Source organism: Diadema antillarum, unplaced genomic scaffold (assembly GCF_040938485.1).
Source record: "Diadema antillarum isolate AM-2024a unplaced genomic scaffold, OU_Dant_1.0 seq00001519_RagTag, whole genome shotgun sequence".
In the NCBI taxonomy this organism is placed as follows: domain Eukaryota; kingdom Metazoa; phylum Echinodermata; class Echinoidea; order Diadematoida; family Diadematidae; genus Diadema; species Diadema antillarum.
The window spans coordinates 320148-383358 of NW_027272251.1; the positions used below are offsets into that span (position 1 = coordinate 320148).

The 63211-nt window shown below is 36.6% G+C and overlaps 4 protein-coding genes across 4 annotated transcripts; 3 read left to right on the forward strand and 1 right to left on the reverse strand.

The window, feature by feature from the left end:
- Positions 1-4160: 4160 nt before the first annotated feature.
- LOC139710293 (allatostatin-A receptor-like) lies at positions 4161-5357 on the forward strand. The gene has a single exon (XM_071622219.1). The coding sequence runs from the start codon at positions 4161-4163 to the stop codon at positions 5355-5357; it is 1197 nt and encodes a 398-aa protein (XP_071478320.1).
- Positions 5358-25943: 20586 nt separating this feature from the next.
- Positions 25944-27140, forward strand: LOC139710294 (allatostatin-A receptor-like). The gene has a single exon (XM_071622220.1). It carries the CDS (start codon positions 25944-25946, stop codon positions 27138-27140), a length of 1197 nt encoding a protein of 398 aa, XP_071478321.1.
- Positions 27141-36178: 9038 nt separating this feature from the next.
- Positions 36179-37357, forward strand: LOC139710295 (allatostatin-A receptor-like). Its single transcript, XM_071622222.1, has one exon. The coding sequence runs from the start codon at positions 36179-36181 to the stop codon at positions 37355-37357; it is 1179 nt and encodes a 392-aa protein (XP_071478323.1).
- Positions 37358-45716: 8359 nt separating this feature from the next.
- LOC139710286 (echinoidin-like) lies at positions 45717-49691 on the reverse strand. Its single transcript, XM_071622213.1, has 3 exons — positions 49527-49691; positions 47314-47479; positions 45717-46244 (listed from the first exon to the last, which is right to left on the reverse strand). Exons 1-3 carry the CDS (start codon positions 49640-49642, stop codon positions 46011-46013), a joined length of 516 nt encoding a protein of 171 aa, XP_071478314.1. The 5' UTR covers positions 49643-49691; the 3' UTR covers positions 45717-46010.
- Between the last annotated feature and the right edge of the window lie 13520 nt (positions 49692-63211).

Consider the following 63211-nt stretch of genomic DNA (forward strand, 5'->3'; position numbering starts at 1 on the left):
AATTTACTCAAAACAATGAGTTTATACCTTGTTATAAAGCTATGATAAACATGTTTTGGAAATTTGTAATCGAAATGAAAAACAGATATAAACTAAACTAGAAATGGACAGAAAGAGATAAATGTATACATACCTGGTCGAGAGACAAAACTAGATTACATTTATTTGTAGTCATGGTAATGTAACAGTGTAACATTATGCGTCCCACGGGTATCTGGGAATTGCCTGACATTCCATCGATTCTGTTATACATGTATAAGTACAAGTAACATGCGTTCAATTTGAAAATGCTGGGGGTATCACAAGAAGCAAAAGAAAAGTGTGACAAATGTGCCTTTAGCAAAAATGAATATATTATTTAATAATTGATGGTGTCATAGTAAATAGAAATACAAAACCGATATATTATGTTATACCGTAATATTGAATACTCCAAATATAATGTATATGATAGAGTACATAATACTCCGAATGCATGAAGTGCACACTCGAAGCGCACAGAGTGATAGCATACCAACAATGGAAAACGTAAAAACGTGTCATACATATCTTTATTACGCACACACTCACACTCTCATATACATATGTATTTGTGTATATGATTATATACATTTATATATACATATATATATGTTTATATAGATATCGTGTAGATGTAGTGTATTTATGAAATATCACACACACGCACAAACACACAAAAATATACATAATATATATATATGTTCATACACAGAACATATGACAAATTCAAGGCTTTGCCTTAACACATGAGGGAAAAACATTTAAAAAACATTGTTTAGAATTAAAAGGCTTTATAGCATCGAAATCAATAACAAAGGCGAAGCGGGCGAATCTGTGTACGTCCTACTATCTGATGAATTTTTTAATGTATATTTTGTGGACATTTGACGAACACATAAAATAATATTACATATTGTAATAAAATAAAGATTTGACATCATAAAACCTATATTCAATATCTCAATATCCTTTTGTGCTATATTCATCATAAATTAAATGTTCGCAACGATATCACCAAGATCATTTTCTCCACTTTTAGTGAAAAAAGAAATCACTGTAACATAGAATAAAATGAAAATGTGTGTAGCATTTTAAGGTACCACTTAAGATCTTCAGGAATCCTATTCAGAAGCATCCTTCATTCAACTACAGGATCTATTATCAATGCGTGATTTCATTGAAACACCCCAGCAGAAATTCGATGGTCAGAAGATAGATGGAAGATACCTTTACAATGGCATGGTATATCAGCAGTATTCAACCATGGCATTGACTCCCAGCTTTCGTTATCCTTCCTGTAGACTAGTGCAGGGTGATTAATTGAATGGAAATCCATTAGCGACATTTGAAAAAAAGGTAGGGATCTGAATCTTTAAGATTCATCTCACGGGGTTTCGCTGTCTTTTGCTATTTCATACAATGCAGAAGAAGGGGAAAAATTGACCACGCAACGAAAGTCTTCAGTGTTGTCAATGTGAACTGAAACTTTGTTCGCAATATATTTCATGTACGGCATCATAAGGATTCCTATTGTTGTTGTTTCTTCAACTGAAAAACAAAAATTAAATGAATAACTGTGATAATTGAATATTTTCTGCTATTCATCGGTATGCGCTAGAGAAGTTTTAGCAAGAAAGAATCATTGAAAACATTAGAAAGAGAAATAACAAATATATATATATATATACATATATATATATATATATATACATGCAATGTCCTTTTGACTTCAATTTAATTTCTTAGTGTGTAGAGTGTAGATTTATTACGTTATTTTATAGCAAAGTTTTATTTATTTATCGGATGGCAACGAACATATAAATGGTAGCCGAATACGAAGCGTAGCTCTTATTAATGAGACGGTAAAGTATAGGGTAGAATTACAGTTATACATTGCAATTACATAAAAGTGCTGAATCATGCAGAACATAAAATCAAAGGATTTCATCGTTATAAAAGATAGATGCTAATTGTACCATCAGAAAGAATAATCGCGTCATACTGTTACCAACAACAAGCACAATACATATGTATATATATATATATATATATATATATATATATATATATATGTCTGTGTGTGTGTGTGTGCGTGTGCGTGTGATGCAATGTCAGTGCCAAGGATAGGTTATGATGATGTCACGTAGCATATCAAGGTCGCAGAAGCGCGATAATCATTCGTGATGTTACGACATGTTAAAAACAAACGCTCACACTAGCTCTTATTTCTGAAACTATCAAACAGATAACAACACACCGTGGTGTGATTACAGAGTATAATTTGGGTATGGAAAATAAATGACATTAAATGAAAATGGAATTAGCCCTATTGGCAGAATTTGAAGCTCATTTTTCTTGTAGAGACCTCTGGAAGCATCTGTAGGCAAGAGGGAAGGCAATGGAGTCGTACCTAGAAAAACAAAGAAAAACAAACTTTTTGGACTTCTTTGATAGTGAATAGGATATGATACTTTAGTGATCGGATGTTTATTGATAACTACAACTAAACTGCTATAATTGTATCAAAACAAATTGTCAGACAAGTACTAAAGGAGCTAAAGACTGTTATGATCAGTTTTGTCATAACGAGCGTTGTAACCGAAGTTCGCAATCGCTTGGGTGTTCAGAAAGACACGAAGGTGATAGTGTGTGTGTCCATGGCTCTTGATCACAAGAAATTTTAGTTCATCGTCTCCGCAATCCTATTTATCATAATGATGATATGTGAAAGAAAGAGACACGCCGCACTCACCTTGTAGGAGGTGATAGAGTCTTCATTTTCAGAGATCAAATCTACCAGTAACGCTGCGCAGGGAGTTCTTTGCTCAACTCGTTTTAATGCGCCTGCGCATTTCAGGTGTTATCTATGCATGGTGGTAGTGGTAATGTGACGATAATGAATACTGTGTTTGCTGAAGCATGCTTTGTGTAGGAATAGGTACAACAAATGTATCTTCCTAGCTGGTGGGCTACATATAGGCAGCTTCCCATAGATCCAATCCAGTCTGAGACTGTGAGATACGTTGAGCGTCGTTTTAATTATAATCCCGCCTGGGTGAAGGGAGCCTAGTCAGACTTCAGTCGTAAGTTGCATCATTTTCATCTACAGCTTGTCATTCTCTGTGAATAAGAGTTCCTTTAAAGTACAAGTATATTTCGATGATCCGGAATCCGATGTAGCAAGCATTCATGCAGACATGATTACTCCACCGCTTTCTCCTTTCTTATTTTTATCTATCACAGCAGAGCATCACGTTATATCCGTCTGTAGTTCGATTATTAAATTGCAGTTTATTTCCAGTCATGTTTGATGTGTGTATGTTCGCAGTAGATTTTTCTTATTTCCTGAATGCATGTATCTTTCAAAATACCTGAATCATAAGTACAAATGTGTACCACATACTTATTCCAAATGTGAGTACAATCAGGACTTTTAGTCTGAAAATCTTGGAAAAGATATGACCTTGCTGGATGCCTGCAATATTCAAAAGGGTAGATATGAATTCCACAAACATTGAAGAAATCATCGTTTTACAGAAACGGAACAACATATTTTCCAATTTTCGATTTTTTGATTTTTTTTCTTTTGGCAATTTTGATAATGGGAATGTATGGAATCATCGTTGTGTTTCTCTAACCTGCTTAAATATTCAAACACGTCATTTGAAAGGGATGTCATAGTTTTGGTTGAGTCAGGCCTTCGGGTTTCCAACGTTTTTGTGAGACAATAAGAGACCTTTCGTAACATAATTATGAAAGAGCATATAATTGTATTAGGAATTCAAAGTTTATTTGATGAAAATCACTTTTGAAATGGATGAGTTATGCAAAAACAATTAAAGAGGCCCTAGTAAAAGGTGGAACCAAGATTTTATCAGGACCACGAGCTTCGTTTTACTTTTTTGATACATCATGCCAATATCTGGTCATTTCCACACCGATTTTCATCAAATCAAGTTTAAACTCCTCTTAGAATTGTATGCCCTTTGATATTTCATGCATTTCAGAAAGGTCAAATCTGAATACCCCATCTCATCCAAGCCTGTACGATCCCTTTAAGATAATGTTCGATCAAGTCTGATCGTTTACTATTTTCTTCTTCAGGTAATATTCAGAGAGACGATTTAGCCTTCGTCATCATGTGGTCTTTGTTTGTAATCATTGGAATCGTAGTTTATGGGTCCCTATCATCGCCTATTGATGCCTCTCCTGGAGCAGCCGCTATCTCGAGTAGCCCAGCCGTAGACGTTGAAGACGCAGGAACTTCAGGAATTCTTACGAGCAATGTGTCATGGAGTTCCTCTGCAGAAATGGAAGAGACAAATGAATCGGGTGATACACCAAAGCTCGACCCATTGCAGTGGACATGGGTCTTTGAGTTGACGTGGGTAGATGCCCTTGAGATGAGCTGTGCCTGTGTTGGGGTAGTGGGAAACCTGCTTGTTATACTCGCACTCAGGATGCAGGTAGGAACCATAAAACACTCCACCGACATCTTAATCGGAGCACTGGCAGTTTCTGATCTTCTGACATCCATTTCCATCATGCCGTTACCTCTTGCTGTAAGAGTGCCGCGGACGCCGCTTGGTTCGCTGTACTGTAAGTTTGCAAACTCGCGTTTGTACGTGTGGGTCCCAGTCCATGTGTCCATTTACACTCTTGTGGGAATAGCCATTGAACGTACGATTGCAGTGGTGAGTCCTTTACATTTCAGATCTTACGTCACCACTCGCAAAATTTACACGTACATATCGACGGTGTGTGTCCTGTCGTTTATATCTTGCCTCTATCCAATTAAAACGGATGTGGTCAACAATACCTGCAAGGTCCCGTATGGGCCCGAGACCAGTGAAACGATCGTATTCTACCTGTTCATGATCAGGTTTGGCACACCTGTTACCATCATGATCGTTACGCAGGCGGCTACGGCGTGGTCACTCCATCGTCAATCACACCGCGTGCGTAAGGGACTTTCTGAGACCACCGGGGTACCTTCAACTCACATACGGGCTCGAAATCGTATCACCAGGTTGACCTTCCTCATTGTCTTGACGTACATCCTGACCTTTGCTCCCCATCACGTGACTGCCGGGGTATATGTCCTGCAAGGAAAGCTGTACTCGTACCTGCACAGTCCTCTTCACAGCGCTCTGTCTGTGCTGATTTGTGTCAACTCTTGCGCCAACCCTTTCATATACGCATCCCAGTACCCGAGGTTCCGGACCGCCATAAGAGATGCTTTCAAATGCAAACGAGTTGACAACCAGAACCATCCGTTTTTCACTTCAGAGTCAAATACTTTTCAGCAGGAAAAAATACCAAAAAGCAAAGATTAGTTAAAATCGTCAAGAAGAGCAATCCATCCCTGAATAAGCGCTGTACGTGATATGACTTCGCTAAAACAACTCTTTAAAGTGCAATAATGATAACAACATCTATTATTACTACTACTACAAAAGACGCTCTGTTACGAGTCGATGAATGTCCACCTAAAAAGTCATAGAGTTATGATTGACATTTTCACAAGTCTAGCAAAGGCTTGTGATACGATTAATCACAGTATCATGATACCAAAATTGTGGTGTTCTTGTTCTTGTTTTTGTGGTGTTCCTCAGAGTTCTTTTCTAGGACCTTCATTCTTCAATTTACACAATAAGGACACTGATAATTCATTCCCAGTGATTTCTTTTTTTTTTTAACAGACGGCACTAATATCATTTATAAACACAAAGATTTGAATGAGCTTCAAAGGCAGGAAATAATGGTTTGCGGAAAGAGAGTATGTGACCCTGCATCCCAAAAACAAAACAAAAAGTCGCCAGACACGGATTTTTAATTAAAAGCAGATCATGAAAGAGCAGACTCTAAGCTTTAAAATAATTTGTAACTCAATTCAAATGGACGCTCCTAAAATATCCTAATATTGAAAAGAAATCACGCACTCTGGAAAGTGTGAACTGAGAGAAGAGGCTCTGAAGTACGGGGTCTATTCAAGCGCTTAATCTTTAACAAGTTGAGCTAGCTGTGCGATGAATGGAACAAAAAAAAATAAGTTGGAATTAGGCATGCTTTATTAACACTTTCTGTAGATGATTAATGCCAACTTTCAAAGCAGTAGCATTATCCTTTCCAAAGTTGTTGGAGTTGAAAGTGAAGAGTATGGGCAGGGTTTTAACAATTCAAAAGAAGACTCTAAGACACACCTAATCACAGCAGCGTATCCTACCAAAATGTGTTCGAGAAAAACTGCTAAAAACAATTCCCTGTTTGTTTTATGATCTCAAACTTTAGTATTGATGTCAAAAAAGACTTGCTCTTTCAGAAAACATGGAAAAAATCAAGACTGGCCATAAGTTGACCCATTTCACCTATTTTCAGTTCTCACACAAAATCAATGCGTGCGACTTTTTGTTGGGTTTGTGATGAACGGTCACAATATGCTTTTGTGCGAAGAAACTGTCGGTTAATTGTCAAAAGAAAACATATGATTTTGTGATATTTAGCAATCACAGTAGATTACATGACTTAAGCGGACATAAATTTAATTTGAATGATATCAGGATGCCCATAGTTGAGTTCATAAGTTCCTAAGTTCCTGGGGTTTATGTAAGCTCAAAGTTAAATTGGAAGTGCTATAAGAGAAGTTGAGAAAGTATCATAAAACATCGATATTTTGCTCACTTCGGCACATATACATCTTTTAACTGTGTGAAAAGTTTTTTTGAAGTTCTTCTCTCGGCCTTTCCTATTTCTCGTATTGGGATCTGGTACGCGCATGCACCAATGTCTTTAAAATAACATCATTCGAATTATAGTAATAGTTGCTGCATCTCCTATGGAAATAATGCTGAACAATGCTATCATGAAATGGGCCTGATGACAGTTCATTATATACGCAGTGTTGCATTTTCAGCGGGGTGTTGTTTTTTGTGTGTGCGTGTGTGTGTGTGTGTGTGTGTGTGTGTGTGTGTGTGTACAAAACTATGAACAAAATCATACTATCCTGTTTCAGAGGCCTTTCCCCCTCAACAAGAGTTTTTCATAATTGCAGCACACGATCATCGGCTTCTGTTTATACGTCTTGCAAGTCATATCCCTACTGGAAAGAACACAGTCCCACAGTGTGTTCACATTGTGTTCACATAGTCGACTATGTAAAAACGCTAGAATTTAACAGTGTGAAGATGATTTCACATTGTGGTGTGGTTTTCACAGAGTGTTCACATAGTAATGCTGTGTTTCACACTGTCAATTGATGACTCACATTGTGTTCACACTGTTAAAACGCTCGAATTTAACAGTGTGAACAGTGTGAAGGGATTTCCCACTGTGGTCACAATGTGTTCACACTGTGTTTCTCACACTGTGGAACACTGTGCTCTTTCATAAACAATGTCATACCGGTACAATTTTTTCATTTACTGAATCAAAACTGTTGAACTCGCTACCCCGCCATGTTACGAGTGTCTCATCTGTTAATGGCTTCAAAAGCAGATTTTTAAAAACTACTTGTTATCAGTGCACTTGAAAAAATGAATAAAACTTTCCAGAATTGTTTATCCAGGTTAGAAAAAAACACTTATTTATGCACATTATTGTTATATTTGGGAAAGTCTGTGAATATGTATCTTTTTTTCCCCTCATTGTTTCTTTTTTTATTTCGTGTATGACTGTGTGCTCATGTGTGTGTACGTATGTTATTATTGTATCAATTTTATTGAAACATGTACTGCTATATCAGGGCATATTCCCAACAAAAAGTTACGTGTTTGTGTAATTTCTCATGTCATGTCATCCTTAGCTACTCACTACACTACCTCACTGTATACATTTAATAGTTGTCACTATTCCCATATGAATGTACCCCTGTATTTATTAGATAATCTGACTGAAATAACATGTATCTGAAATAAAACTGAAATTGAAAATGAGATTTATGGTCCTATGGTCCTATCTGTCATTGAACAATTACCAAGGAATGCTTCAGTGAAATCTAAATGACTAAATGTACTTTGCATCCCCTACAAAATCAGACGTCACTATAAATGAATACACCATAAAGCTTTCTGTTCTTCCAATTTCAATCTAAAATCATAAAGCGTTAGTGATTATGTAATGATATACGATACGTGTAGCAATGACAGAATGATGACTGGAATGATATAGGATACGTTGTGTTTGCTGTTTCAACAATCAAGATGTAAAAATGCACTAATGTCTACAACTCCTTTCCACATATTGATGTATATACATATATATGTATATACAGTATATATATACATACAAGATATACTTTAAAACGTACACGATTATAGCAAAATTTTCGTTTACGAAGTCATTTCTAGGCGCCATTGATAAAGAAAAACCGACAATTGATTGCAATGTGTTCCGCTAAACGAAATGCGCATTGCTTACGAAATTACGAGGGAGAAGAAACATTCACATAGTTTCTCTTCATGAGCTAAAACTTTAAAGTTCAGAGTACTTAAATATAAATTATAAATTTCGAACTATGATTGGTTCATATAAAGTGAGGAAGGGAGCGTCAAGGATACACACGAGAAATCCTATAACATGTAACTCATGACTGTAATCATATTACAGATGTATTGTAGAATTGACGGAATTGACGATGATTTTTTAATGTTAATGAAATTGCAGAAAGTTATATGGCATACAGAGAATAAATCAAATCAAATCAAATCAGATCAAATCAAATCAAGGGTGATATATTTAGAATATTCCGAAGGATCGTTAATAAATCCGAATATGAAACAGGGTTCGTTATTCCGAATATGAAATAGGGTTCGTTATTCCGAAACATATGAAAGCCGACCAGATGTTTGTTAATCCGACAAAGAAATGGGTTCGTTATAAAGAACATTTGTGGCGTTCTTCAGAACATTCACTATTGGGAACGTTTGTATGTCCGTTAATGAAATAAGGTTCGTTAATTCAGAACTCGAGGAGTAACAACCCTCTTCGGGATTAGACAACCCAATTTTGTTTTCGGATTAACAAACTTTCGGAATAACGAACCTTAATCCACTTTCAGATTTACAAACCCTCAAAAATAACGAACCTTTCTTAATTGTTGGATTAGCGAACCTCCGGAATAACTGACCGTATTTCACATTTGCATTAACGAATCTTCCGATTAATGACATATCATTTTCGGATTAACCACAAAAGCAATAGGAGTTTAACTTAGTTTTGACCGTCATTCACATGAAAACAACATTTCAGCAGTATCACTGATTCGATCGACAGAATCGCCACGTGTATGGCGCTGACAAAAATCCACTAATATATGACCATGACCCTAAAAGAGGCTGGAGCCTTGCAACAGCATTGCCAGAAAGAATACAGGGTTCTAAATTTCACCATGATGCACGTCTATATTATAAGTTGTTGTTTTGTTGTTGTTGTTTTTTTTTTGGGGGGGGGGGTGCGGGAGACCATCAAGAACCAACCGAATATTAACCCTCCAGGCTCTATCAATATTACAGACATAGACGCAAATGCGCTCAAGCATTACACATATCTTTTAAACATCTATTTTTTGACAATGTAAAATACGAAAATAAAATACCACAGATTTAGCGATGGATGAAGTATCAAAAATGTATATATTAATGGGTGTTACGCATGTATTACTACATCACCAACGCCCATACATGTCAAAAGACAACGTCTTTACACCTTTTTATACGAGTGGGTATTGGCCATGTTTTCTACATTGTGGTTGATACCAGCGCCCGTAAATAATAAAAAAGGCATACTGGTATAAAATGATGTCAAAATATGTTTCACAGAACCCCCATATACATATACGCATATACACCCACATCAACACACACACGCGCGCGCAAACACACACATACTTGTATAAGTATGCATATAGGTATTATTGTAAATGATTATAAATTATAGGCCCTATTCGTATAAATTCTCTATATATAAATTATATGTATGTATATATATATTATGTATATATATACATATATATATATATATATATTACATATAAATATATACACTCAGCAAAGGAAGAAAGTTAACACTTTTTTCCATTTGATATTTTTCATACAAGATTTAGATAAAAATCAATGTGTCATATACCACATCAATGATTATCTAATTGGCTATCAACCTGGTAGGTTGATACAAAGGGAAATCATGACGCAAATCTCTCGTTTGAAGAGGCTACACCCCAGTAAATAATGCCAGTGCATATCTTGGCAATCAATGACTTAAAGTCAAAGATATAAAACACCTGTTTCTTGACCCTGGCCTAATCTAAGCATCAGTCATCGCCACAGCGCCACAGGAGGGGGGGGGGGGGGGCACCGCGAGAGGAGGAGATTGTTTTGGTTTTGGCATGGGCCATGTAGCTCCATGGTGCGTGTGTGTGTGTACGTGTGTGTGTGTGAGTGTAGACATTCAGCGTATGCAGACAGAGCATGCCTGTACTGTAGTGACCGGAACTATTGTCATTCCATTTTGCTCTCCCCTTCTCCCTCCCCCATCTCTCCCCCCTCTCCCTCCCTCTCTCCCCCTCGCTCTCCCTCTCTCTCTCTCTCTCTCTCTCTCTCTCTCCCCCTCTCTCTCTTTCTCAATGATCCAGTCAGCAGGCTGATTGTAACCAGGGAGGTAGTCTCACCTCCCCGTTGTAACTCACTGCCAAATAGCACATTGTCAGCACCGGCAAACTGGCAATGCTCTCCTTCTTATTCCTGTATTTTCGTTATTTACGGGTCAATTTTTTTCGTTCGAAATGTAAAATGGATGACCATAGAATTTCTCAATAGAATATAAAATTGAAAACTTTAGAAAGGATAGAGAAAATTGACTTCACTTTGAATGGTCTGCCACAGGCAGATATCCTTATCATGCTCTTACGTAATACGACAGCTGCTTTCTCAATGATCCAGTCAGCAGGCTGATTGTAACCAGGGAGGTAGTCTCACCTCCCCGTTGTAACTCACTGCCAAATAGCACATTGTCAGCACCGGCAAACTGGCAATGCTCTCCTTCTTATTCCTGTATTTTCGTTATTTACGGGTCAATTTTTTTCGTTCGAAATGTAAAATGGATGACCATAGAATTTCTCAATAGAATATAAAATTGAAAACTTTAAAAAGGATAGAGAAAATTGAGTTCACTTTGAATGGTCTGCCACAGGCAGATATCCTTATCATGCTCTTACGTAATACGACAGCTGCTTTCTCAATGATCCAGTCAGCAGGCTGATTGTAACCAGGGAGTAGTCTCACCTCCCCGTTGTAACTCACTGCCAAATAGCACCGGCAAACTGGCAATGCTCTCCTTCTTATTCCTGTATTTTCGTTATTTACGGGTCAATTTTTTTCGTTCGAAATGTAAAATGGATGACCATAGAATTTCTCAATAGAATATAAAATTGAAAACTTTAAAAAGGATAGAGAAAATTGAGTTCACTTTGAATGGTCTGCCACAGGCAGATATCCTTATCATGCTCTTATTATTATTATTATTATTATTACTATTATTTATAGTGCGCTTTTCCCACAAGGCCCAAAGCGCTTACAATCAATTCAAAACATGTACGACAGTATGTATAATTGGATAAATGTTATATATACAGCTACGAACTAGTTGCTACTGAAAAGATGTGTTTTCAAGGCTTTTTTGAACACACTGACTGATGAAGACTGTCTAACGGTAAGTGGTAAATTGTTCCAGTGCTTTGAAGCAGACACAGTAAATGTGATAAGGATATCTTACGTAATACGACAGCTGCTGGAGTCATCAAACCCTGGCTTGGCCTCCAGGTTTGTCACGCCTGAGCAGAAAGCTTATTTGCAATGGACAAGTACTTCGACTCCCAACTCCCAAACGACAAATATACGCACCCCACTTTGGGTATTCCCCAGTTGGGGACTCGCCTCAAACGAGGGATTGACGGCATGTTTACGCATGCGTGAACACATTCGTTCTTGTCCTCTAAGGCAGAACAATAGAAATTGCAGAATTGGACATATTTGAAGTCATTTGCAAATGTACTCCCAGATAGCAATGATAACAAAAGACCAATTTAACTCAATGAGAGACATAAATGAAACAGCAGAAATAAGTTTCTGTTCCCTTGTTTCCGTTTATATTCAAAACAAGAACACAGTGCGGAAACTGAAGGTGGAACATAAGCATTTTCCATCAATTCAAACTTTAAATGACATAGAGAGTAAGCCATAAAGGTGATAAAATCGACAGAATTTCTTCATTTTACCTTTTAATTTAAGAATGCACGACACAAATTCAAGAACCAAATATTTCAAGTTTTCTTAATTCGGAATAACGTTTCAAATTTAACTTTCTTTATTACCATATCTTTTTTTCTCTTTGATCTTGTGACTGCGTATTTGACAGAAGATTCTTCATTTTCCTCCATTATTGTTTGCTTTTCGTTATCTTTGGAGGGTTACAGAGACATTGTTGAGATCGTAGGTTGTTGTTTTTTTCAAATCAATTTGCATTTCTATTGTGTGGAATGTGTCTTTTGTTCTCATTATTATATGGTAGAGCAAATACGCTTGAACAACAACAACCTGCCCATTTTGCAATTTTTACATTTGTGCCTTGGAACAAAAGTAGCCATAGCCTGTAGCTTGTAACATATTTTCATACTCATTGTTGCCTCTCTGAATAACTCCCTTTGAGGAATATTTCATTTCAATGTTGTCATGGGAACTATTATCATGGTTTCGTTGGTTTTTTTTGTGTGTGTGTTTGTGTTTGTGATGTAATGTAATGTATTTTGTAAGGCAGCTCACCACAAGCTTTGCTTTTTTGAGATTCTGCCTTCCTGTACAATAATTTCATGCATGTGATTTCCTACATGAAAAAAAAAGATGGAAAATAGATGTTATACAAACAAACAAACTTGGAAGAGAAAAACGAATGCGTTCACTCATGCGTAAAATTACAATTTCCATTGACCTACTAGGTTGATAGCTGATGAAATTACCTTTAACATACCATTATTTAGCCAGATAGTCTATGAGAAAGATAAACTTGAAAAAGTGTTTACTTTCTTTCTTTCTTTTTTTTTGCTGAGTGTATAGACATGTTATCATTATATATATATGAATATTTAGGTAACATGAATTAACAAGTTGCTGTCTTAACAGTTTGAACTATGACACAATGTATATCTCCCTGATAGTGGCTGCTATATCGTGTTGAAGTGCAATAAAACACAGGTTTCACATAAAACTTTTCTGCACTGGTCTGCTTTTTGCATTATCTACATATAGGAATAACTTTGCCTTTTATGATTATAATGTTCGCAAATATATCACCGGGACCATTTCTCTCTAGTGGCAGTGAAAAGATCACACTTTGATTAAAAAATAGAAAAAAAAAAGAAAAAAGAAAATAAGTATTTCAAGATACCACTTCGGTTTTTTTAAGAACCTTATTCACGAACATTCCTCGTTCATCTACGAGATATCTTATGGGCAATTTCGAGCAAGCGTGTGCGTGTCATTGTAACATCAAAGCCATTGAAAGCAGAAATTCGATGGTCGGAAGATAGAGTGAAAATCTGTACAAAGGCATGGTGTATAGCATTCAACGATGGCATTGACTCCCAGCTTTCTTTATTCTTCCTGTAGACTAGTGCAGGGTAATTAATTGAATGGAAATCCATTAGTGACATTTCCAAGGGAAAAAAAAAAGACCTTAACATTCAAGATTGATCTCAGAATGTCTCCCTGTCTTTTGCTATTTCATGCCATGCACAAAAGAAAAATAAATCGACTAGCAGCGAAATTCTTTTGTGCTGTCAGTGTGAATTGAAACTTTGTTCGCATCAATGAATTTTATTAGCTTCACCGTAAGGATGCCTGTTGTTGATGTTGTTTTGCCAGTGCAAAAAACAACCAATCGGAAAACTGCGATGCTTGAATCTCCCTTACTATACCTATTGGTATGCGTTAAAGAAGAGCGATACAGAATCATATACGTCACTAGAAAGGGACCTAGCATTAAAAAAAAAATCGAAACGGTAGAGTAACTATATGCAAGGCAGTAACGTTGATACAACCATAAAGCTTTATTCATCGTTTGAACGCAATTTCATTTCTCAAACTCAGACGTCCTTTTTCAAAGCGCTATAAAAGTGTAAAATCCTTACTTGCTTTTTTGTAGGGACAGTTTATTCATTTATTATTAGAAATATATAGATGGTCAACGAAAAACTCAAATGAGACGGTAAAGTACACAATGGAATGACAATGGCACATATAACGCATGCATGGGCTGAATCACGAAAAACCAAACAATCAACAAAACAGATTTATATAAAAAACAAGCAAACGATGGATGCTTAAAAAATGCATGTATATATATATATATGTACATACATATATATATATATATATATATATTTATATTATATATTATATTATATATATATTATATTATATATATATATAAATATGTATATATATATACAAGAAAACATAATCGTGCAAACTGAAAAAACACACTTGTTTGCTGTAACTGTTCGTCTCAAACTGTTTTCTCATTTACATTGATACTATGCTCAGTAACAAGTACATTTAATTTTGAAAATGCATAGCTACAACGTGTATGTCAGTGCATATATATATATATATATATATATATATGCATATATATATATATATATATATATATATACTGGCACGTCGCGAATTATTATTAATGATATGCTAAAATGACATTAAAAAATAAAGAAATGTCTTGCTCTTGTTCATGTAAAACAACAACAATAACAAAGGTGACATCGCACTGTGGTGTGATTATAGCATGAACGTTACCACCCACTTTTGTACACGAACTTTTGTATAATTTACATAATGAAATGAAAAGATATAAAAATGAAATAAATAAAAATGAATTGAAATGAAAATGAAACTAAGCTACTAATAGAATCCAAGCCTCATATTATCTGCTTAAGACTCTAGAACGTTGTCCTCTGCACCTCAGTAAATAATGCTGACTTAACTTTTTTTTTTAAGTATTGGAGAGATCATTTGAACCTCTTTAAGCATCTGTTACATCCAGGGTAAGAACGATCCAAGCCAGGATGTTTATGGGCTGAGGAATGCATGTCATACCTTTAAAAAAAACGCATCGGCTTCTGACTTTTGAGAATTTTTTATATTGAATTGTACATAATCTAGTGCTCGGATAATTATCAACAACTATAAACAAACTTTTCAGACAAGTACAATATTAGGTGAAAGACGGTTATGGTCAGGTTTGCTTTAAACGGGCGTTGTAGCCGAAGTTCGCAATCCCTTGGGTATTCAGAAAGACACGCAGGTCATAGTGCGTGTGTCCATGGTTCTTGAACCTAAGCAATTTATTTGAAGTTCATCTTCTCTTCACGCCTACATCAATATATCGATCATAATCGCTACTGATGTGTAAAATGGAGACAAACCGCACCCACCTTGTAGGAGGTGATACCATCTTTATTTTCAGAGATCAAATCTTGGAATAACGCTGCGCAGGGAGTTCTTTGCGCAGCTTGTTTTAATGCGCCTGCGTATTTTAGGTGTTATCTATATTCATGGTGGTATAGTGATAATGTGACGATAATGAATAGTGAGTTTGCAGAAGCATGCTTTGTGTAGGAGTGAATACGACAAAGACATCTTTTCTGGGTGGGCTACAAATAGGCAGCTTCGGACAGGAATAATCCAAACTGAGACTGTGAGACATTTTCATCATATCGTTTTTGCCACACTGGTAACTGGTACAGGGACCCTACTCCTACTTATATCGTAAGTTGCATCTTGTTCATTTAGGCCTACAGCGTTTCTCCCTCTGTGTTCAGAGGTCACTTAAAGCATAAGTATATTTTGATGATTCCTGTATCTCGTCATTGCATATAGCACTCAGTCATATTGACAGCATTTGATATTCCATCCCCTTATCTTCCACGTTTCTCGCTTTAAAGGGACCGTATAGTTTTGGTTGAGACCTAATTTCAGGTTTCTAACATTTTGTGGTGAGATAATGAAAAACCTCTTATGAAATATGAAAGAGCATGTAATTCCATAAGGAATTCACCGTTTATTTGATGACAATTGGTTTTGAAATGGATGAGATATCCAAAACAGCGCGATTCTAATAAAGTGTGGGACCCACCTTTTTATTACGATCGCTTTATTTTACTTTGTTTTTGGATGCTTCAGTCATTCCAATCCAGATTTTCATCAAATAAACTTTGAATTCCTCTTAAAATGGTATGCTCTGTACTATTTCACGAGTGTTTTCTTGGTATCTCGCAAAAAGTTAAAAGCCCAATTCTCATCTCCACCAATACTGTACCATCCCTTCTCTCTGAGTAAGTCGCAACTTTATCTCTGTCTTCTATTCTTATTTCCCATTGCACTTTGCTATTTCATGTCATGTTTGGTGTGTGAATGGACTAATGATTCAATTACCTAAAGTTGTTATTTTCATACGTAATGAATGCATATGTCTTTCACAATGCATGAAGTAGGGTTATTATAATTGCAGCTCTATTACACCAGACTTTTGTCTTGAGTAGTTCCTATATCGCAAAAAGATATCCTATAACAGCGAAATTCAAAATAATAAGTATGGATTCTGTAAATTTCAAGAAATGCAGCTTCTTCAGAAATAAAAAAGCTTATTTATGATCTCTCTCTTTTGGAATTTTCTTGCAAGTTTAATTACGTGCATTAAACTGGGAAAATATTTTTCGTTACGGTCTTAGTACCTGCACGAAAGTTAAAACAAGTCATTGTGAAATGTAATTCGACTCAAATGGTTTATTTTCTTTTTTATTTCAGGGAATATTAAGATAGACTACCTAGTCTTCGCTATCATGTGGTCTTTGGTTGTATTCATTAGTGTCATTGTCCAAGGACACCTATTACCGCCTATTGATGCATTTTCTGGTGAAGCCGCTATTTCGAATGACCCAGCCGTAGACGTTGAAGATGCAGGAACTTCAGGAATTCTTACAAGCGATCAGTCATGGAGTTCCTCTGCAGAAATGGAACAGACAATTCAATCGGGTGATACACCAAAGCTTGACCCATTGCAGTGGACGTGGGTCTTTCGGTGGACGTGGGTAAATGCCCTTGAGATGAGCTGTGCCTGTGTTGGGGTACTGGGAAACCTGCTTGTTATACTTGCACTCCGGATGCAGGTAGGAACCATAAAACACTCGACCGACATCTTAATCGGAGCACTGGCAGTTTCTGATCTACTGACATCCATTTCCATCATGCCCTTACCTCTTGCTGTAAGAGTGCCGCAGACGCCGCTTGGTTCGCTGTATTGTAAGTTTGCATACCCGCGTTACTATGTGTGGGTCCCAATACACATGTCCATTTACACTCTTGTAGGGATATCCATCGAACGCACTATTGCAGTGATGAGTCCACTACATTTTAGATCCTATGTCACCACTCGCAAAATTTACACTTACTTATGTAGTGTGTGTGTCCTGTCGTTTATATCCTGCCTCTATCTAGTTGAAATGCAGGTGGCCAGCAACACCTGCCAGCTCCTGCATGGTGGACGCGAGTCCAGTAAAACGGTCGTGTTTTACCTGCTCATGATAAGGTTTGGCACACCTGTTACCATCATGATCGTAACGCAAGCGGCTACGGCGTGGTCACTCCATCGTCAATCACATCGCGTTCGCAAGGGGCTTTCTCAGGCTACCGGGGTACCGTCCACTCACATACGGGCTCGAAACCGTATCACTAGGTTGACCTTCCTCATTGTCTTGACGTACATCCTGACCTTTGCTCCCCATCACGTGACTGCCGGGGTATATGTTCTACAGGGAAATCTGTACTCGTACTTGTACACCCCTCTTCACAGCGCTCTGTCTGTGCTGATTTGTGTCAACTCTTGCGCCAACCCTTTCATATACGCATCCCAGTACCCAAGGTTCCGGACCGCCATAAGAGATGCTTTCAAATGCAAACGAGCTGACAATCGGAACCATCCGTTTTTCACTACGGAGTCAAATACTTTTCAGCAGGAAAAAATACCACAAAACAACGAACGGTAAAAATCATTAAGTAGTGCAGTCGGGCCATCCCCAAAACACTGTGTTATGACTACCATCATGCAACTTTTTTTGAAGAACAATTATAACAACTATACTACTACTAAGAAGACACTCTGCTACGAGTCGATGGATGTCCACCTAGAAAGAATATAGTCATATTTAGAGCTATGGCTGACATTTTCAAAAAATTATCAAAGGCGTTTGATACTATTAATCACAGTATCATGATATCAAAATTGAGACACCATTGTATTCGTAGAAGTGGTTGGTTCAAAAGTAAAGTTATCTCTCCAATCGCTATCAATGTTCTAAGTTTACATATTCTGTTTCACGTCTCAAACAATTTTGTGGTGTCCCGCAGAGCTCTTTGCTAGGAACTTCATTCTTCATTTTACACAATGACGACATTTGATAATTCATTCCGTATGATTTGTTTACTTCTTTAAGCAGACGACACTAACATTTTTCATAAACACAAAGATTCGAATGGACTTAAAAGGCAGGCAAAATCAAAATGATGATTTGCAGAGAGTGAGTGTAAGTGTTTAAACTGTCAGCTAATCCGTCAAAGTAAAATACATGTATATAACTTTATAATAATATTTTGTGATCGGAGAAGATTCAATGACTTAAATTGCACTTTGAATTTATATTAATGATGTAACAATACCTTTGGTTGAGTACACCAAGTTCCTTGGGGCCTATGAAGAGACTTAAACATGTTAAAGGAAACCAAAACCCCAAAATCAATGTGGATTGAGTGAAAGCAGCAACAAAAATAGCAGAACACAGTGAAGTCGCATAGAGACCTTGCCAAAGGAATTATGATGAATTATATAAGAACGGTAATAATAATGATAATAATGATAAAATGTTTAAGGAAAATCTGGTAATCGATGCAAAAGTTATCGATTTTTAAAATGTTAGTGTTGTAATGACGGGATAAGGAGACTACTAGAGTTCATGACGGCATGTGTGGACTACAATATAAAGAAAATATGAAGAGAATTCCACAAAAATTCATTTTGAATTCATTTTCATTCGTGAAAATTACACATTCCATCAACTTTTAATCAATACTGAAATATGTTAAGGGTAGTAATTATTCCCCCTGCTTTCTGAAAGTGGTTAGGGAAGGGGTCTTTCATTACGCTAGAAAAGTGAAAGCACGTTGAATTCTCTGTGTATTTTCTTTATATTATTGTCCCCACGTGTCATAAACTCAAGTAGTCTCCTTATCCAGTGGTTCCAACGCAAAAGCTTTTAAAATTCACAACTTTTGCATCGATCGTCTGATTTTCCTAAAATTTTCACTGATGTGCTCTGCTAATGCTGATGCTTTCACTCAGTCCACATTTCTTTTTTGGGTTTTGGGTTCCTTCAAAGTTAAGTTGGAAGTATCATAATTATAAGAGAACTTGAGAAAGTATCATAAAGCATAATATTTTTCGAATAATACTTTGTGCATACCGTATAGAATTAATGCTGAACAATACTAGGCCTATTATGAAATGAGCCTGATGACAGTCTATCAATACTCAGTACTACTTTTTCAACAAGGTGTTTATGTGTACAAAACTATGAACAAAACCATACCATCCTGTTTTAGAGGCTTTTCCCCTCAAGAGTTTTCATAATTACAGCACACGATCATCGGTTTGTGTTTATACATCTTGCAAGTCATATCCCCACTGGAATGAACACAGTGTCCATACAGTGTGTTCACATACTCGACTACGTGAAAACGCTCGAATTGAACAGTGTGAAGATGATTTCACACTGCGGTGTGGTTTTCACAGAATGTTCACACAGTAATGTTGTGTTTCACACTGTGAATTGATGGCTCACATTGTGTTCACAATGTGTACACACTGTGTTTCTCACACTGTGGCACACCGTGTTCTTTCGAAAACAATGTCATACCGGTATAATTTTTCCATTTCCTGGACGAAAAATGTCGAACTCACTAGGCCTACTTCTCCATGTTACCAGTGTCTCATCTGTGAATTACTTCAAAAGCAGATAAAAAAAACAACTTGTTATCAGTACATTAAAAAATAGATAAATAAGTAAATGAAATTTGTCAGAATTGTTAATCCAAGGTAGATAAACACTTATTTATACACACTATTGTTATGCTTGGCGAAGTCTGTGAATATGTATTCTTTTTTTCCAATTCGTGTGTGTGTGTGTGCGTGTGTGTCTGTGCGTGTGTATGTACGTCAGGGCATCTCAACAAAAGTTGTGTGTTTGTGTAACTTCTCGGGTCATGTTCCCCTTACCTACTCAGCACTACACTACCTCACTTCATACATTATATACATGTAGCTATCATTTTTCCCATAAATATGAATGTTCCCCTGTATTTTGTGATTGATCTGACTGGAATAACATGTAACTGAATTAATACCAGGAAACACAATCATGAAAACTGACAGAAAAAGTATTTATTTGCTGTCACTGTGGGTCTCAAACCATTTTCTCATTTACGTTGCTATTATGTTCAGTAGCAAGTACATTCAAGTCAATAACATGTAACTGAATTAAAATTGAAATTGAGGAATGAGATTTATGGTCCTATGGTCCTATCTGTCATAGGACAATGACCAATCAATGCTTCAGTGAAATCTATTAATACTGACTAATAATGTACTTTGCATCTCCCACAAAATCAGACCTCATTACAACTGAATACACCATAAAGCTTTACTATTTATCCAATTTTAATCTAAAATCATAAAGCGTTAGTGATTGTGTAATAATATACGATACGTGTAGCAATGATGTCTGGAATGATAGGATACGTTGTGTTTGCTGTTTCAACAATCAAGATGTAGAAATGCACTGAGGTCTACAACTTCTTTCCGCATATTGATGTATATACCTTAAAGCAAACACGGTTACAGCAAAATTCTCGTTTGCGAAGTCATTTCTAGGCGCCATTGATAAGGAAAAACAACAATTGATTATAATGTGTTCCGCTATAACAAAATGCGCACCGCTTACGAAACTACGGGGGAGAAGAAACATTTACGGAGTTTTTCTTTGTGTGCCAACACTTTAAAATTCAGAGTGTTTAAAATCAAAATAAAATCATTATTTTCGAACCATCATTGGTTCACATAAAGTTAAGAAGGGAGCGACACGGAAATGCACGAGAAATCCTGAAGGTTATGTTATTCAGAATTATTCCGCTAGATCGTTAATCCTAATATGAAATAGGGTTTGTTATTCCGATCAACGGATGAATGCCGAGTCAGATGTTCATTAATCCGACAATGAAATGGGTTCGTTATAAGGAGCATTTGTACCGTTTGTCAGAAGGTTCATTATTCGGAAGGTTTGATAGTCCGTTAATGAAGTAAGGTTCGTTTATTCAGAACTTGAGGACTAACAACCCTCTTCAGAATTACAAACCTGATTAACAAACCTTATTTCATACTCGGATTAACACATTGTTTGAATAACGAAACTGATTTCACTTTCAGATTTATGAACCTTTAAATAACTACCCTTTCTTAACTGTTAGATTAGCGAACCTCCGGAAAAACTGGCCGTATTTCACATTTGGATTAACGAAACTTCCCAATAACAATGAATAATGACCCTTATATCATTTTCGGATGAACCCCAAAAACAATAGGAGCCAAACTTTGACCTTCATTCACCTAAAAACAGTATCATTGTTTCGATCAACCGAAACGACACATGTGTCTATGGCGCTTACAAAACAACCACCAAAACATGACCATGACCCTAAAAGAGGCTGGAGCCTTGGAACAGCATTGCCAGGAAGAATAAGGTTATAAATTTCACCATGATACATGACTATATAAGTTGTTGTTGTTGTTGTTGTTGTTGTTTTATTGGGGGGGGGGGGGAGGACCATCAAGAACCAACCAAAACTTAACCCTCTAGGCTCTATCAATATTACAGACATTGACGCAAATACGCTCAAACATTACATAAATCTTTGAAACATCTACGTGTATTTTCAATAGTGTAAAAAATAAAAATAAGATACCACAGATTAAGCGATGGATGGAGTATTATACATTTATACATTAATGGGTGTTACGCATGTGTTTCCAAATCACCAACGCCCATACATTTTAGAAGACAATGTCTTTTAACCTCTTTATATTAGTGGGTGTCTTGTAATTAGTGGGTGTGTCAGCGCCCGTAAATGATTAAAAAAAAATACTGGGTTAAAATATGTCACAATATGTTTCACAGAACCCCCATATACATACATACACAGACACCCACATCAACACACGCACACACGCACACACACACACACACACATATCACATATTCATACATTATATATTCAATTCAATTCATATATATATATATATATATATATATATATATATATATATACTGTCTTAACAGTTTTCAACTGTGACACGATGTATATCGCTGATGGTGGCTGTTACATCGTGTCGAAGCGCAATAAAGCACTAATCTCGCAAAAAAAATTTCTGCAACCTGCTTTTACACCATCCTATAGGAATAAATTTGTGTTTTATAATTATAATGTTCACAAAGATATCACCTGACCATTTTCTCTAGTGCAGTGGAAAGATTTCACTTTGATTTTAAAAAAGAAAAAAAAAGAAAAAAAGAAAATAAGTATTTTTAAGATACCACTTCGGTCTTTTGACGAACCTTGTTCAGAAACATCCTTCGTTCAACTACGATATACCTTATGGGTAATTCCGAGCAAGCGTGTGCGTGTCATTGTAACATCAAAACCTTTGAAAACAAAATTCGATGGTCGGAAGATAGATGGAGCATCTTTACAAAGGCGTGGTATATTTGCAGCATTCAACGATGGCATTGATTCCCAGCTTTCTTTATTCTTGCTGTAGACAAGTGTATGGTAATCAATTGAATGGAAATCCATTAGTGGCATTTCCAACTAAATATAATAAAAGACCTGAACATTCAAGATTGATCTCAGAATGTTTTCCTGTCGTTTGCTATTTTATGCCATGCAAAAGGAAAAAAAAATAAATCAATCGACTAGCAGCATAATTCTTTTGTGTTGTCAGTGTGAATTGAAACTTTGTTTGCATCAATGCATTTTCTTGGCTTCTCCGTTAGAATGCCTGTTGTTGATGTTGTTTCGCCAGTGCAAAACAAAATCAAGTGAAAAATTGCGATCCTTGAATCTTCACTGCTATGCCTATTGGTATACGTTAAAGAAGAGTAATAAATAATCATAAACGACGCTGGAAAGCGACCCAGCATAAAAAGAAATCATTTTGAAAAGGTACAGTAACTGTTTGTGAGGCAGTAATGTTGGTACAGCAATAAAACTTTATTCATCGTTTGAATGCATTTTCATTTCTTAAAGTCAAATGTCCTTTTTTAAAGCGCTAAAAGAGTGAAAAGGCCTTACTTGTTATTTTGAAGCTACGATTTATTCATTCATTGTTAGAAATATAAAGATGATCACCGAAAAAGCAGCGAAATTCAAATGAGACGGTAAAGTATACACTGGAATGACAAGGGCACACATAACTCATGCATGCGCTGAATTACGAAAAAAAATAACAAAACAGATTACGGTCATATAAAAAGTAAGCAAACAATACTCTGCCAAAAATGCGTATATATATATATATATATATATATATATATATATATAATATGAATATATACCACAAAACATAATCGTGCAAACTTAAAAAAAAACACTTTTGCTGTCACTGTGGTTCTCTAACTATTTTCTCATTTAAGTTGATACTATGCTCAGTAGTAAGTACATTCAAGTTTAAGAATGCATGGTTATGTCAATGCAAAAGATATACTGGCATGTCGCAAATTATCATTCTTGTTCTCTGTTTATGTAAAACAACAACAACAACAACAACAACAACAACAACAAAAGTGACATCGGATTGTGGTGTGATTATGGAATAAACGTTACCAGTCACTTTTGTGCATGAACTCTTGTATATATTGTATATGGAAATGAAAAGAAATGAAAATGAAATAAAATGAAAATGAATTGAAATGAAAATGAAACAAACCCTGTTAATACAATCCAAGCCTCATGTTATTTGCTGAAGACTCTGGAACGTTGTCCTCTGCACCGCAGTAAATAATGCTGACTTAATTTTAGAAGTTGAGGAGAGGTCATTTGAACCTCTGAAAGCATCTGTAACTTCCAGGGTCGGACGGATCCAAGCAAGGATCTTGATGGGGGAGGAATGCAGTCATACCTTTACAAACGCATCGGTTTTTTACTTTTGAGACTTTTTGATATTGAATTGTACATAATCAAGTGCTCGGATACTTATCAACAACTATTAACAAATTATCAGATAAGTGCTATGGGAGATCAAAGACAGTTATGGGCCATGTTTCATAAAGCTGTTCTTAAAGTTACGAACAACTTCCGAGCGACTGGTGATCAGTTCTGATGTGCTATACTTATCAGAAAATATATAATTCAGCACAAGAACTGATCACCAGTCGCTCGTAAGTTGTTCGTAACTTTACGAACAGCTTTATGAAACACCCCCATGGTCAGGTTTGCTATAAACGAGCGTTGTAACCGAAGTTCGCAATCTCTTGGTTATTCAAAAAGACAAGCAGGTCATAGTGCGTTTGTCCATGGTTCTTGAACCTAAGAAATTTGTTTGAAGTTCATCTTCTCTTCACGCCTATATATCGATCACAATCGCTACTGATGTGTAAAAGAGACACAAACCACGCCCACCTTGTAGGAGGTGATACCATTTTTATTTTTAGAGATCAAATTTTGGTATAATAACGCTGCGCAGGGAGATCTTTACGCAGCTTGTTTTAATGCGCCTGCGTATTTCAGGTGTTATCTTTTCATGGTGGTAGTCGTAATGCGACGATAATGAATAGTGAGTTCGCAGAAGCCTGCTTTGTGTAGCAGTAAATACGACAAATATATCTTGTCTGGGTGGGCTACAAATAGGCAGCTTCGGACAGGTATAATCCAAACTGAGACTGTGAGACATTTTCAACATATTGTTTTCGCCTAACTGGTAACTGGTACAGGGACCCTACTCCTACTTATATCGTAAGTTGCATCTTGTTCATTTAGGCCTACAGCTTTTCTTCCTCTATGTGTTCAGACGTCATATTACAAGTATATTTTAATGATCCCGGTATCTCGTCATTGTATATAGCACGCAATCATGTTGACAGCATATAATATTCCATCCCCTAATCTTCCAGCTTTCTCGCTTTAATCTCTCTGCGCAGATCGCAACGTTGTACCTGTCTTCTGTTCTTATTTCCCATTGCACTTTGCTATTTTTTGTCATGTTTGGTGTGTGGATGTCATAATTATCTAAAGTGGTAGACGTACACTGTTTCGCGAAATTAAGAGGCTATTTATTTGTCCTTCTTATTTTCATACGGAATGCATACATATGTCTTTCACAAATCATGAATTATGAATAGGGTTACTATAATTGCAGCTCTTTATTATTCCAGTAGTGAACTATCAATCCGAACTTTTGTCTTGAGTAGTTCCTATATCGCAAAACGATATCCTATTGTAACAGCGAAATTCGAAATGATAAGTATGAATTCTACAAATTTCAAGAAATATACAGCTTCTTCAGAAAAAAAATCTTATTCATTATTTTGATCTCTCTCTTACGGCATTTTCTTGCAACTTTGATAATGTACATTAATAGACAGGGAGAAATATCATTCTTAATCGTTGTTGTCTTTCTATCTGCGTGGAAATTCAAACACGTCACTGTGAAATGTAATTCGCGTCAAATGGCTTATCTTTTTTTCTTTCAGGAAATACGACCTTGTCTTCGCCAACATGTGGTGTTTGGTTGCAGCCATTAGTGTCATAGTCCAAGGAAACCTATTACCGCCTGTTGATGCATTTTCTGGTGAAATCACTTCCTCGAATGGTCCAGCCGTAGAAGTTCAAGGTGCAGGAACTTCAGGAATTCTCAGAAGCAATCTGTCATGGAGTTCCTCTGCAGAAATGGAAGAGACAAATCAAACAGGTGATACACCAAAGCTCGACCCATTGCAGTGGACAAGGGTCTTTGGGTGGACGTGGGTGAATGCCCTTGAGATGAGCTGTGCCTGTGTTGGGGTACTGGGAAACCTGCTTGTGATACTCGCACTCAGGATGCAGGTAGGAACCATAAAACACTCGACCGACATCTTAATCGGAGCACTGGCAGTTTCTGATCTACTGACATCCATTTCCATCATGCCCTTACCTCTTGCTGTAAGAGTGCCGCGAACGCCACTTGGTTCGCTGTACTGTAAGTTTGCATACCCGCGTTACTTTGTGTGGGTCCCAGTCCACGTGTCTATTTACACTTTAGTAGGAATAGCCATCGAACGCACGATTGCAATAGTGAGTCCACTACATTTCAGATCTTACGTCACCACTCGCAAAATTTACACGTACATATCGACGGTGTGTGTCCTGTCGTTTATATCTTGCCTCTATCCAGTTAAAACGGATGTGGTCAACAACACCTGCAAGGTCCCGTATGGACCAGAGACCAGTGGAACGATTATGTTCTACCTGCTCATGATCAGGTTTGGCACACCTGTGACCATCATGATCGTAACGCAGGCGGCTACGGCGTGGTCACTCCATCGTCAATCACAGCACGTGCGTAAGGGGCTTTCTCAAGCCACCGGGGTACCGTCCACTCACATACGGGCTCGCAACCGTATCACCAGGTTGACCTTCCTCATTGTCTTGACGTACATCCTGACCTTTGCTCCCCATCACGTGACTGCCGGGGTATGTGTTCTGCAGGGAAAGCTGTACTCGTACCTGCACAGTCCTCTTCACAGCGCTCTGTCTGTGCTGATTTGTGTCAACTCTTGCGCCAACCCTTTCATATACGCGTCCCAGTACCCGAGGTTCCGGACCGCCATAAGAGATGCTTTCAAATGCAAACGAGTTGACAACCAGAACCATCCGTTTTTCACTTCAGAGTCAAATACTTTTCAGCATGAAAAAATACGAAAAAGCAAAGATTAGTTAAAATCGTCAAGAAGAGCAATCCACCCATAAATAAACGCTGTACGTGATATGACTACCCTAAAACAACTCTTTAAAGTGCAATAATAATAACAACATCTATTACTACTACTACTACAAAAGACGATCTGTGATGAGTCGATGAATGTCCACCTAAAAAGTCATAGAGTTATGACTGACATTTTCACAAATCTATCAAAGGCTTGTGATACGATTAATCACAGTATCATGATACCAAAATTGTGGTATTCTTGTTCTTGTTTTTGTGGTGTTCCTCAGAGTTCTTTTCTAGGACCTTTATTCTTCAATTTACGCAATAAGGACACTGATAATTCATTCCCTGTGATTTCTTTTTTTTTAACAGAAGGCACTAATATCATTTGTAAACACAAAAATTTGACCCTGCATCCCAAAAACAAAACAAAAAGTAGCCAGCCATGGATTTTTAGTTAAAAGCAGATCTTGAAAGAACAGACTCTAAGCTTTAAAATCATGTATAACTCAATTCAAATGGACTCTCCTAAAATATCCTAATATTGGAAAGAAATCACTCACTCTGGAAAGTGTGAACTGAGTGAAGAGGCTCTGAAGTACGGGGTCTATTCAAGCGCTTAATCTTTAACAAGTTGTGCTAGTAGTGCGATGAATGGAACAAAAAAAAAAGAATAAGTTGAAATTAGGCATGCTTTATTAACACTTACTGTAGATGATTATTGCCAACTTTCAAAGCAGTAGCATTAAACTTTCCAAAGTTATTAGAGTTGAAAGTGAAGAGTATGGACAGGGTTCTAACAAATCAAAAGAAGAATCTAAGACACACCCAATCACAGCAGCGTATCCTACCAAAATGTGTTCGAGAGAAACTGCTAAAAAATTTCCTGTTTGTTTGATGATCTCAAACTTTAGTATTAATGTCAAAAAAGACTTGCTCTTTCAGAAAATATGGAAAAAATCAAGACTGGCCATAAGTTGACCCATTTCACCTATTTTCAGTTCTCACACAAAATCAATGCGTGCGACGTTTTGTTGGTTTTGTGATGCACGATCACAATATGGTTTTGTGCCAAGAAACTGTCGGTTAATTGGCAACAGAAAACATATAATTTTGTGATATTTAGCAATCACAGTAGATCACATGACTTGAGCGGACATATGTAAGGATGTCCATGGTTGAGTACATAAGTTCCTAAGTTCCTAGGGTTTATGTAGGCTCAAAGTTAAATTGGAAGTATTATAAGAGAAGTTGAGAAAGTATCATAAAACATTGATATTTTGCTCACTTCGGCATATATAATTTTTTTTTAATTGTGTGAAAAGTTTTTTTCTAATGTTGTTCTCTCGGCCGTTCCTATTTCTCTTATTGGGATCTGGTACGCGCATGCACCAATGTCTTCAAAATAATATCATTCGAATACTAGTAATAGTTGCTGCATCTCCGATGGAAATAATGCTGAACAATGTTATTATGAAGTGGGTCTGATGACAATTCATTATATACGCAGTGTTGCCTTTTCAGCAGGGTGTTTTTGGTTTGTGTGTGTGTGTGTGTGTGTGTGTGTGTGTACAAAACTATGAACAAAACCATACCATCCTGTTTCAGAGGCCTTTCCCCATCAACAAGAGTTTTTCATAATTGCAGCACACGATCATCGGCTTCTGTTTATACGTCTTGCAAGTCATATCCCTACTGGAAAGAACACAGTGTCCCACAGTGTGTTCACACTGTGTTCACATGGTCGACTATGTAAAAACGCTCGATTTTCACAGTGTGAAGATGATTTCGCATTGTGGTGTGGTTTCACAGAGTGTTCACATAGTAATGCTGTTTCACACTGTGAATTGATGACTGACATTGTGTTCACACTGTTAAAACGCTCGAATTTAACAGTGTGAAGGGATTACACACTGTGGTCACAATGTGTTCACACTGTGTTTCTCACACTGTGGAACACTGTGCTCTTTCATAAACAATGTCATACCGGTACAATTGTTTTCATTTACTGAATCAAAACTGTTGAACTCGCTACCCCTCCATGTTACGAGTGTCTCATCTGTGAATGGCTTCAAAAGCAGATTTTTAAAAACTACTTGTTATCAGCGCACTTGAAAAAATGAATAAAACTTTCCAGAATTGTTTATCCAGGGTAGAAAAACACTTATTCATGCACATTATTGTTATGTTTGGGAAAGTCTGTGAATATGTATCTTTTTCCCCTCATTATTATCTTTTATTTCGTGTATGTGTGTGTGTGTGTGCTCATGTGTGTGTATGTATGTTATTATTGTATCAATTTTATTGAAACATGTACTGCTATATCAGGGCATATTCCCACCAAAAAGTTACGTGTTTGTGTAACTTCTCATGTCATGTCATCCTTAGCTACTCACTATACACTACCTCACTGTATACATTTAGTAGTTGTCACTATTCCCATATGAATGCACCCCTGTATTTACTAGATAATGTGACTGAAATAACGTGTATCTGAATTAAATCTGAAATTGAAAATGAGATTTATGGTCCTATGGTCCTATCTGTCATTGAACAATTACCAATGAATGCTTCAGTGAAATCTAAATGACTAAATGCACTTGCATCCCCTACGAAATCAGACGTCACTATAACTGAATACACCATAAAGCTTTCTGTTTATCCAATTTTAATCTAAACTCATAAAGCGTTAGTGATTATGTAATGATATACGCTACGTGTAGTAATGACAGAATGAGGACTGGAATGATAGGATACGTTGTGTTTGCTGTTTCAACAATCAAGATGTCAAAATGCACTAAGGTCTACAACTCCTTTCCGAATATATACAGTATATATATACGTACAAGATATACTTTAAAACGTACACGATTATAGCAAAATTCTCGTTTACGAAGTCACTTCTAGGCGCCATTGATAAAGAAAAACCGACTATTGATTGTAATGTGTTCCGCTAAACGAAATGCGCATTGCTTACGAAATTACGAGGGAGAAGGAACATTCACATAGTTTTTCTTCATGAGCTAAAACTTTAAAGTTTAGAGTATTTAAATATAAATTATAAATTTCGAACTATGATTGGTTCATATAAAGTGAGGAAGGGAGCGTCAAGGATACACACGAGAAATCCTATAACATGTAACTCATGTAATCATATTACAGATGTATTGTAGAATTGACGGAATTGATGATGATTTTTGAATGTTAATGAAATTGCAGAAAGTTAATGTATTTGAAAAAATGGCATACAGAGAATAAATCAAATCAAATCAAATCAAATCAAGGGTGATATATTTAGAATATTCCGATGGATCGTTATTAAATCCGAGTATGAAACAGGGTTCGTTATTCCGAATATGAAATAGGGTTCGTCATTCCGAAACATATGAAAGCCGAGCCAGATGTTTGTTAATCCGACAAAGAAATGGGTTCGTTATAAAGAACATTTGTGGCGTTCTTCAGAACATTAAGTATTGGGAAGGTTTGTATGTCCGTTAATGAAATAAGGTTCGTTAATTCAGAACTCGAGGAGTAACAAACCTCTTCGGAATTAGACAACCCAATCTTGTTTTCGGATTAACAAACTTTCGGAATAACGAACCTTAATCCACTTTCAGATTTACAAACCTTCAAAATTAACGAACCTTTCTTAATTGTTGGATTAGCGAACCTCCGGAATAACTGACCGTATTTCACATTTGCATTAACGAATCTTCCGATTAATGACCCTTATATCATTTTCGGATTAACCGCAAAATCAATAGGAGTTTAACTTAGTTTTGACCGTCATTCACATGAAAACAACATTTCAGCAGTATCACTGATTCGATCGACAGAATCGCCACGTGTATGGCGCTTACAAAAATCCACTAATATATGACCATGACCCTAAAAGAGGCTGGAGCCTTGCAACAGCATTGCCAGAAAGAATATAAAGAATATAGGGTTCTAAATTTCACCATGATGCACGTCTATATTATAAGTTTGTGCTTTTTTTTGGGGGGGGGGGACCATCAAGAACCAATCGAAAATAAACCCTCCAGGCTCTATCAATATTACAGACATAGACGCAAATGCGCTCAAGCATTACATATATCTTTTAAACATCTATTTTTTGACAATGTAAAATACGAAAATAAAATACCACAGATTTAGCGATGGATGAAGTATTAAAAATGTATACATTAATGGGTGTTACGCATGTATTACTACATCACCAACGCCCATACATGTCAAAAGACAACGTTTTTACACCTTTTTTATACGAGTGGGTATTGGCCATGTTTTCTACATTGTGGTTGATACCAGCGCCCGTAAATTATAAAAAAGGCATACTGGTATAAAATGATGTCAAAATATGTTTCACAGAACCCCCATACATATACACATAGACACCCACATCAACACACAAGCGCGCGCGCAAACACACACATACTTGTATAAGTATGCATATAGGTATTATTGTAAATGATTATAAATTATATTCGTATATTATATGTATATATATATATTTATATGTATATATATTACATATAAATATATACACTCAGCAAAGGAAGAAAGTTAACACTTTTTCCATTTGATATTTTTCATACAAGATTTAGATAAAAATCAATGTGTCATATACCACATCAATGATTATCTAATTGGCTATCAACCTGGGTGGTAGGTTGATACAAAGGGAAATTTTACGCATGTGTGAACACATTCGTTCTTGTCCTCTAAGGCAGAACAATAGAAATTGCAGAATTGGACATATTTGAAGTCATTTGCAAATGTCCTCCCAGATAGCAATGATAGCAAAAGACCAATTTAACTCAATGAGAGACATAAATGAAACAGCAGAAATAAGTTTCTGTTCCCTTGTTTCCGTTTATATTCAAAACAAGAACACAGTGCGGAAACTGAAGGTGAAACATAAGCATTTTCCATCAATTCAAACTTTAAGGGACTTAGAGAGTAAGCCATAAAGGTGATAAAATCGACAGAATTTCTTCATTTTACCTTTTAATTTAAGAATGCACGACACAAATTCAAGAACCAAATATTATTTCAAGTTTTCTTAATTTGGAATAACGTTTCAAATTTAACTTTCTTTATTACCATATCTTTTTTTCTCTTTTATCTTGTGACTGCGTATTTGACAGAAGATTCTTCATTTTCCTCCATTATTGTTTGCTTTTCGTTATCTTTGGAGGGTTACAGAGACATTGTTGAGATCATAGGTTGATTTTTTTTTTAAATCAATTTGCATTTCTATTGTGTGGAATGTGTCTTTTGTCTCATTATTATATGGAAGAGCAAATACGCTTGAACAACAACAACCTGCCCATTTTGCAATTTTTACTTTTGTGCCTTGGAAGAGAAAAACGAATGCGTTCACTCATGCGTAAAATTAACATTTCCATTGACCTACTAGGTTGATAGCTAATTAAATTACCTTTAACATACCATTTTTTAGCCAGATAGTCTATGAGAAAGATAAACTTGAAAAAGTGTTTACTTTTTTTTTTTTGCTGAGTGTATAGACATGTTATCATTATGTATATATATATATATATATATATATATATATATATATGAATATTTAGGTAACATGAATTAACAAGTTGCTGTGTTAACAGTTTGAACTATGACACAATGTATATCTCGCTGATAGTGGCTGCTATATCGTGTTGAAGTGGAATAAAACACAGGTCTCACATAAAACTTTTCTGCACTGGTCTGCTTTTTGCATTATCTGGATTATACAGGAATAACTTTGCCTTTTATGATCATAATGTTCGCAAATATATCACCGGGACCATTTCCCTCTAGTTGCAGTGAAAAGATTTCACTTTGATTAAAAAACAGAAAAACAAAAACAAAAAAGAAAATAAGTATTTCAAGATACCACTTCGGTTTTTTTAAGAACCTTACGTATTCACGAACATTCCTCGTTCATCTACGAGATATCTTATGGGCAATTTCGAGCAAGCGTGTGCGTGTCATTGTAACATCAAAGCCATTGAAAGCAGAAATTCGATGGTCGGAAGATAGAGTGAAAATCTGTACAAAGGCATGGTGTATAGCATTCAACGATGGCATTGACTCCCAGCTTTCTTTATTCTTCCTGTAGACTAGTGCAGGGTAATTAATTGAATGGAAATCCATTAGTGACATTTCCAAGGGGAAAAAAAAAGACCTTAACATTCAATATTGATCTCAGAATGTCTCCCTGTCTTTTGCTATTTCATGCCATGCACAAAAGAAAAATAAATTGACTAGCAGCGAAATTCTTTTGTGCTGTCAGTGTGAATTGAAACTTTGTTCGCATCAAATGCATTTTCTTGGCTTCTCCGTAAGGATGCCTGTTGTTGATGTTGTTTTGCCAGTGCAAAACAAAATCAAGCGAAAAATTGCTATGCTTGAATCTCCCCTCCTATACCTATTGGTATACGTTAAAGAAGAGCAATAAATAATCATAAACGACGCTGGAAAGAGACCCAGCATAAAGAGAAATCATTTTGAAAAGGTACAGTAACTGTCTGTAAGGCAGTAACGTTGATACAACCATAAAGCTTTATTCATCGTTTGATTGCAATTTCAATTCTTAAAGTCAATGTCCTTTCTCAAAGCGCTATGAGAGTGTAAAATCCTTACTTGCTATTTTGAAGGGACTGTTAATTCATTCATTGTTGGTCACCTAAAGAAGCGAAACTCGAAAGAGACGGAAGAGTATACACTGGAATGACAAAGGCACGCATAACAAATGCATGAGCTGAATCACGAAAAAAAATCAATAAAACAGATTTATATAGGTTTTGTTTTTGTTTTTGTTTAAATGTATGCCTGTTAATGAAATTTGTATTTTTATATTGTAAACTGACTGTTTCGGGCGCACCGGGTGGGTTGGAGAGGATGGCCTGAGGGCCCAAGTCATTTAGTTGGCTCTTTCCAGACCCAGGCTGACCAACCTGGTGCTCACTTACCACTCCAATGTATGTTTTGATTTTGAAATATGTATTATGATATTTGTGAATGAAAGCCGAATAAATAATAATAACAATAACAACAATAATAATAATAATAATAGAAAATATATTCATATATATATGCCAGAAAACATAATCGTTCGCCGTCACTGTGGGTCTCAAACTATTTTCTCACTTACGCTGATACTATGCTCAGTAACAAGTACATTCAAGTTTAAAAATGCATAGTTATGTCAATGCAAAAGATATACTGGCACGTCGCGAATTATTATTAATGATATGCCAAAATAACATTTAAAAAAGAAAGAAATATCTTGCTCTTGTTCCTGTAAAACAAAAAAAAAGTGTCATCGCATTGGGGTGTGATTACGGAATGAGCGTTATTAGCCACTCTTGTACTTTTGTATGATTTACATTCGGCTAGGTTGACCCATTTCACTTATTTTCAGTCCTTTTGCAAAATCAGTGTGTGCGACTTTATGTTCGTTTTGAGGTGCACGGTCACATATGGAAATGAAAAGAAATGAAAAGAAATGAAAATGAAATGAAATGAAAATGAATTGAAATGAAAATGAAACTAAGCTACTAATAGAATTCAAGCCTCATAAATTATTCGCTTAAGAGTCTAGAACGTCTTCCTCTGCACCGCCTTGAATAATGCTGACTTAATTTCTGTAACTTCCAGGGTCGGAAGGATCCAAGAAAGGATCTTGATGGGCGGAGGAATGCAGTCATACCTTTAAAAACACATCGGTTTCTGATTCTTGAGACTTTTTAATATTGAATAGTACCTAACCTAGTGCTCGGATACTTATCAACAACTATTAACAAATTTTCAGACAAGTACTATGGAGGTCAAAGATGGTTACATGGTCAGGTTTGCTAAAAACGAGCGTTGTAACCGAAGTTCGCAATCGCTTGGGTAGTCAGAAAGACACGCAGGTCATAGTGCGTGCGTCCTTGGTTCTTGAACCTAAGAAATTTATTTGAAGTTCATCTTCTCTTCACGCCTATATATCGATCATATAATCGCTACTGATGTGTAAAAGAGACACAAACCGCGCCCACATTGTAGGAGGGGATACCATTTTTATTTACAGAGATAACAAATTTTGGTATAATGCTGCGCAGGGAGTTCTTTGCGCAGCTTGTTTTAATGCGCCTGCGTATTTCAGGTGTTATCTTTCCATGGTGGTAGTCGTAATGCGACGATAATGAATAGTGAGTTTGCAGAAGCCTGCTTTTTGTAGGAGTAAATACGACAAAGACATCTTTTCTCGGTGGGCTACAAATAGGCAGCTTCGGACAGGAATAATCCAAACTGAGACCGTGAGACATTTTCAACATATCGTTTTCGCCTAACTGGTAACTGTTACAGGGACCCTACTCCTACTTATATCGTAAGTTGCATTTTGTTCATTTAGGCATACAGCTTTTCTCCCTCTGTATGTTCAGAGGTCATTAAAGTTCAAGTATATTTTGATGATCTAATCCCGGTATCTCGTCATTGTATATAGTACGCTATCATGTTTACAGTATTTAACATTCCATCTCCTAATCTTCCAACTTTCTCGCTTTAATCTCTCTGAGCAGATCGCAACTCTGTACCTGTCTTCTATTCTTATTTCCCATTGCACTTTGCTATTTTCTGTCATGTTTGGTGTGTGAATGTTTATAACGATCCGTTTATCTAAAGTTGTAGGCGTACATTGTTTCGCGAAATTAACAGGGCGTTATTCATTTGTCCTTATTTAAGTAAAGCATACATATATATTTCACAATACATGAATTATGAGTAGGGTTACTAGTTACAGAAGTTCATTACACAACTTGTGATCTATCAATCCGGATTTTTGTCTGAAGTAGTTCCTATATCGCAAAAAGATATCCTATAACAGCGAAATTCGATATAATAAGTATGAATTCTACACATTTTAAGAAATACGGCTTCTTCAGAAATTTAAAAAAAATGTTATTCATGATCTCTCTCTCACGGAATGTTTTTCTTTCAGGAAAATATATTAAGATAGACGACCTAGTCTTCGCCAATCATGTGGTCTTTGATTGTAGCCATGTGTGTCATTGTCCAAGGAGACCTATTACCGCCTATCGATGCATTTTCTGGTGAAACCACTACCTCGAATGGTCCAGCCGTAGACGTTGAAGGTGCAGGAACTTCAGGAATTCTCAGAAGCAATCTGTCATGGAGTTCCTTTGCAGAAACTGAAGAGACAAATCAATCTGGTTATACACCAAAGCTCGACCCATTGCAGTGGACATGGGTGTTTGGGTGGACGTGGGTGAATGCCCTTGAGATGAGCTGTGCCTGTGTTGGGGTACTGGGAAACCTGCTTGTTATACTCGCACTCCGGATGCAGGTAGGAACCATAAAACATTCGACCGACATCTTGATCGGAGCACTGGCAGTTTCTGATCTACTGACATCCATTTCCATCATGCCTTTACCTCTTGCTGTAAGAGTGCCGCGGACGCCGCTTGGTTCGCTCTACTGTAAGTTTGCATACCCGCGTTACTTTGTGTGGGTCCCAGTCCACGTGTCCATTTACACTCTTGTAGGAATAGCTATCGAACGCACGATTGCTGTAGTGAGTCCACTACATTTCAGGTCCTATGTCACTACACGCAAAATCTACACTTACTTATGGAGTGTGTGTGTCCTGTCTTTTATATCCTGCCTCTATCCTGTTGAAATGAAAGTGGTCGACAACACCTGCAAGCTGCTGCATGGACCCGAGTCCAGTAAAACGGTCGTGTTCTACCTGCTTATGATCAGGTTTGGCACACCTGTTACCATTATGATCGTAACGCAAGCAGCTACGGCGTGGTCACTCCATCGTCAATCACACCGCGTTCGCAAGGGGCTTTCTCAGGCTACTGGGGTATCGTCCACTCACATACGGGCTCGAAATCGTATCACCAGGTTGACCTTCCTCATTGTCTTGACGTACATCCTGACCTTTGCTCCCCATCACGTGACTGCAGGGATATATGTCCTGCAAGGAAAGCTGTACTCGTACCTGCACAGTCCTCTTCACAGCGCTCTGTCTGTGCTGATTTGTGTCAACTCTTGCGCCAATCCTTTCATATACGCATCCCAGTACCCAAGGTTCCGGACCGCCATAAGAGATGCTTTAAAATGCCAACGAGCTGACAATCAGAACCATCCGTTTTTCACTACGGAATCGAATACTTTTCAGCAGGAAAAAATACCACAAAGCAAAGAATGGTAAAAGTCATTAAGAAGTGAAGCCGACGCCTAATGCGCTGTAATTACCTCCTACACCTTCATGCTTTTTACATAGACCTAGCATGCTTACTCTACGTATATATTTTGGAGCACAACAAAACATACCCTACTAAAAGTCAATACATGTCCACGAATAAACGAAAATTTATTAATAGAGTCATATTCAAGGTTAAACAGAAATTATATTTATGATTCTATATGAAATTAGTGGACATGTTGATATTGTGCTCAAAAGGAGCTATGGCAAAATGCATTAGACGATGGCCAATAAATGCCTCAGAGAAATTGAAATAATCATGTATGTGACTGCATGTACCATGCATTCACCCCCAAGAAATTGGGCATCAGTATAACTGACTAGTATACTACAGAGTATAGTATTCATCCAATGTATTTTTTTTTCTAAAATCATGAGGTATAGATTGTGTAATTATATAGGATATGTGTAGTTATGATATATTGGATAATGGGACTCGTTGGTTTCCTTTTCAAAAATGCATGACAATCTAGAGCCTGGAGGTTACAACTTCTTTACAATTCACCATGTTTATAGCCGATTGATGTTCTATTATTGATTACTATTATGCAGACTGCAGGACCGTAGTTTTTCATCATTATGACGAAATTTCGTTGTAGTCCAACGGATTGTGTATACACATAATGTAGATGATGATTTTCGGACCTGAAGTTTTACTTCATGATTTCGGTATAATCATGTTTGTTTAAACGAGAGTAAACTGTAGCTGATTACAAACATCCATTTTGATGACGTGTATATGGATTGATAATTTACAAGCTAAATAACTTTTTTGGACACATAAGAAAAAAAAAAGACAAGAACGAAGTAACTAAGTATTAACACCTTCACTCCAGCAAATCTCACGTATCTAAGCCGAGCTTGAACCCAGAATATTTTTTCTCTGATGGCCCTTTCTGGTCACTAAAATCTTTAAATTTGAAATGTTGGTACCCCCCCCCCCCCCACCCCCACCCAAGAAAAAGGAAAAAAATGGAAATGTAGTAGCCCGAAATAAAATAAATTATAAAATTTCATTTTGAATTTTAGGTGATCTTTCTGGCCACCAAAATGAATTTCAAGTAGCCCCGGGCCATCGAGTTACCGCTGATGTTGAGCCCTACCTCAACCTTTTTAGGCAAAACGCAAATAGTATTAGCGCAAACTTTCAAGCATACTCCCACACACACAACGAACAACACAAAACTCTTAACTATGATAAGTCCTATCAGATATGACCCTAACTTTAAAGAGATGGTATAGTATTGGTTGAAATGACGAATCAGCTTTCGACTTTTTGCGAGATACTCAGAACCCATTTAATTAAAATGTTAAAGAGCATGGTCGAAGTTTATTTGATGAAAGTCGGTTTTGAAATTACTGAGATATCCCAATACAAAGTAAAGCAAAATGACCCTACATAATAAAAGGTGGGTCCCACCTATTATTACGACCACTATGTTTTGGATATCTCACCCATTTAAAAAAAAGTAACAAATAAAAACATTTTCTATCCAATAAACTTTGAATTCCTCTCAGAATTATAGGCTCTTTCATATTTCATAGGACTTTTCTCATTATCTTAAAAAATATTAACAAAAACATTGGAAACTTGAAGCACCATCTCAACCGAAACTCTACCAACCCTAATCATATGAACGAACGAATAGACAAACAAGCCTTAGAAACTCGTCGAGCACTGATCATCAGATTGGGATTTTCTGATGATATTGTAATTTTCATTTCAGACAAAATGTCAAATATATTCAGCCGAATAGACTTTGTGTCTGTCAGTTATTTCTCCTCGAATATAAGCATCTGCGTGTTTATCAAAGTACTGCATGTGGTAATATATATTCATATCCGTGTCCGCACATGTCTGTGCGTTTGTGTAAACGTTTATTAGCAAAGAAAAAAGTCCGAAATGCTGTAAGATGGGGAGATGAACGTCGGAGGAGAAATCTAGATGCAAACTTCTCCCCCTTGCCCCTTTTTCCACCGTCTTAGCTTTTTAAGCTTTTTATTTGATGCTCGTCATTCTGAAGTTTCGATAATCCGAAATCAATCCGAAACACACGCATTACACATACCTGGAGGTATGAAATCATGAAATTGAAATAAGATTATATAAGTTATTCCGAAGATTCGTTAATCCGAAGATGAAACAGGGTTTTGTTATTATAAAGGTTCGTTCGTTCGAAAATAAAACAAGGTTCGTTATTCCGCAGGATCGTTATCCGAATGAGAAAGGAAGAATATGGCTTATACTCCGAATTTCCGAATAAACGTTCGTTAATCAAAAAATGAAGTAAGGTTCGTTATTTTAAATTTTTATTTTAAATTTAAAAATTCATTTTAAATGTAAAAAAGCTGATCTCCCAGAATATGAATTGTATATTGATGGTATATCTCTTGAAAGGAAAATATTTAATGAATTTCTCGGTGTGTATATAAATGAAAACCTAAAATGGGATGATCATGTAAAACACATCATTTTGCCTATATCCCGAAACGTTGGCATGTTAACTAAGCTTCAGTATTTTTTACCAACTCGTGTATTGTTTACCCTGAATAATGCCTTAATTTTACCATATATATCGTATTGCAACATTATCTGGGCAACCCACAAATGTAACACAGACCGTATACTTCTCCTACAGAAAAAAGCAATTCGAGTGTGCAGTCGAGCACGCTCTCGAGATCACACCGACCCATTGTTTTTCCAGCTTAAATCCCTTAAGATAAATGATATAAATTTTCTCCAAAAAGCTGTATTTATGTTTTGTCTCAAGTCAAACCTCTTGCCTCCAATATTTAACAGAATATTTCGGTCAAATTCAGAGATTCACTCTTATCCAACCAGACAATCCACAAACTTACATTTATTTAACCCCAAAACCGCACTCGCGCATCATTCTATCAGACACTCCGGCCCTGACACTTGGAATTCCCTTCCCATCGAAATTGAAAATATGACCACTATGTATTCATTTATGAAGGCTGTAAAACTTCACCTCCTTAAGCAGTATTCCCAGGATAACATTCTGATTCCTTTATTGTATCATAATCAAATGTATATGAATATGTACGTGGTACATGATGCATGTATGTGTGCATACATATATCGATTTATTTATCTATCCACATTATGAATATGAATATATATGTATGTATAGGATAGGTACATCATGTATATTTTATGAGCATGTATGTGTATGTGTACGATGTGCCTTACCATTACTGCGTACATAAAATAAGCACGATATATTTCATTCCATATCAGATAACAATATTTATAGGATACTTTGTATACACACATTATTATTTTCATAGTGCATATTCGGTCATTACTCCGGCAAAGGCAACTGAACGTGTTAACTTTAATATCATTATCATATCGTATTTATCATCATTACTATTATTGTAAAGTAGTTGGAGTGGTACAAACACACTCTGTAACTTTCCCTTTCCCCCTACCCTTCCCTATTTTTCTCTTTCTCTATTCCCTATTCTATCCAGAGTAGGTAACCATATAGTCTCCATACCGTCAAGCCTCGGCTTATTTTGGAGACCCTTCTGTTTAAGTTCCATAAACTGTTTGTATTTAAATGTCTTGTATAATTGTACTAAAAACTATGTGTCGATAAACTGTTTGTCATAAATGACATGTACATAATCATATCTGATGTAACGGAATCAAGCAGAAATAAATCAAATCAAATCAAATAAACAAATTATTCTGAAGGTTCGATAATTGTATCTACGTCATCTATGGCTCGATCATCCTGATGATGAAAGATGAGGGGAAAGGGTGCACACTAAAAAATAAAGGTTTAAATTTGCACCCTATTATTTTGTCCCTATACCAGCACCCTGGGGTGCACATTTGTACCTTTTATTATGCAAGTAGAGAATTAAATCTCTTGAAATTCATATTTGTATCTGCAAAGATGCGGACATATCCATTAGAGTGTAAGTTTGATCTTACGAATAAAACCTTGGTACCCGTGGTCCAAATGTTTAATTTACAATGTATTCATGTTTATGGTGCATGTTGGCACCCTTCATTAGTACAAAACTGAGGGTGCAAATTTGCACCCCTGCAGGTTCAAAATTCAGCGTGTTGCACCTATAACGGTGCCAGTTGCTTATTGCGGTGGATAGTTCTACCCATTAGGGTGGTTGTATTTATAGGGACAATTTGGGTGTTCAAATTTGAGCCGTATTTCTTAGTATGTGGCGTATACGAGGAGGAGAAGGTGAAAATACTTTTTTTTTTCGTGTATAACACCATCTTATTCCTTCCCGTCAATAAGTATAAGTGACCAGCTGACTGGTATTTACCCATAAAATACGGTAAGTTAAAATATTTCATAAAACCATTTTATAATAGAAATAATGCACAGGTTTAAGCTCTGGACGTTAGTGGAGATGCAGCTCATTCTCGGGTATTCACAGTGTTGTGCAACATGCACTAGGCCGCGCTTCGTGCATTATACACCATTTTAATACCCTCGAGTGCGCTGCATCTTCACTAAGGATCCCTCATCTGTGATTTGTATGAAATTCTACCTTTAACAACACCGCATTCTTTCACTAAAATAAAGTTTATTAATTTTCGGCGTCACGAACCTTGTTTTGATTACTGAATTAGAACGTTAGGTTTTAAAGAACTTTCGGAATAACGAACATTCAGCACAACGAGTATCATTTCATTTTCGGATTAAAAACAACCAGACAAACTGAAACCCAATTTTCCGCCTCAAACGTTGCAACCAGCACGCAATCTTCCAACGAAACCCGACAACGTTTTAACGTTTGCATTCATTACAAATTTTTCACGGACTGCACAGGTTTTAAGGACGATATTTTGTGTGCAATCTTTCGCCCGTTGCTATCACGCAAGTGGAAATGAATTTGTATTTCTCTGGCCATTGCGGGCACTTGGTCACAACCATCACACAAGAAGAATTATAATATCGTATCAGGGCAATAACCCCCCGCCCAGGCACTTACCCCCTGCTAAATTCTGGTTAGCGATAAGGTTAGAGTAAAGATTAGGGTAAGGTCTTAGGTTAGAGTTTGGGTTAGATTTAGGATAAGGGTTAGGAGAAGGGTCAGGGAAAGGTCCGGGGTAATTGCCCTGGGGTTATTTGCCCCAGACCAGTCTATTATGTGTGTTTTGTTTTTGTTTTTGTTTTTGTTTTTGTTTTGTTTTTTTTTTTTTTTTGGGGGGGGGTGTTTTTTGTCGAAAAAATGGAATAGAAATTGAATTGAATTGAATGGAATTGAATTGAAATAATATTCCGCTGCCGCCGTATTTTTTGACCAAATCTATTCAAATTCGGGAAAGTTTGGGGATAGCAGTTGCATGCAACTTTTGGTAGTTTCATAGCGCCATCTCTTGTTCCGTTTATTCATGATTTCCCAGGGGTTCCCTGTCAGCAATCGACTTTCCACATTTTGTGACGGATTTCGTTCATGTTTTGTACATTGATTGCCAGATCTTGCTAGGCAATGACCTATCCTTGTTTTCGTTATGCTGCCCCCAATGTTCAGCCTTTTATATGAATACCATCTACATTTCTTGAGGTACTTCCGTCATGGTGAGACCCTAGGGCCCGAATTCACGAAGGAAGTACAATCTTGTCCATGGTATAAACCATGGACAAAGACCGTAGGTTTGTATGGGGCGCCAAGTGTCGCATGGCCTATTTCGTTACGAATTATTAGTCATTTCGTTACGAAATATTTCGTCTTATTTAACATAACCATTGCCAATGATACTGAAGGCTTTCTCACTGTACATGGTGTTTGCAAAAAAAAAAAGAAGTAAGCACAGGGTTGTAAACCCAATGTAATCAAAGCATGTCATGCAACTTCAATGCCATTCACGGTTCTAGTGATCAGTAAGTGTTAAATTAATTAATAGGGATTATAATAGTGTACGTGTGTAACTTACATCATTATTTTCTTTTATGCACGCTAATTCAATACGTCACCGATTTTTATTTATTTTTTTTTTTAAATGGCTGTTCATTATTCTACTTCTCTACGAAGAAAAAAAAAATTGTTGCAGCAACCGTCGAATTCTATCCAGTACGAAGGACAGCAAACCTTGCTTTCTTTTGCTGTTGGACGACGAAGGGTCAGAAAGACGCCAGATACTTTACAGTGGTAATTGCAAGACTTGTGCACAAAATGAAAAAGCTAACCATCATAGGGCAAATTATACCTTTCATCGTATTGGTTCCAAGTCCATACAAATATCATGCCAATTGTAAGTATATCGATGGGCATAGCGAGCACTCTTTGCATGCGTGTTATTAATAGCTTTTTTAATACATAGCGCCTTACCGGTCAGATAATGTATATGTCAGACGGGCAGAATTCGGGGATGTTGCAGTTAAATATATCACATGATTATTCTCTCAATTTGTTATTATTGGTTATCATTATTATCATTAGTATCATCATTATTACTACGATTATTATCATTATCATTATTGTACTATATCATCATTATTACTATGGTTATTCTCATTATCATTATTGTACTATATCATCATTATTATTATCATCATTATCATCATCGTCATCATCATTGCTGTGTAGGCATTATGTTAATGTGGTTATTTCTTTCATAGTAACTCTGCCCTTATATTTGTGACAGGGGGTCATGTTGAAGGCTGTAGGCTGTCCAAGCAATCAGATTGCAGGCTTTTAAGTGCTCAAAGACGATCCTGGCCAAAGTTGCTGGGTTGTCTAAAACCTCTTGACCTGTACACTTTACCATGTAACACAAGATCTCCACAAGCAATATCCGATTGACTTTCCAAACTAATTTAGATTAGAACAAGAGGTACTTGCAAGCCAGGCTCTGTACAGTTTCGTGGGCGATGGTTATAGTGTCATATTATCCTGTTGTTCAATGTCAATTGTCTTTAGATTTTTCTTGATGGTAGCGCTCATCAAGCAATTACAAGGTCAACTTGTTTACACTTTGATATGCAGCGTCTGAATTAAGAGTGGTTGGGAGGGCCATGAAAAGAGGCCTGAAAAATAGACCAGCTGCCTCGTACAGCTCGGTTATCTGCAGCATTTCGCGGACATCCTCTAGCTGAGCAGCAAACAGATTGGATTGGAAACAGAAGGGTTAATGAGGAAGTACGAAAGAAACTTGATACACAGCAGTATACGGTTTTGTCACCTCGGGAGAACGTTCTTCACACGTAAAAAAAGAGTAGACAGACACTCACGTACACACACACACACACACACACCCAGGCATACATATGTACATGGCTAGGACGTGGTGATGGGGACAATTTTGTAAATGTGTGTGTGTGTGTGTGTGTATGATGTATGTGTGAACCTTTTTGAGTCGAGAAAACGAAGCTTAAATTAATTTGTATAGCTACCTGCAAAGTAAGTTTGTATATGCATGTATATATAATTATATATAATCTATATTATCAAATAGCAATATGAAAGTGCTAATGAATTTTCACAGTGATATTCATGCTTCTTCGTCGCTGATAGGAAGTAATAATGCATTCCTCAATTGTGACATTATTATTGTTATTTCTAGTACTGCCAATACGCGGAGTAGTTATTACAATATATTATCCCATTTACGTTTTCTTTAAATGTGTATGTGTGTATGTGTGTGTGAGTGTGTGCCATGAACATATCTACCATAAATATTGATTGTAGCAAATTGCACCTTGAATCTCCTGATGATCGAACGAGGAAGAGCTAAATGTAAAAGAAGAGATGTGATGATCTTACTGTCTGAACCATTCTTTTTGCATCTTCCGCCATCGTTCATTCGACGATCCTTTTTACATACACACATTATCTTTACAAGAATTATGCATTGACTGATAGAGAAATGACTGAATTTTCCATCAGCATGATCAATGACTAAATCTACATCAGAGCTCAATAGTTATCATCAGCGTCTTAACAATGCATAATTATCAAGAATACATACAACAAGTATATACACGCTTTGTTGAGTTATGGGAAGTTAATGTGCTTTATTGATACACTGAAATTGGATGATAACAGTTCAGCATGATCAACGACATTGGTATTCTGAAAACATTTGTCATTTTTCTTCAAGTTGATCTACTTGATGCGTTACGTTTCTGTGATGCCTGACAACCTATTGCTCGATTTTTTTTTCCAATGAATATTGCATACTCTTCTGTAATAACTCTGAAACATAGATCACTACGATTTGCGTAGATCCTTTTGATATGGATATCAGTCTATTTTAGTTCTATCCCAGCATACTTAAGAAACAAAAACCCCTAAAAAAGCGCAGAGAAACATGATGAAATCAAACAAGAGGAGATGATATTCGTATGTGTAACATAAATGCCAACCTATACCTCAGGTAAGTTAATTGAACTTTTTCATTACTATACCCCTGGTCTTCCAAAATAAGTCTATGCGTTTGACCGTCAGACAAAATGTAATTTCAAGAAAGAAAATTTTTCGGTTACCCGATCTTGAAATTGAGCCCAACATAGGTGCCAAGACGGCATGACAACATAACGTGTGAACGTGTAATCAATGCACATGTGTTTGGATCCATAACTCTTTCAGTGGCCTACTCCGTGGGCAACTTGCACATGAAGTGGTTAACGAGAGCAGAATCGCAGGGCAAGTCGTTCCATCTCGGGTCGTTGCTCTCGAGCTGCATGTGGACGCAGTCCTCGACGCCGCCCCAGTTGTCGGGCTGGTTGGCTCTCCATGCGATGAAGTCAAGGGGCGTACCATCAGTCCACACCATGTTGCCCTCGCTGGCGATGTCACTCAGTCCCAGCCACAGCATAGCGTTGCCCTGTAGTGAATGCAACACTTGCCATGCCGTACTCTTCGATTATCATACTTTGTTTGTTTTTGTTTTTATGAGTACAGGGAAGGTGACCATTGACTTTGGTCAGGGAACGACATATTGTAAAGGCATGAAGTTTTGGGCCTCATATTGTGTGACCAAAGGAGCCCCTTCACTTTTTATGTAGATCACCACCCTTTCCATAAAACAGAAACAACGAGGAGTTAACAAATGAATAAGTGACAAACTAGACAATTCCCTCAAAAAGAAAAGAAAAAACTCTTTCCAGGGGAAAAATATATCACAGTTTTTCCAAACGTCTTTATCAGGGACAATCATAGAACATATATATATATATATATATATATATATATATACATATATATATATATGAGTTATCTTTCTGTCTCACTCCTCATATTTTCTTTATACTGGAGATGTTCAATACTTTTTATCGCCGAAAATGATCATTTTGCATAACTAACTGCATTTTTCACGAAGCCATCAACTTTACAAATCACTCACAAGAACTCAGTCTAATTTAACATGAGTTGTTCTAAAAGGAAATTGCAAAAATTTGGAAAATACGTTTTCTTTTTATTTTTGCTTGTAATGTACGATCACTCTGTTGTCGACGTCTGTCTTATCCGTTCTCAACAAACAGGCTATCTACATGTCTCAAGAAGACTTAGAAGAAACTAAAAAGAGTAAAAATTTCAACTTATGTAATAATTCATCTATTATGTGTACACGTTCAAGTAGAAATATAAGAAAATGTTTCAGATGCTTTAGATTTATATTATGTACACAAACATGGCAAAGAATTCAATTACATAAAATGCCATTAGCTTTTGCGACATGTGCCTCTTTATCCATTTTGCTCCCATCGCCTTCCCCCCCCCCCCCCCAAAAAAAAGATAAGAACACATTTCAAAACTTAACAAAGCAATAAACAATACGAAAACATTTTGTTTCCCTAACCTTGCTCTCCAAACACATCTATTTGATTTCACGGACGACAACCCCCCACCCCCTGTTTTTTTTAGAGAGACCTGTACGGCTGTAGTTCTTTTACCTCCTGTTGGGTAGCAGCCCTGTAATGGTTGAAGACAAACTCCTGCTCGGCATCCGAGTGAATCGATGCGAGATGACCGATATCCACACAGTTCCCTCCGTGAGACACGGTGAAAGTGTTGCACCGTTCCTCGGCCGCTTGCCATGAGAGCCTCTCTGCGACATGCCTGTAGAGATACAATTTGTATTTCATAAGTTTTACCGTTATCAAAATAACACCAACATGAAAGAACCAGACAATCATAAACACTGACGTCATAAGTGATTTCAATTTGTCAGAGTCTGTCACCAATAGCTAGAAGTTCGAAGTTATGCAAGGCACATTAATCTAGCCGGATTTTTGATACTTGGAAGCCTCTCGAGGTACAGATGCCCTACTCAAACTTTTTATTCCAAAATTAAGATTTTAATATTCCTTTGCAGCCAAAACATATTCAAGTTAGATATTATTTAAAGAGGTAAATCGAACTTTTTATGCGTGTTTTTGTTTTTGTTTTTGTTTTTGTTTTTGGTGGGGTGGGGAGGGGGAGGTTATGTGGTTTCAACGGGCTATCGATTTTTTTAACTTACATGTACCAGAAGGGATAAAAAATCGACATGGATATCACGCTGCAGCCGTTCTTATCTATCATTTTGTTTTTCACGCAAGAGTGACAAAGACGTCAGTTTTCATCACATGCTTATGTACACACACAAATAACTGTAACCAGTTACTTATATTAGTTTTGTTAATTTTATATTTTTTTCGTATCTATACTCCACATGTAAACTCTTATCTTACTTTTTATTTTTAAGAGAGACTTCCAGTATGTAAGCTTTTTTCTAAAGTGATTAGGCACTACCAGAAAAAAGTATTTAATGAGTATGCAATGAGTCTGAACTATTGATAAAAAGTAAGAAAGATTCCAGTTAGTAATTTTGGGCACCCAGATTGATAATGTTGTTTTTGTCTTTGCTATATACTGCAACCTAAGGTGAGGTAAACTGATTTAAAGTTAATTCCGACGAAATGTTATTAATTGTGTGAAAGTAGGGGATCATTGTTATAAAAACAACAAACGAATAATAGAATTTGTGGTTTTTAAGTTTGTTTAATTTCTACCATTATCCATAAATGTCATTAACCGCCTACAAATGTCTTGTGTGTTAGATCAAATGAAGTCGTAGACCCTTAAATTGCTTAAGCTAAAGAACTGCAAGGTATTGAAGTATCATTAGAAAAATGATGATCTAGATTCTTAACAATAATATCAATACTTTATTATTCTAGTTTTGTTACATCCCCAGGTAATATTTTATTCGGTATTTCAAATACATAACTCTCAGATATCCCCGTCGGAAAATTGACCTGACATTGGTCAGTGAATGAATTGCCATATACATATATATATATATATATATATATATATATATATATATATATGTATATATATATATATATATATATATATATATATATATATATAGTACTTCGAAAACAACGATCCAATATTTTTTCTTTTTTCTTTTTTTTGTTGTTGTAAAATTCAAATTTCCGTTGACCACCGAAAGAAGTGTAGATTTGCTATTATTTCTAACCGTCTGTGAAAGAAATTTCATTAAATTTAAAACTCCATTGCACGTTCAAATACAACTACTTGGGACGCATTCATTACTGAACTGGGAACATGTAGTTTGCTGTCTAGATCTGTAAATTCAAAATGACGTCCTTTCCAATAATTGAGGACAGTCTTTGCATAATTCATAATAAAAGAAAATTATGGAAAAAATAATATATAATATGAATATATGTATGGGAAGATAAGTTAAGAAACCAGAGTTATCCATTTAGACACCTATTTTGATTTGTATTTTATTTATTTTTTTATTTTTTATTTGTTTTTTATTTTCATTTCTTTCACAAGTCCTTACAGATAAAATACATCATGATGCTTCAAAAAATGGAAATATATATAAATAAATGAATATATATATATATATATATATATACATGTACAACATGACAACAAAAAAGACATCAACAAACAACAAGCAAAAACATACCACAAAGAAGATGAAAATATATACATGTACAACATGACAACAAGGAAGAGATTAACAAACAACAAGAAAGCACATACCAAAATAAAAAATGATGAAGACAGACAAGTTTATATCAAATAGCATTCTGATTGTCAACCTTTATGATATTCTACATCCTCCTTTCCCCATTACCTGTAGCAGTAGTCCTCGAACTCTGTAAAGCCTTCGGGGCAGCAGGCGTGTGCTCCCTTTGGTCCGGCCAGCACGGCGGCGACAATTAGAGCGAAGACAGCAGCCGAGCCCTTCATAGTGGTTCTTGTGGAAGCAGTGGTAACACGAGTGATTCGTTCTGTTGTAGCGGGTGTGGCGAAAGCATCAGAGGACCCATACTTTTATATGCTTTGTATCGATTCAGATGGACTTGACAGATAAGATCATCTCCCAGATGAAAAAAAAAGTAGGCGTGCACAATTGCTGATGACGTCGTATGACATGGTTAAAGGTTTGGAGAAAAAAAAATGGTTTATTACTGCCACTCTTGCAAGGGGCTAAGTCATGTATTTTCTATCCAAAAACACAAATTACAAACGAAGAAGAAAACGGGCATCGGCCCCTGGGATTTGCGGATTGTTGCGGGGTAATCTAATATCACTGGACACACTTAACGGTGTAGTAGGACGTTTACCCTCTGACGCTTTGTCAGGCAATCTTATCAGAAATTTTGATTTTCGATTTGAACAAGAGGTTCTCCATGATATTAACTTACATACTTTTGTGGGGTCAATGTCGTATTTTTAGTTCTGACACGTGTCTGAAGTGGTGTTCGCGTGCTATACTGAATTTGGTTCGATTTTTGTGAAGTGCACTCTTCTAATTTTTGTGTTCGCACGCAAACGAGAGGTTCATGACACTATAGTTACTTCTGGTCACCTCCTGCTCTTGACTACGCAATTATAGGGGTGAAATACTTTTAAAAATACGAGACACCATTAAGCAAACCAGGCATAGAAAAAAAAGCAACAGCAGCATCAATAAATTGCCAATAAAAAAAGACGCCTTTCCATTTCTTTTCGATATCCCTTTGCCTTCATTGACGTATAGTGTATCCGTTGGATGTCCATGTATTACAAAAAAAAAATTGAAGTTTGAACATTTTACTTGCTATCTATTTTTTTTCTCGCCAGTATGTTTAAATGCATTGCATAAATGGCGTCACAGTTGAACTCACGCGGCTTACACCGACGCAAAACCGTAACATTATACTACATGTACATATGCATTAAAAAAAAGAAACATGAACAGAAACTTGGCACAGCCTTACTAACACAGCGAACAGATGTCGTGACGGAGTGGTTTTTTTTTTCTTCCTAAAAAATGAAATCAAATAGCCCTGAACTTACTGAGTTAGACTCTTTATTATTATTCTTCAGATTTCTTTGTCTCCGTATTCAACCATTATAATGTTGAGTGGTGTGGTTTCTTAATAGTATTGTAGCGAACAACGGGGCTTTGGCACTTATGCAGACCGAGCCGACCGTCCGTTTGATCGAAATATACGACCATATACGACCACCTTAAGTTTCCCACCACTTGCACGTCACCCGTCTACACCTTGCACTTCACACCATCCGATTCAAAGGCACATTCTCACTTTCATATCTAATTCACCCAACACACTGACAAGTGAATTTTCACTCTCACTCCCGACGTCGTTTCTAGAGTACGTCGTCCTCCGACGTTCGTCCTGGAAGTACGTCGTTTGTACCTTTCATTTCCAAAGTACTGTACTTCGTTCTCCGACGTCAGTTCTGGAAGTACGTCGGACGTGCTTGTCCTTTCCAAAGTACTGGACTTCGTTCTCCGACGTCCGTTCTGGAAGTACGTCGAATGTACAATGTACTTGTCCCTTCCAAAGTACTGAACTTCGTTCTCCGACGTCCGTCCAGATACTCAGTTATCCCACGGTGCAGCAAACCCGCTCGAGAATGCTCGCAAAGGCTGCTGGACGAGTTGTCTTCTACTGCAGAACCAGCGGTTCCATCCTAGTCCCACCAGCATTCATTCCAATCAATACTTATGTTATATTGAACATGAATGCATCACAACTTCAGAGGCGATGTACCGGAACACCAACTTGTTTATTTACAGGTATTGTGTGTACATACTGACGTTCACAACTCGCACCGAGCACAAGACAGAGAGACAATGCTATTCTACAGCAATGGCAGCCACACTTGGGTGATAGAAGCACTAGGGGTATCTTCATGTTATGGTGTTGTCGGAGGTCATGTGATAATGTCAAAAGTCATTTGAGGTCATATATTAAAGAATATGTGCAAGACTCTGTTTTCTATGTTAAAGTTTACCTGCAAGACTCTCTTTTGACAAATAACTTCACATAAGTTGCTTGGATTACAACCTAGCTTGGGTCATAGATGCACTGGGGGTACCTCCATGTTATGGTGCCGTTGGAGGTCACAGGATGAAGTCAAAGGTCATTTGAGGTCATACATTAAAGTTTACTTGCAAGACTTTCCTATCACAAGTAACTCGACCCATAATTATTGCTACAATGGCAATCAAACTTGGGTGATGGATGCACTGGGGGTACCTTCATGTTATGGTGCCGTTGGAGGTTACATGAATAAGGTCAAAGGTCATTTGAGGTCATACGTTAAAGTTTACTTGCAAGACTCTCTTATCACACGTAACTCGGCACATGCTGCTACAATGGCAATCAAACTTGGGTGTGGTAGATGTCTCTTGGGAGTTGAAGGTAACCACAAGGTCAAAGGTCACAGACAGGGGTCAACGAACTTTTAGGGCCCTATGTTAAGTTTTTACGGTGCATTTCGTTTATGGTGCATAACTTTTGATCCCTTTGTCCGTTTATGACCAAACTTGGATGGAAGATGTCCCTTGGGGAGGTGAAGGTCGTCACAAGGTCAAAGGTCACAGACAGGGGTCAACAAACTTTTAGGGCCCAATGTTATGTTTTTAGGACGCATTTTGATTGTGTGTGGCTCATAACTTTTGATCCCTATGTCCGTTTGTGACCAAACTTGGACGGTAGATGTCCCTTGGGGAGTTAAAGGTCATCACAAAGTCAAAGGTCACAGAAAGGGGTCAACAAATATTAGGACCCAATGTTAAGTTTATATGGCGCGTTTCGATTATGGCTCATTACTTTTGATCCCTTTGTCCGTTTGTGACCAAACTTGGATGGTAAATGTCCCTTTGGGTGTTGAAGGTCACCACAAGGTCGAAGGTCATAAGCAGGTCAATTGACTTCTGGGAGTTATAAAGATATCAATACCTTGTACGCGAATGGGCGAGACACAATTTGGCACTTGCCTTGTATTGGAGTTTCATCTTTATTTTGTCTTCACTTTGTCGTTATTTTGTCTTTACTTTATGTTTACTTTGTCTTTATAATTGTCAATGAACATGATCGGGGCTCATTGCAGTATCTGGTGGACGACCGCCTGGCACCATGTCTTCATGCTGTTGATTTGCTTCGTGATTCGCCGCTGAGGAATGACGTTCCACTCGTCAACCAGTATCTAATCAGGGAGTCCTGCCGATGTCGTTGCATTTGTGACCCTCTTCCCCACAGCTCGGCCAAGTTGATCCCAAAGATGTTCTACGGGGTTGAGGTCGGGACTGCGCACAGGCCAGTCCATTCTAGTGATGCTCTCTCTCTCTCTCTCTCTCTCTCAAGAAAGTTGCACACAAGTCATGCTCTATGTGGTCTTGCGTTGTCATCTTTTTGAAGCATCTCAGCTTCAATTTGCCCTACACTGTAAAAACATCGGTGTTAGATTTAACACCACGGGTGTTAAATCTAACACCGATCAAACTTCAATAAAGGACCACACCCACAGGTGTTAAAAATGCACTGTGATGGTGTTGAAAAGTGTTCACCTGACACTTCGTGGTGTTAATTTGACACTGTACATGGTGTTATTTTGACACTGTACTGGTGTTAATTCAAAAATGACACCACATGATGTTGATTTGATATTTGTTGGTGTTAATATCAATGGTTTAACACCCGTCCAGCTTCAATAAGAGACCACACCAGCTGGTGTTACTTTGGTGTAAATTTATTTTCACATTTTTTCAAAAATCTAGTATTTTAATGTAAAATTCTTGATCGTCTTGTTTAAATTAAAAATCAACAAGAAGTGCAGTTACTAAGAAACTCTTCAAAAAATAGTTTAAAATTTGGAAATGACACCCGGAGGTGTTACTTTAACACCATAAATGAGCACCGAAAATTTAAAACCAGCTCGGTGTTCACTATTTAACACCGGACTTTTTGCAGTGTATGGTGCGGGCTTTTTGAGCATTGCTTACACGTGGCATGATGTCAACCATAAAACTTGATGAGTTATCAAAATTGCCTGGCCTGGCACCACTGAAAATTTGAATGTGAAGTTAAAATGTCTATTTAAATTTGCCTTCATGTCTGACCAGTGGAGAACTAAAGACATAACACAAATCAACATAAGATACACTCGGTTTGCGGTTCACCATGCATAGTCCTTAGAGGGACTGTTGGAATGACAGGAGAAAGATAGAAATAAAGGTCGGATGAGAGGTGAGAAATTGAGTAAGAGTATTCTTTCTGGAGTGAGTGTAATCCTGAAAAGGACTGTGAACCAAGAAAAATAGAAGAGTTTAGGAAAGGACTCAACGTTTCAGACAGTTGACTGTCCGTCCTCAGGAGTGAGAGAAAGCAGGAGATGCGCGGGGTTGAGTAGGCGGGATGCGGACGTGAATGAAGCTTTTGTATTATTTTCCCACATTTACAATTTTCTCCTATATACAATAACTACTACGCTTAACTAGATAACAAGGATCCGGCCAGCCATTCTGGATATGATATATATGCTACTCCTTTCTCCCTTGTATTATTTTCCCTTATATACAATTTTGTCCTTTATACAATAACGATTATATTGAATACAATTGCACCAATGGCACGTTCGCCAACGTTAAATCATCATACATGCTAAATATTATGTTTGTTAATTATGTTACTATTATCTAACAGATAACAAGGAGCTGACTCCTTCACATATCACAAGGTAAGAAATATTCATATTTTCTCTTTATATATCTACATACATGTATATAGGTTACGTAAATGTCACACGAAATTATTTCAATTTCAATTTCAATTTCAATTTTATTTCCATTTCCATTGAATAAACAGAAAAAATATATACAATACATTTACAGAACAAATTTATAACAATTTCAAAGAAAACGTACAAGTGGTCACGAGTAACAACAGAATTTCGTTTCTAAGGTATATACCTAATACAAAGATTAGAATGGAAATGGAGGGTCCCACTTAAAAAGCAAAGCTTGTAGGGTATGGGACCCTCAAAAAATACGTACACAAAGTCAAAGAAACCAATGTCAACTGACATGAAATTAACTTAGGAAGGGGAAAAAAGAAAAAAAAATAAAAAAAGGGGGAAATGAGACTATGGTACAACACGCGCCATCGTGGACACAAGCATACTGTACTTCATGATTAAAATGCAATAACAAAACAATACAACTCTCCCTGGTTTGAAATTGCGATTGATTGGGTGCATATGCCGGTATGAATGCATAGGAACGGATATAAGAAAAAAAGAGAAAGAGAATAGACTCACTGTTACTGGTACAATAAAATAAATATGTGAGGTAAACTTATGTTAGACAGATTGTTTTCCTTAAAAACTGATTTTTGTGTGATATCTTAATACTTGTAAAAACAAACAAACAAACAAACAAACGACTTGATTGAGAGAATGAAACCGAAACTAATTTGGTTGTATATCGTAAGATTTCAACAGAAAGAATTTTAATTTGTTCTTAAAAGAATTCAAAGTTTGTGCTGTTATTATGTCGTTGGGAAGTGAGTTCCAATACTTAGGCCCCTCGTAGATGAAGGTTTGCTGAGCCAGCAAAGTCCTAAAAAATGGTAAATGAAATTCGTTGGATTGCCTTGTAGGATAATTATGAACAGATTGATTTTTTGAAAACATTGATTCAAATATATATGGAAGATTATTTTTATTGTAATTATACATAAATTGTCCTAAATTAAACAAATACAAATCTTTAATTTTAAATATTTTATTTTCAAAAAATAACGGATCAGTATGAGACAAATATGCAGTGTGACATATAATACGCAGTGACTTCTTTTGTAGCAGAAGTAATTTATCCAAAAGAGTTTGATATGTATTTCCCCATACAAGAATACCGTAATTTAAATAAGGCAATATGAGGGATGAATATAATGTAAGCAGGGACGACAAGGGAAGACAAAATTTAATCTTGTTGATTATACCGATGTTTCGAGAAATAATCTTACATATACTATCAATATGAAATTTCCATGAAAGCTTATTATCAACTGTTATTCCCAGAAATTTGATATAAGAAACATTTTCCAGTGGTGTGCCATCAAAAATGATATCAGCAGGTAGTGCCTCAATGGAGTTGCTGAAAAGCATATATTTTGTTTTTTGAAGATTGAGAGATAATTTATTAGCTTTTATCCATTGAGCAACTTTTTCTAATTCAAAATTTAATGTCTTTACTAGGGTAAAAGGATTATTATGCGAAAAAAAACCACAAATTTGAATCATCCGCAAAGAGAATGAAAGAAAGAATATCTGATGATTTACAGAAATCATTCATATAAATAAGAAACAGAAGCGGACCTAATAAACTTCCCTGTGGGACCCTACATTTAACATTTAACATTTGTGAATTGCAACCATTTAAAGAGACATATTGCTTCCTGTTCAAGAGGTAGCTCCTGAACCACTCCAAGGCCTTCCCACGGACTCCGTAATGTTGCAGTTTATTATTAAGTAAAATATCATGATTAATGGTGTCAAAGGCCTTGGAGAAGTCCAGGAACAAACCTATGAGATGTGAAGATTTGTCGATAGCATGTGCTACTTTTTCAACAAAACTCAATAATGCATGTGAGGTGCTATGTTTTTCTCTAAAACCAAACTGAGTATTTGAGAGTATATTATTGAATTTCAAAAAAGTAAGAGTTCTTTTGTAAACAATTTTTTCAAGAATTTTGGACAATGTACATAACAAAGAAATTGGTCTATAATTATTAACATCTAATTTGTCACCTTTTTTAAACAAAGGGATGACTTTTGCTATTTTCATACTTTCAGGAACAATACCATAAACAAGAGATAAATTGAATATATGAGATAAAGGATCCGCAATTGAAGATATTACCCCCTTCAGCAGAAAATTACTGATGTCATCGTGTCCAGCACTTTTTTTGGAACGAAAATCAGAAACAATATTGATTATCTCCTGACTATATGTTGAACTAAAAAACATTGAGTTTAAATTTGGTGGACCTAAAAAATCTGAAAAATGTTTATTTGAAGATGGAATTTTGCTTGCAAGATTTTCCCCAATGGAAGAAAAATGATTATTTAGAATATTACAAATATAAAGAGGATCTTCATGAATTTTGTCATCAGATCTAATTTTAGTAATATTCGACTTATTATTTGATATATTCATTGCTTGCTTTAAAACTTTCCATGTATTTTGCATATCATGCTTATAAAATTGTAACTGCTTAGTATAATATTTTTTTCTTTTCAATACGTATAATTTTCGTCAAAGTATTTTTATAACTAGTATATTTCAGTTTTGATTGTTCAGTAGGTTTCATTTTAAATTTGTAATATAAATTATTCTTTCTATTTATTGAGCGCAAAAGTGACTTAGAAATCCAAGGTAACCTGGGTACCTTTTTATAGTTGGATGACTTTTCTCTTCGTTTTGGAATATGAATGTCCAAGAGTTGAGTAAAAATATGCATAAAATATTCAAATGACAAATTTACATCATTTGAGTCAAAAATAGACGACCAGTCTGTCCTGTCTAAACTAGCACCCAGACTGGCTACATTTTCATGTGTAATTCTTCGTCTAAATAAAAAAACTAGATTTATTATCAATGATATCATTTAAAAAGAAACTAGTCGAAATGGGGAAGTGATCTGTAATATCTGAAAGTAATATAAGAGAATCAGGAGACGGCAGAATATTAGAAAAAATATTATCAATAAGGGAGGCGGATTCATTAACTATACGCGTGGGCTTAGATATCAAAGGTAAGAAAGAAGCAGATAGAAGTATTTCCATAAAATCTTGTGAGATTGTATTTTGTTTCAATAAATCTATATTAAAATCTCCCATTATGAAACACTTTTTATGAATAAAAACTGGATCCTTCATTAGATTCGCAAAATATTCCAAAAATGATTTCATATTTGCACTGGGTGGTATATACATTACACCTATGATTATATTTCTACTGCCAGGGACTGTAATTTCAATGAAAAGAGATTCAATAACTTCAGTCATACAGTTGAGCTCTTCACGGACTGTATAATCATACTTTTGTGAAACATATAAAGCAACGCCCCCACCCGCCCTAATTTGCCTGTTATTAACTACAAAATCATATCCGTCGAGGGCGAAAGGAAGACTTAAATCATTGGAAAGCCAGGTTTCGGTTAAACCTATTATCGAAAATTTTTTCCTGATGGGATCATCTAAAAGTAACCTCAGTTCTTCAAAATGTTTATTAATACTCCTAATATTAAGATGTATGAGTGAAAAAGTGGTGTGATCATATTCCTTGACAACATTATTAAACTGGTTGAGAGTAAGATATTCCGAAGATGGGCTTTGCAATTGGTTTTCTATATCAAAGTCATAATGAAATTCTTTCGACGATGTATTAACACTATCTGAAACACAATTATCGAAAAACATATTATTTTGATCAATATTTACTTCTCTTTCTGCCAAAGAAGGTCCTACCGTATCGAAAAAATCATCATCAGTAATTGAATTGAATGCAGTGTCTATTGGATTGTGTAGTACAGGGTGAGCGTGATTGCCATTGCTTGTGTCCACGAGGGCACCTGTCGAGCGCAGCACAGGGGATTTTGACATCTAGAATGTCTGTGATGTACGAGACTAACAAGAAAGAAAATGCTACATCTTAGTTGGAAACAGAGTCAATGTAACATTAATCCCATACACGAGGTACCACATATATTACAGAATAACGTATTAACAATTATCTAAGAGCGTCTTCAGCCTTGCTCTACTATATAATAGGAATTAGAATACACCAGTTAAGAAATCAGGTTACAGAAGGAAAAAGAAAAAAATAAGCTAGGTAAAATGTCCCTTGACATTTATGAGTATTACATTAACCATTTTCAGAGAGTGATAGAAAAAAAAAGAGGAAAAAAAATAAAACACCTCTCCTATACCAGATGCAGACATCTTGAATTGAATGATTTACATTCACAAATTTATGTACATGGGATGACATAGATACAACACTGGTTGAATGCGAATGGGTGAATGCCCACCACTGTATGGTCACAGCGCGAACGGTCAATAACCACCAGCATGGCGCCCCCTGCCACGCCCCGCCGATGAGGCAAGGGATCGCCAAGCAGTACCTCAATGAAGGCGCCAACAAACAACCACGTGACGGGGAGGCGCCATGCTTCGGACTGCAATATACAATGAAACAATAGAACGCAATCATCACCTGTGTATTACACTTGGGTGTCACAAATATAGCATATTCAGCTTTGTGTACACAGTATAAACGCGCAGATGAAGGAATGAGAAAAAGTGAGTTAATTGTATAGGGAAACGTAGGTCAGTAACCACCAGCATGGTGCCCTCTGCCACGCCCCGCCGATGAGGCAGGAGACCGCCAAGCAGTACCTCAATAAAGGCGCCAACAAACAACCACGTGACAGGGAGGCGCCACGCTTCGGACTGCATTAATGAAACAATAGAACACAATCATTACCTATGTATTACACCTAGGTGTCACAAGTACCATAATATGCAGCTCTGTGTACACCGTATAAACACGTATATTTTAAATCATCCTACTATCCTGTTATAAAACGTCATGTTACGAAATTTTGACTCCCGCTTACCTCTAGTGATAAGGACAGACAATGTCCAATTTACCATGAGCGTCTGTGAAATTTCATACTGAGTTAAAGAAATGCACTGGTATGTATGATATTTACAGTCATCACCTGTGAATTACACTTTGGTGTCACTATAGAAGCTTAAACAGCTTTGTGTACAGTAAAACGCGGTCATGGGTGATACAATTCAAGAAGAAATTTCAGACTGGCATTATAAAGAATTGACCCAATATAACACAGACATTAAGGCATGTGTTTTTCAATCCAAAGGGAAGTTACAGACTGTAAATCATAAAGAATGTACATTATTCCTGCATAAACAAATACTATACAAATGAGTAAAACAATGACCCTTTAATATCGCCCGTTGAGAACGACAAGGGCGCTAAGCTGTCAGAAACTCATAGTGTTCAAGACAACCCAACGCCCCATCCACTCCCAACAGACGATAAATCAATTAAACACTTTTATATTATTTATAGTTTGTGTTTAAATTCATTACTCAACTCTCTACCATCATACTATTTCACATACAGATGAAGGAATAAAAAAAAATAAAAACATTAAAGGGCTTCATAACTTGTGGTATTAAGGGTGGTTCGTTCAGTTGAGTGAAGAACAACAACGCAAGTGTATTAATCAAATGAGGTTCATCTTAGCAAGTGAGCGTGGTTTGAGCTCGAGTCTAAGCACACACCTGAAAATGATATTCTAACAGGGAGAATGGGAAAAAAGAATTACCTACTAAGTCTTATTTTCCGTGGACAAACTCTGTGTGCAGCTGACCTGCCCGTTTTCGTAGGCAAACTCTTTATCATATGCTGACAACTGCTTTGTGTTTGAAATGTATTAGCGCTGACTTTGCCCATGAAAAGTAGGCAAAATCTGCGCCAACACACATTATATGTTCATAAGGAATATATATGTAAATAGTTAAGGTGTTGTTTTGTTTTGCTATTTTCTATGCTTTGTTCTGAAGAAAAAATGAATAAAATGAAGAACATTTTATCATTTTGAAAACCTTGAATGCAAAAATTCGGTCATGATAACGTATAAGTGTTTTCTGTCCTTTGTTCCCGACGCCTTCTCTCTTTCTTCCGAACTTCCCCCTCTTTTTCACCCTTTCACCCCCACCCTTCCCCTTTACACTTTATCCTTTTCTCTCCTATTTCCTCCCACCATATTATAATATCACTGTGGTGACAAACAGATAATGATTGTGTATTAAGACGACTGTGTTTACATCTACTTCCTTTATAAGCAGGAGGCACTCATTTCTTTATCAGTACGACGCGAAATCACTGGCAGACCTACCACCAACTCGGGGGCCATCCCACACCGAGCAGACAGCGATCTCCATCCTCTACTGGCACCTGTCAACTGCTCATCCTACCCGATTTTTTTTTTTATACGTGTATGGCGCATCGGATCTCTCCAATAGCCTCCAATCTTAAACAGCCGGGGTCACCAAATAAGCTTGGAGAGGCTCGATCCGCCTTCACTATCGATGCAATACTATTCTATATGTTTTCTCTGCCATATATATGGCACTAGATATAATAGTGATTTCATATCGCCACTTTGCTATGCAAGAGCATGTTGTTCAATAATTTTACAGCCCTTTGGGCACATTATACAATTATGACACAATTTCATAGACAAGAGTGCGACTGACCTGAAATTTGTAACCTTACTCAAAACAAAATTTTTAACAGGAGCTCTTGATTCTTTCTGGTGACCCCCTTTCTGGACTCAATTCTTTTACATTGTTAGGCTTGAAGCCTGCCTTCTACAACCGCACACTTGTCCCCATTAAGAATGCTGTTTCTAACTTTGTTTCCAATATTTATATGATTATAATTCTATTTTATCTTTGAATATTACATATATGCATGGAGCTCCATGATATAAGCATGAGGTATTAATAGGTTATAGGAACAAGTGCTGTATTGCACTAAAGTTGTTTTTTTTATAATGATTGCCACAAATATTAAGACATTTCGCAGAATTTGAAAACGTTGAACTTAGTCCAGTATCACGAGCCGCTCCCAGCATTCTATGAAATCCGAGGTCAACCAACAAGCTGAGAGCGGTTCGAAATGTTATACAGTGTAACTGGCAGTTGGTATATTATATGCATTTATTTCATGCCCATCAGACATTGTACTGTTTTTCTTGATGGGTTGATCATTAAATATTCTTACAGGCGAGCGAGACCTGTTACAGATTACCAAAATGGTAATTAGACAGAATTGCGACTGTCCCAAATTTGTTAAATATGTATCAAATTTATGGGAGTACTTACTCCATGGTTGACCCACTTCTGGTCTTTATTTTTTCAGTAGTCACCGGCTTGAGAACCTTTTTATCATAGTCGCACTTCTGTCTGCAACTTAATGTTAATTATTTTAAGTAGGCGAAACCAAAAATATATGTTTGTGTGGACGTGATATAGAGAGGTATTATGAATAGGCACTATTTTATGTTATGTACATGTATATACATTAGTTTATATAAGAATATAAATCGGTATATACATACATATACAGGCGTCTGCATTATGGTATATAATATGTATTTAAAAGATTGTTAAGAATTGAATGAATTATAGGAATAATCACTCATCCGACCTTTCTTTCTATCTGTCTCCTGTCATTCCAACAGCCCTTCTAAGGACTATGCATGGTGAACCGCAAACCGAGTGTATCTTATGTACTTCACCATGCAAACACCTTCCTTCAAAAATCAACAAAAGAACATGTTCTCTATTTACTCTTCACGACCATTCTCATTCATAAGGTTCTTGTTCATTTTGCAGCTTTTCAATGCAGAACTTATCAGACACTTTTGAGTACAGCCTTTTACTTGATAGCATAATCATAATGAGTAGGTTTATAATTTCAAACAGAATTTATAATCTTTCTGTGATGTCAAGCATGTATTGTATAGTGCTTACAAACTGAGAAATTTACAACTGAAGTCTGATTTCCAAACTTTTTTTGAGGGGTTTATATTATGTTTATTATCATTTGCGTATATTATGTTTATTATCATTTGCGTATATCTTTAAATATGTATCTGTGTATGCGTGTGTGAGTGTGTGCCCGCGCGGATATGGTGTATTCGAGAAAAGTGAATATTGACGATCTACCATATTGATGAGAGCAAATTGCACCTTAACCTCCTGATGATCGAACGAGGAAGAGCAAAATGTAAAAGAAGAGATGTGATGATCTAACTGTCCGAACCATTCTTTTTCCATATTCCTCATCCATTCATTCAACCATTCTTTTTAATTACACACACTATCTTTAAGGGCATTATGCATCGACTGATAGAGAAATGACTGAATTTTCCATCAACATGATCAACGACTAAATCTACACCTGAGCTCAATAGCTATTATTAACGTCTTAACACCGGCATAATTATCATGAAAAACATACAAAAAGTATATACACGCTTTTTGAGTTATGGGAAGTAATGTGCTTTATTGATACACTGAAATTGGATAATAACAGTTCAGCATGAATAACGACATTGGTATTCTGAAAACATTTGTAATTTTTCTTCAAGTTGATCTACTAGATGCGTTACGTTTCTGTGATGCCTGACAACCTATTGCTCGATTTTTTTTCAATGAATATTGCATACTCTTTTGTATGATTACTCTGAAACATAGATCACTACGATTTGCGTAGATCCCTTTGATATGGATATCAGTCTATTTAATTCAATCCCAGCATAATCAAGAAACAAGAACCCCTAAAACAAGCGCAGAGAAACATAATAAAATCAAAACTGGCAAGGGTAGCTGCCTCTGTGTGTAACATACATGCCAAGC

Excerpts from the sequence above, each read along its gene's own strand:
- LOC139710293 (XM_071622219.1), top strand. The coding sequence starts at position 4,161 with ATGTGGTCTTTGTTTGTAATCATTGGAATCGTAGTTTATGGGTCCCTA.
- LOC139710294 (XM_071622220.1), top strand. The coding sequence starts at position 25,944 with ATGTGGTGTTTGGTTGCAGCCATTAGTGTCATAGTCCAAGGAAACCTA.
- LOC139710295 (XM_071622222.1), top strand. The coding sequence starts at position 36,179 with ATGTGTGTCATTGTCCAAGGAGACCTATTACCGCCTATCGATGCATTT.
- LOC139710286 (XM_071622213.1), bottom strand. The coding sequence starts at position 49,642 with ATGAAGGGCTCGGCTGCTGTCTTCGCTCTAATTGTCGCCGCCGTGCTG. Across the intron at positions 47,480-49,526 it reads TTCGAGGACTACTGCTACAG|GCATGTCGCAGAGAGGCTCT; the intron begins GTAATGGGGAAA and ends GTATCTCTACAG. Across the intron at positions 46,245-47,313 it reads GGGCTGCTACCCAACAGGAG|GGCAACGCTATGCTGTGGCT; the intron begins GTAAAAGAACTA and ends CATTCACTACAG.